This window comes from Sceloporus occidentalis, unplaced genomic scaffold, assembly GCF_023333645.1.
Source record: "Sceloporus occidentalis isolate IW3139 unplaced genomic scaffold, rSceOcc1.0.p SCAF_45, whole genome shotgun sequence".
Taxonomy (NCBI): domain Eukaryota; kingdom Metazoa; phylum Chordata; class Lepidosauria; order Squamata; family Phrynosomatidae; genus Sceloporus; species Sceloporus occidentalis.
Genome location: NW_028317025.1, coordinates 2679982 through 2752070, shown reverse-complemented (window position 1 = coordinate 2752070; position 72089 = coordinate 2679982). Strand labels below are relative to the sequence as shown.

General features: G+C 42.1%; 4 protein-coding genes across 4 annotated transcripts in view; 3 read left to right on the top strand and 1 right to left on the bottom strand.

Moving 5' to 3' along the window:
* LOC149289462 (serine/threonine-protein kinase stk11) overlaps positions 1-10576 on the top strand; it is an 18202-nt gene extending 7626 nt beyond the window's left edge. Inside the window, exons 3-9 of the mRNA XM_089490631.1 lie at positions 2178-2267; positions 3045-3177; positions 3257-3393; positions 3533-3660; positions 5711-5768; positions 9217-9404; positions 10395-10576. Of these exons, the coding sequence (XP_089346757.1) occupies positions 2178-2267; positions 3045-3177; positions 3257-3393; positions 3533-3660; positions 5711-5768; positions 9217-9404; positions 10395-10576 (916 nt within the window). The remainder of the gene's footprint in view (positions 1-2177; positions 2268-3044; positions 3178-3256; positions 3394-3532; positions 3661-5710; positions 5769-9216; positions 9405-10394) is intronic.
* A 3359-nt stretch (positions 10577-13935) lies between these two features.
* LOC149289461 (voltage-dependent calcium channel beta subunit-associated regulatory protein-like) lies at positions 13936-21626 on the bottom strand. The gene is made up of 10 exons (XM_089490529.1): positions 21524-21626; positions 19923-20028; positions 18789-18846; positions 17761-17903; positions 17577-17638; positions 17335-17497; positions 16844-17039; positions 16199-16391; positions 15158-15320; positions 13936-15016 (listed from the first exon to the last, which is right to left on the bottom strand). Exons 1-10 carry the CDS (start codon positions 21624-21626, stop codon positions 13936-13938), a joined length of 2268 nt encoding a protein of 755 aa, XP_089346655.1.
* A 2732-nt stretch (positions 21627-24358) lies between these two features.
* Positions 24359-28633, top strand: LOC149289460 (ATP synthase F(1) complex subunit delta, mitochondrial-like). The gene is made up of 4 exons (XM_089490528.1): positions 24359-24481; positions 25502-25655; positions 28210-28298; positions 28511-28633. The coding sequence occupies exons 1-4, from the start codon at positions 24359-24361 to the stop codon at positions 28631-28633; spliced, it is 489 nt and encodes a 162-aa protein (XP_089346654.1).
* Positions 28634-38177: 9544 nt separating this feature from the next.
* LOC149289459 (midnolin-like) lies at positions 38178-44846 on the top strand. Its single transcript, XM_089490632.1, has 7 exons — positions 38178-38377; positions 39364-39451; positions 39559-39621; positions 41022-41369; positions 41516-41645; positions 42926-43189; positions 44581-44846. The coding sequence occupies exons 1-7, from the start codon at positions 38178-38180 to the stop codon at positions 44844-44846; spliced, it is 1359 nt and encodes a 452-aa protein (XP_089346758.1).
* Positions 44847-72089: the final 27243 nt, after the last annotated feature.

Below are 72089 nucleotides of genomic sequence, written 5' to 3'. Positions count from 1 at the left end.
GAGAATGAATTGAGCATGTAAAAATGCCTGGGCTCGAGAGCTTCCGGAAATATATTACATCCCTCATTTTTAGAGTTTTCTTTAAAATAAAATACACTGCTCAAAATAATAAAGGGAACACTAAGATTACACATCCTATATCTGAATGAATGAACTAATCGTATGACATACTGATGTCTTTACATAGTTGAATGTGCTGACAACAAAATCACACAAAAATTCTCAATGGAAATCAAATTTATCAACCCATGGAGGTCTGGATATGGAGTCACACTCAAAATCAAAATGGAAAACCACACTACAGGCTGATCCAACTTTGATGTAATGTCCTTAAAACAAGTCACAATGAGGCTCACTAGTGTGTGTGGCCTCCACGTGCCCGTATGACCTCCCTACAACGCTTGGGCATGCTCCTGATGAGGTTGCGGATGGTCTCCTGAGGGATGTCCTCCCAGACCTGGACTAAAGCATCCGCCATCTCCTGGACAGTCTGTGGTGCAACGTGGCCTTGGTGGATGGAGCGAAACATGATGTCCCAGATGTGCTCAATCGGATTCAGGTCTGGTGAACGGGAGGGCCAGTCCATAGCATCAATGCCTTCCTCTTGCAGGAACTGCAGACACACTCCAGCCACATGAGGTCTAGCATTGTCTTGCATTAGGAGGAACCCAGGGCCAACCGCACCAGCATATGATCTCACAAGGGGTCTGAGGATCTTATCTCGGTACCTAATGGCAGTCAGGCTATCTCTGGCAAGCACATGGAGGGCTGTGCGGCCCCCCAAAGAAATGCCACACCATTACTGACCCACCGCCAAACCGGTCATGCTGGAGGATGTTGCAGGCAGCAGAACGTTCTCCACGGCGTCTCCAGACTCTGTCATGTCTGTCACCTGCTCTGTGTGAACCTGCTTTCATCTGTGAAGAGCACAGGGCGCCAGTGGCGAATATGCCAATCCCGGTGTTCTCTGGCAAATGCCAAACGTCCTGCACGGTGTTGGGCTGTAAGCACAACACCCACCTGTGGACGTCGGGCCCTCATACCACCCTCATGGAGCCTGTTTCTGACCGTTTGAGTGGACACATGCACATTTGTGGCCTGCTGGAGGTCATTTTGCAGGGCTCTGGCAGTGCTCCTCATTGCACAAAGGCAGAGGTAGGAGTCCTGCTCCTGGGTTGTTGCCCTCCTACGGCCTCCTCCACGTCTCCTGATGTACTGGCCTGTCTCCTGGTAGCGACACCCTCTGGACACTACGCTGGCAGACACAGCAAACCTTCTTGCCACAGCTTGCATTGATGTGCCATCCTGGACGAGCTGCACTACCTGAGCCACTTGTGTGGGTTGTAGACTCCGTCTCATGCTACCACTAGAGTGAAAGCACCGCCAGCATTCAAAAGTGACCAAAACATCAGCCAGGAAGCATAGAAACTGAGAAGTGGTCTGTGGTCACCACCTGCAGAACCACTCCTTTATTGGGGGTGACTTGCTAATTGCCTATAATTTCCACCTGTTGTCTGTTCCATTTGCACAACAGCATGTAAAATTGATTGTCCATCAGTGTTGCTTCCTGAGTGCACAGTGTGATTTCACTGACTTCGAGTTACATTGTGTTGTTTAAGTGTTCCCTTAATTATTGTTGCTATATTATTTAATACCAGGCCTGGTACTCTATCAATGGTTTCACTAGCTCTATCATGAACGGTTTTCACTGCCAGCAACTTGGAATGGATTTGTTTTGCCCGTCTGCATATAGAAGCAGCTGATATAGCCTGCAGCTGATACAGAAACCACTTTCATGCCTTCCCACCCCTTGAGCAGTGGTTGATGATAGGAACAGGAGATGTATACAACATGTGTCTAAGCCCCCCCCCCATCTTTGCAAAGTAAGTGTGTTCTGGTATCATGGAGTGAGATTAACAGATTCATGTGTAGAAGTGGTTATTATGTCTACATGTTTTATTTCTGCTGCCAGTATGTCCATACAAGGGCAGATTTTCTCACATTCTTCTCAGAACCTTGCGGCGGCTACAGCCATATTGCATACCTTTTTGTCATTGTATGTGTGTATATTTATATGTATACGTATTTTAATCTGTGCGTATTGTTACTTGGGGTACTTAAAGATGTTAACAATTTTGCTATAAACAAATGCCTATGTTCCTTGACCACAGTTGTACGTATATGGTTATGGAGTATTGTGTGTGTGGGATGCAGGAGATGTTAGACAGTGTGCAAGAAAAACGATTCCCTATTTTTCAGGCCCATGGGTAAGTATTGCTTTTGTCTACCCATCGCTCATTTCTTTTGGGCTTTAAACTATTTCAGTATTTCTATTTTACTTTTACTACTTTTCTTTATCTGTCTATTGCACCCTTCATGTAATCTTGTACACTATTAACTTCAACGCTCTTTTTTCTTTTATGTGCATATGCTGCTTTTTTGTAAAGCTGTCCCCAAACATAATGTTCAATCTGATTTATTTTTTTTTTTCTTCTTCCAAATGAGATGCAAAATACTTATTTTGTCTTCATACTGTTAGTTTGACCATAGCTTGCCACCTCTCTATCACCCTTCTATGACTCTTCTGATACACCACTAGACCTGTGACATTTCAATGTGCAGGGAACATATCTGCCAAAAATATACGCGTAGGCAGGGTTTCACTGTGGTTAGCATTTTAACATATAAGAACTAGAGTGCTTATGTGACAACTCAACCGACCAACCCTCACTTATTCATGAAGGCTACATAAGCTGCTGTACACTGTTTGTAAATAGTCATGTTTGATCTGTATTGTTTCCTAGTATCTTGGTAACTTCTTACATAGCATTAGACTCTAAATGTTCATGTGTTATTGAAGTTACTCCTTGTTTCTTTGTGCTGTTTCATTCTCCATTTTTCTTCTTTACTTGTGATCCTTCTTAATTTTTCTTTCCTGTGCTCACTTGTTCATACCTTCCTCTGCTCACTCGTTCACACCTTCCTCTTCTAACGTTTGTGCTTCCCCTGTTTCTTGCTGCTGTATATTTCTTCTTTCTCTGCAGTTACTTTTGCCAACTTGTTGATGGTTTGGAGTATCTTCACAGTCAGGGCATTGTCCACAAAGACATCAAACCTGGGAACTTGCTGCTCACAACTGATGGGACGCTTAAAATCTCAGATCTAGGAGTGGCGGAGGTAGGTGGTGAGGGATCAGGTGGTCGCTCCAGAGGAATGCCGCCTTGGCAGTTTGGGGTCACCTCCTTTCTCTCCACAGGCCTTACACCCATTTGCTGAGGGTGACACATGCAGAACGAGCCAGGGGTCCCCAGCTTTCCAGCCTCCCGAGATTGCTAATGGCCTGGACACCTTCTCAGGGTTTAAAGTGGACATCTGGTCAGCAGGTGTTACCTTGTGAGTGTACCTTTTAGTCCTGTTACGTTTCACACAAAGGGTTCTTGTCACATGTGCATGGTTCAACCTTTTCTGAATGAGTTGCTTATTGTAATGCCAAGAAGATGTTTATGGACTTCACAACTGTCTCCTTCTATAGGTATAATATCACCACTGGTTTGTACCCTTTTGAGGGGGACAATATATACAAACTATTTGAGAACATTGGTAAAGGCGATTACACAATACCAGATGATTGTGGGCCTCTCCTTTCTGATCTCCTAAAAGGTAAGGACAAAGGCTGGGTTATGGATCATGGTTTCAGGGTTTGGTAGATTATAAAAAGAATTGTTACGTTATCTATATAGTGCCAGTATATTCCATAGCGCTATTTCAATAGGAGACAATGAAAATGTTTAACAATGATGTTAAGCTTGAGGATATATGAAACTGACAATAACTTTAGCAGATGTTTAGTGTACTAAAGAAGAAGACACTGCTCTTGCATGCTTGCAGTCTATTGTGATAAGAGGAAATACCAGAAAATGTTCAGTTATAATGAACTCAAGCAAATATAACTTTAGGATGGTGTATACTAGCAGGGTGCGCAGAAGAAGTATGGTAGCAAGGGTTCTACAGGGTGAAAGTGGAACAATAGAGAGGCAGTTATAAGCATTTGGGGATGGGAACAGAGTTAATGGGTACTTTGCAATGCGTTACAGCACAACCACAGGAAGAAGTAACAATTAGGCGTGATATGTGGGCTAGCGGATGTGAAAGAATAGCTGGATGGTGTAATTTAGAACATGTGTGAAGCCATTGAATTTCACAGTGGTTTAATATGGATTTGAGTGCCACACAACCTTCTTTGAAAACTGCTATGTTTGGTAAGTGGGGTTTAACTTCCCACCCCTTTGATGCAGTACCACTATTGTACAGTGTGTGGTGCTGCTTCATCACTCCATCTCATACCTGAGTGTTTAATATGTGCCCCAGAAACCCTCCCTTTTTGGCCTGCCCAGAAGCATCTCTGACGTTTTCCCATTCATAGAGGTCTCTGCTTCATTCAGTGGTGCAGAGCTGTGCGTATGTGCGGGGGTGTTGGGGATGATGTGAAGGGAGAGCAGTGGAAAGAAGTGGGTGGGTGCTCGAAGATGAGGGGTTGCATAGAAAAAAACATTAACCTCGTCCTAGACAGCTTACGATTTCCTCAGCCATGTTCTATATTGTGTTTGATGGACTGTGATACAGAAAACTAGTGTTTAGGTGTATTTCAGTGTATAATATACTTAAAATATATTATTCTCTGCTGCTTTGATGATTTGATTTATAATTTGCCCTGCAAAGTATGCTTTGATAAAACAACAAGGCGCAATGCGTGCCCCTCCTCTCAGCCGCCAACATACACTATGCTTCTGCAGAGATCTGCAGTCATTCTGGTCTGTGATTTAACCCATTACTTGCAAAACACATCCTTTGTCTACTGGTTTTAATACCTTATACGTTATGTTATGTTACATACTTTATTTGTGTTAATATCTTAACGCAACTGAAGGATGCTGTATTAAACTTTGAATTTTTAGAAGTTAATATTTCACAATATCATGTAAAGGATCAACCAGTAGTCCTTTCTCCTGCATAATCTGAAGTCAAACCAGTAAGATTGCGTCGAAGAACTTTAACATTGTGTTATTCAGTGGTTAGCCTATGTCAGAGAGTGACATATTCACCTCTTCTGCAGACTCCTAGGTTACCATAAACAGATTTTAGCATAGCCACTAGACGGCGGTGGCTTAAACCCCAACCTATTTAACGTCATTGATTGGCAACCCATTCAGAGCTCTGCTGATGCATGGAAACTCTTACTGGAGTAAATATGAATTCACAAAAAAATAAACTTCTTCAAGCCAACTATTTCTAAATAATTTCTCAATTGCATAGTTCTGTGTGGTATCTTATTGGACTACTTCTGATCATTTACCCCTCTTTGAAAAGAACGGTCATGTCAAAATATCTATATTTCTTTATGAAATGAAAATTGACTTTCTCTCAGCCTCCCTGTGTGCTGCATTGTGTTTCCAAGAGATATCTTTGATGCTCTTGGTACCCCAATCTGTGGGAAGCTGTATGGCTGAGTGCATGAATGTGTGCTTCCAGAGGCTGCTATGTGGCAATTCTAGTTGAGATTCTGGTCTCTTTGCACCATATAAAATAAGGTTTCAAAAAGCAGTATAACATTTCTCTCCACAATCTAGAAAAGTTATTTTCCCAGTTGTACCATGTGATAGCCATCTGTTACTAGATTAAATCCTATTTCAACTTCCTTCCTGTTCCTTAGGGATGTTGGAATACGACCCAAACAAGAGGTTCTCGATACAACAGATCCGTCGGCATAAGTAAGTTTAGTTTTCTCTGTATTACTTTCATTCACTTGCTGCCTTTCGTGATGTCATACACCCCTTTCATTTGTCATGCGGTACTTTGTGATGTTTCTTTGTTTTCTTCTGGGTTTAGTTTTATCCCAAGTTGTTTTGTTTTTTTTTGTTTTTTTTTAACACTTTAGTGTCCTTTTTTTCCTTTATTTACTTCCCTGTGCCAAATGTTGCCATAATCTTCCATCTTCTATCTTAACACCCCATTTCGCATCCTGCCTTCTCCCCACCATTGAATGTTCCCTTTCCCACATCTCACACACATGTCCTCTTATCTCCCTTTCCTTTATCTCTTGTGGCTTTTCTTCTGTCCTTGCTTTACTCTTTGGAACTGTAGCCAAAATGTGTGTACATGTCCTCAGAATAGCTCAGAATGATTGACAGGAGTAGGGCCTGGGCTGTAATTTCTCTCTTTTCTCCTTTTCCTTACTGCTTACAAGCATGAAGGCCTGTGTTTTTTTTTGTTTTTTTTGTTTGGGGTGGGGGTTTTTCCTGTACAGAGTAAAAGGACCTGTGCTTGGTTTTGATGGAGAAAGTCTGTCCACCATCACACACTCTGCTTTTTGTCTTGGCTTCTGTTTCTGTGTAATTACATCTGGGATTTGTAATTGGATTATTGTAGCTAGTCAAACCACCTCATTTTGGTTGTAACATGTTGTTACATTCTACTGTTGTAACATCAAGGTTAAGATAGTTTGTGACACCTCTATATACATTGTCCTGTCTCCTTTGCTTCTTGGACTTCCTTTCTCTTCTCACATATAGACCAATATTTTGTCCATATTACAAGCATCCGCCAAATATATGGTAAGCAATGCTGGGCATCATATTAAAAAACAAAAAGCATTTATTGTGGTGTATAATAATCTTTTTAAGTAATACAAGCGTAAGCTTTGGATAAGAGTAGTTTTCATATCTCCCTCGTGTCCTTTCCCTATTCCCTGACCTGGTAATGCATCCTATTATTCACCGTCTAACCCTTTATTTTTGTGTGTGTGTGTGTGTGTGAGACACATTACCTCATTTGCTTACTTTAGTTCTCCATGTCTTGTTTTCTCAGCAGTCTGCATTTGTATCAGATCCTCTTGTTTACCTGACGGTGCTGGTGTTTACTTTGCACCCCCTCACCCCCCAAAAAAGACTAACCTATTCCCTCTTTCTAATCCTTTCTCACCCATTTTTCTATCCCTCCCGATCTCTCTCCTACGCTTCCTCACTATACCACACACCCCCACCGTGGCGGGATGGTTATAAGGGGCTGTGTGACTCATCCGTTGTACGTGAAGTGATGTGCATAGTAACTGCGCACGCAGGCCTCCTTCCCAGTCGTCATAGCAACTGGGTCACCTCTCTGTATGTAGTGTTTTCCATCAGAAAAAAAATGGGGGGGGGGGGGTGTTTTAACAGGAAAGAAAAAAAAAATGTGAGCTCTAAGGAACAGCGCTGCCAGCATAGCATTTCCTATTTGTGTCACCATATGATCCCCTATTTTATAAAACTACCTAAAAGACTGGCACATTCTGATTAAATAGCAGGATGTGGGGAAGCTAGGATGCATTTGTGTTTTTGTTTTTTTGTTATTTATATAATCCCACACAAGCAATATAATACTTGTGTAGAACAATCAATACTGTGGTAGCTCTGTAAGTGCACTGGGATCTATACAAACTGCAGACAGAGTAAAAAATAGACCAGGCTCTTGATACAGATGACTTATTGGAAAGGCTTGATGAGGCTATGAGCATACTGCCCATCCCACGTCTACAGTGTTAGGTAACATATTTTCACGATATTCAAGTGTAACAATATTTGTAAATTAACTGCCTATAGATTGACACCTATTTATCCAAGCCTTGTTCTGTTCAACACATAAGCTATGTGGCTCACTTAAGAAAGGAAACAGACACGGAGTGTCAGGAGAGTCACTAAGGGCAGGAAGGAATAATAATCTGCTATGGCACAGGATTTTTTAATATTACAAAATGAGATCTATGATGTGGTGTTTTGCGTGTAGTTTTATTACAATGAATGTCTGTGCTGAGCCAGACCACAACCAGAACATATCGACTTCCTTCCCTAAGCAGAAGCCCCAGATAACTACTTGTTTGGACTGTTTAAAGGGACACTCCAGTCATCATATGTCTGTTTTACAGGGTGGTCATGTTGAAGATGGATGGGGGCCTCTCTACAGGATCTCCCACGCATGTTGATGCTATATAAAACCCAATAACAATATTGCTCAGCTCCTACCTTTATTCCATCTATGAGATGCGCGTGACATACCTACCACCAGTCAGTTCCAGCACTTGGCGAACAATGCGGTGAGGGGTTCATTCAGACCCCTGTACTCTGATTTCAATAGGAACACTTTCCTGCCGCTGACTGGCTGTTTCAAGCAGCCAGTCAATGGCAACAGTCATTTCACCATGCAGGAGAAGGGCAGCTGCAGCTTCTACCTCCATGAAATATGCATTCCTAAGAAAAGGAAAAATGATAAAGTACTCAGAGTATTTTAATATGCATTCTTCTTTAGTAGGGCTGTCCGGTACAGTAAACTGCCTCTTTAAGAGCAATTATGAAGCAAAGTACTAACTGTGCTATATTGGAAACATCATTCCATTGGTTGCTATGGCAAGTGCTTCGCATTCAGAACTTAAATGTTAATGTGGTTCATTGTCACACTCTGATCAGGATATTTCCTTCCCCACTCCACCAAAAATATCCCCCCACCCCCATAAAAAAAACCTTGAGTCTGATGTTAATAAGTTTTCGTAGTGAATAAGTTTTCGTAGTTGTCTTCCACCAGTCCTTAACAGACAAACCTGTGTATAATAATAAGGGATCTAGTGATTTCTTATTAAGTAAGCCAACTACATACAATTTCTCCATGTGACTGATCACATTTCCCCCCCCCCCCCAAGCTTTTTATCTGGACTTGGTATCTCTGGATGGGCAGGGGAGTGATTGCCGGGGTAATGTTCACCCTTGGATCCCTTGTTCTCTCTAACTGGCTTGGGTGAAGAAAGGGTTTGTCGTTTTACCTGTCCTGACTCCACTGTCTGATTTCAGTTCTTATGAAGGAACACAGGCTGACTGCAATGGATGGCAGGTGCTTTAGCCAATTATCCATGAGTGGGAAAAATACAGTTACAGTATCCAAGATTTAAAACCTGTGTGACAAATGCCATGTTATGTCCCTCTTTCTTGTAGACCTGACATACTGAAGTAATAAAACCTTTAAAGGCTGCTGAGAGTATTAAAAAGCATAATATATGTTATATCCAATCACTTGGTCAAGATTTGACACTGTATAGTTAGGTACATGTAAACTGCAATTTTTAAAAAAGCTCTGCGATTGCAGAGAGTTATTCTGAGAAATACAAACTCTGTCCTCATTCTACTCAACTTCCAGCTGGTTCCGAAAGAAGCACCCCAAAATGGACCCTATGGTACCCATCCCCCCTAGCCCAGAAACCAAGGACCATTGGAGAAGTCTGACGGTTGTGCCTTATCTTGAAGATCTGCACGGGTACAGTGAGGATGAGGATCTTTGTGACTTGGAGGATGAAATCATTTACACACAGGACTTCACAGTACCAGGTAAAACGTGAAATAGTTTTGTTTTAAGGGCAAGTACGGGAAACATGGTTTTACGCTTAAAGAATGAGGCAGCATATCCAATTAACAAAAGAGGCAGTCAGGATCAATAGCCACAAGGAGAGCCTCTGAAGAACATACTTGCAGCATGGGAGAGAGAGGTCTGTAACAAAGTGCAGTTCCGTTGACAAGGCAGGTGGGGCAAGAGGGACCTCTGGTCATTTATTTATTTATTTATTTTTCTTCTCTTTCTTTAGTTGATTGCTATTTGTTATTAAATTTACTGCTGCTAATATAATCCATTTTTTTTTGCTGTGGGCCACCAGGCCTTCCCTAATACAGAAGCGGATGAAGGGAAACCGAGATAATCGTAATAGTGAGTGGAGTGATCAGGGTGCAGAGGCAGAAGTAGTCTGTTTCCACAGTCAATAGAACATGTCTGCAGTGTCAGAAAAGTGAGGCACATGTACAATTGCATGTAGGGAAGGGTATGGGTAGATGCCTACAGAGGTATAAAGTTCAATATTGGCCAACAGAAGTGAGCCCTCAAGACTCAAAATTATGGTGACTTGGCAGAGGTTATATGAGCATCCTGGCCAGCCCAATTTGGCTTTAAGGACTGGATATGGTGTTGGGTGGGCGGCAGGACTCTGATACTGGACAACATTTGATGGATCTCCATGGCTCATTGATTCATGATAGTGAGGGATCTGATGGGTAATGATCTTTCCTGACTTAGACGATACAACTCAAACTGAATATTGACACCTGGTCTTCAGTTAATAAAATGTAGAGCCTACTCCCATCCATCAAAAGAATATATAAAAATCAACCTACATGTCGCGCTATACATTTTATTCATGCATAAATGCAGGAGCATTCTGTATGAATGTGACTTCATAAACCTGTGACCACGGAAACACTCTGAAATGAAATAGGTGTTTTGTCCTTACTTGTCTACCCTAACCTTGATCTTTGTCCCTCGCGAATCAGGACAGGTGCCTGAGGAAGATTTGTTTGCACAGACACAGAGCAGCGTACCCTCCAAGCAACTGTGTATGAATGGCACAGAAAACCAACTCAAGGTTGAGAGGAGGGTCAGTTCTGCATCACAGCGCAAGGCCAGCACATCGGGCATTAAAGTGCGCAAACTATCAGCCTGCAAACAACAATGACCAGGAGGACCACTTTGCAAGGTAATGGTGACTCAGCTTGAGAATATATTCATCCTTGGGTTTAAGGGGAGGGTCTGAAACTAAAGTGTACACATACTTATGTGTTTTGACGTGACTATAACTTAAATAAAATGAAACCACCCAGTGACCAGAAGAGTTTGTTACACTTTTCTCTTGCCAGGTAACTTGCCAACAGCGTAAATGAGCTGCAAACATGAACCCAGCCATTATGTGTAGACCGCATTAAAACCATGTGAATATACGCTCTCAACACCTCTACCCGTGCTTGTAGTTTCTTATGTCAGAAACATAATTGCCTCCACGCCACCAACTAAATCCTAAAAGAATCATGGTTCAGTGAAGCAAAATATTTAGGCAAGACTGCCCTTTTGGATTATGTGAATGAGATAATTCCATACTTTATGACAAAATGATTTCTTCGAATAGTTATTAGGTGTTAAGAAACTGAGGCTCTGCTTATTTCTCTAGGAGTTTTATGGGTTATTGTCTTCTTCCCTTTTGTGAACAGTGAATGTTCTTGAAGGGGTGGTTTTGTCCACAAGAATAGAGAGGGTGATTAAGTGATCAATTCCTTCCCTTAGTTTGCCATTCTTATTTATTATTATTATTAATATTATTATTTTTTTTATCTCATTTTTATTTAAAGGGACACACTAGCCATCATGCACTTTAATGCATATAAGTGAGTGGTCACTTTAATCAATTTTCCCCTTCACAAATCCATGGAGGGAATGCAGAAGCTTGTTTGCCTGAACACATCTCGATTAAATGCAGCACTGGTTGGTGCGAGAGTTCTGGAGGGGTCCAAGTCATTGAAACATTTTACCACCACAGGGTGACTAGGACATAAAATTGTCCTTTTAATATTCTAATACCAGCACTGAAATGGTTACATATGTATTTAATATTAAAAGCAGTGTTTCTACCGTTCTTTATAAAAGTATGGGGGAGGGTCTAATTGTGCTCCCCTGCACTGAGGCAGTGTGTAGGCGGCAGTAGGATGGAGAGACAGCAGAGATAATAAAGTCTGAATAAGAGGTGTCCTCATTCACATCCTACAGAGAATGAGTCATAGCCAGTACCAATAACAGCACGTCTTCTCTGAAGCTGATTCCCTCCAGCTCTTAACTCCCGTGCTCTTAATATCTATCGCCCTTGATCACTTTTCTTTCTATAACCGCTCTTCCGTACACTGTTTCTGTATGTACTCATTTCTGTGTCCTTGCATTTTGTAGCTTTTCGCATTTACCTCTTGTAATTTTTTTGGGAAATTAAAAGTTAGAGATCTCTATAGATCTTAACTTCATGTTTGCACTTGAATGATTATTCCACCTTATTTCCCTGATATTGTTTATTTAGGGAGATCAAAGCCTTCACAGTCAGTGTTAGTACCACCCTGCTTTTTTGTTGAAATGTGACCTCCCCATGTTACTTTTATGTCCTTCCACAAGTTTCATACTTTTTATGTCCACACACGTTCCTCATGAACCTCTTCTTGTTCACTCCATTTCCTCGCATCACCACCCATCACTCCTGCCCTTGAATGCAGCTCAACCAGGTTTTCCAAAATATTGCATTTTCTTGTAATTTTGCAGTTTGTCCTAAAGAAATAAATTCAAATTTTCTGACATTGAGTTTTCTTTAGTCTGTTCTCCAAGGTCATTTAGTAGGGACTTATACACCAGATTTCATATGTTTTTTTGTTCACATAATTTTTTTAAATGAACTCATCAGTGTACCTGGTTACTCTGAGGAGGACTAGCAAAGGGAGTATCAAAACGGCGTCTTAAAGATCTTGCTATTGTAACTTCATAAACTCCAGGTACATGCCTGATAAAGTTTCTTGTGTCTTGGTCTGCATAAAGGTGGCCTTAAATCAATGCACATTCCCTGCCTAATATGATTTCTAGCAGCAGATGTATATCCCATATGTGCCCATTTTCAACTCTTTCTACTCTTCGTTTTAGTGCACATCTCCTGAAGACTCGAGCCCCTCTCAATACAAAAAAAGCTATTCCGTTCCTCAAAAGAAACATCCAGAATGCTGCAGCAGATGTATCTGCCCATTCATGCTGCTCCTTCAACCCTGCCTCATCATGATCCTCACACACGTCTCTGGACCTCTAGGACATGCTCGGTGTCCAGCATCTGCTGCACTTTATGACTTGAACTTGTCCCCTGCCCCACCTTGTTCATCTGGCTGTATACCACATGTATTAAACATAGAAGAGGTGGGGGTCCTGCCAGAAGCCCTACCCGATCCCTTGGTCACACTGAAATGCAGCTGGGGACTACTGGACTTCTCCCACCAAACCCACGTCTTGCTTGTGTGTTTGGGGGTAAAGGAGCCATGTGTTCACTATCACAGGTTTTTGTTTTCTTTTTCCTTAGTGATTAAATGTTTATTTGGTTTCCACTAGTCTCTGATTACTTAATGTAGAATTAAAAGCCATATGGGATAAACATAGAACTTTTGGTACGTAGTGGGATAATATACTAGTGTAAACATTTCATAAGTAGGCAAAGTTAAAGAGTGAGCTGGTTATAGGTTGGCTAAAAATTGTGCTAGGGTCTCATGGTAGGTTCTTGACAGGGTGTATGTTTATAATTTTTTTAGTGTGCCATTTCCTTTCTTTTCTCACACACACACACACACACACACACACACTACCAATTACAATACGCTTTCTCATTTTAATAAGTAGAAGATACACGGTAGTGGTAGGGAGAATGTAATTGAGGACCTCTTGAACTCCACCATGTGCTACTGTGAGATTACAGGGGGAAGAACCACTCCACTTCCCAATAACAAAAATTGCTTAAAAAAATAAATACATTCCACCCACCTCCATGGTGCAAGACATTTAAGCCCTAAAACCTCCCTTCGGCCACCCTCCAATTAATCCCACCCTCTTGTGCCATCCAGTTCACTCAGTTGGATAGGGAGAGCCGGATGTGTAGCAACCACATTGAGAACTAAGGGGGTCCACACATTGCCCCTTTTGCTGTGTCCCTGAGGGCAGTGCTTATAATCCGGCATTCAGGAAGAAGACGTCATATTGCTTGGAAGATAAAAGTACAGCTTTCAGTGAATGTGATTAATGCAGCGTTGATCTCCATGCTTTTTATGGAAGTGATGTGTATATGTGTTGCATGTATTTACAGTCATGCTTTGGGTCCATATGGCACAATGTGTAGTGATGTGTTCAATGGGGCCTTCAGACATGTTTCATTTGGCACTGTGCTATCTAGTAATAGTAATCTACATACCCAGTCGGTCACTGAAACTATGCGCATTATGCCCCACATCCCAGGATGTGAGGCTAGTAGGAGTTCACCTAAACCGGACTATGATCTGGAGATATATGTGCCACGATGCACAGTCTCTCAGGGCTGCGTGCCAACCTCTGCACACTAGGGTAGAGACGCTCTTCCAGTCCTGCACCAATCTTGTCAAGCAACTCTGTGGTCTGGGGCCCATAGCCATAATCTTGCTCATTGCCATGTGAGGCATGTCGGGATTCATCAGGGGCAGGGATGTGTTCTGAGGGCTCTTCCTCTATAGACTGAATTTTGTCTTCTGGGGTGAGAGAGGAGGGGCTTTGTGGGCACCCATCGGCCCCTTCCTCATCAGTAGAACTTGCAATTCTTGGCAAAGTGCTGTGGTACCGTGTGTCGGGTAGGTAGCTTGTGCTATCTCCTCTTCGTAGAGGAGGAGCACGATGTCTGTCAAGTGCTGGGGGGAAACGAACGCCTGGGTCACTGTACTGCTTTGTCCTCTGCCATTGCTTCCGCAAGTGAGCACGGGACCGATGTTTTATACGCAATGGAGAGTCATCGTATTGGGGATCGTGTCGTAAAAACTCATTAAATAATGCATCTGTTTTCTCATCAATGCTGTAATCCCTACGTGAGATGGCCTCTCTAGGAGTCAGTGTCTGGGTGTGGTGAGGGAACCAGGAATCCTCTTCTCCCCCTGAAGCACCCTGGTCATACAGATGCCCCTCCATGCTTTCAAACACTGTTCCTTTACGCCCAGCATGAGTAAAAAACAGTCGCTTCTCCGAGGCGGTCTTATGTCTGTGACTACATGATTCTTCAGGGGGGCGACAGGGAGCTTCAATAGAGGCATAGCCACTATCCATCTGTAGAAGCTTGCGGGGTCCTGTCTCAGACTCTGTACCTCGAACAGGCTTACCATCTGGCAGGTCTTGGGATGGAAGGCTAGGGAGACCGCTCAAAGAGCTCACACTGTCTGCATCACTGCGCACAGAATCACGGTCATTGTTGCTGCTACTTTGGTCGGAAGCACAGAGCTCAAGTGAAGCACGCAGGCTCCATATGTCACATTGGGGAAGAAGCCGAGACTGCTCTGTGGCCCCTATGTCTGACAGAGACCCATTCTCCCCGTGATCTAACCTGCAAACCACAAAACAATCATAATCAGAAGACCTGAAAGAAAGGTTGGATGTGTGCCCTGCTCAAGGATAAATGTGTGTTTTTGATAATACAGGGGAAATGTTTTAGTTTTTTTGTGTGGAAAGGGTACTAGAAGAATACCTGCCGAGAGAGTGGTGGGGTGTCCCATGATGTGAAGTAAGGGGTCCTTGGTTGGAAGGGAAAGCGATATCTTGTGTGTGGGCTATATAGTGTATGATGTCATCACGTTCCGCACTTTCACTTGCTGCCCTCTGTCGCTGGAACTGGTGACGCTTTGGTGACCCTTTGAAAGAGATTAAGAATGTTAGCTTGCAGCTTAGCGAGGTATGGAGTGTAACAGTCAAAACAAATAAAAAGTGGCCTCAAATGAGCTTAGTCAAAAGTATGCCCATCATGGAACAATTATATCTTTTCAATTATAATTTGTTTCCCCCCAGCGCATCTGAGGTTTCTCCTCAGACATAATGGAGGCTCCCTTCCAATGGTAACTCATGGAGGCTCTCTTCCAATGGTAACTCAATCTAAGAGCTAACAATGTCTGTCTTAGATTACAGCCATATGTTAAAGGGACACCCTAGCCATCGTAGTCAACTCATGTAGTTTCCCCCTTGCAAATGCATGGGGGTATTCTGCAGAGCCAACAAAAGACATCTTCTGACAGGTGATATACTTACCATCAGTCAGCTTCAGTTGTGTTTTGCCAAGTGTTGCAGTGTTATAATGAGACCCCTGTGTATGTGTGTTAAGAGCGCCTATTGATTTCAAAAGGAGTACTTTCCTGCTACTGACTGACAGCTTCAAGCAGTACTTACAAAGGACTCTAGTATGCGTTCTTTGTTTAAAGGGCTGCTTGGAACACTGGGGTGTCCATTTCTATAGATGCCCAAGCTACCACATACCCTTTAATGTAGCTATGCAGCTATCACCTCAGTTTGATGATAAAAAAATCTGTACACAATAGTCGGTAAATCCTTCCAGCTGCAGCTCTTGTAATTATGTAGCTCCCAACACAGGTACAAGTGTTTACACAAAGCTATAGGAACCAGGCATGCTACAGGAATTCATTTTGGTGGAACTCCTCAGTTGTATAAGCTGTGCCCTCATTTTTGCCTCTAAAGTTGCCTTGTATAATTATGCATCTATGTTCCTCTTTCCTCTCACCTCTTGTATCTAGGCTGCTTGCTCTTTGCATGCTTCCCAGTTTCCATTTCTTGATTTTGAGGTAAGGACTGGCTGCTTCCAAGCTTGCATGTCGTCGTAGACGATTAAAAAATTGAAACACTGCACCATGGCTTCTGGTGGGCCCAGTATCTGAGCCACCATCGCCCTGGGGAGTGTGACTACTGCTGTCAAACTAGGGGAGAAAATAGAAGATGTAAAAAGACACACTCCTCACAAATCCTCACATGCCATCCTTCCCATATTTTTCACACACATCCTTCTCACTTTTGTATATCTCCTACTCACCCTTGCACTAGCAGGACTCTGCCTGGGAGTGGGAGGGCTGAAGCTAGTATCTGTCACAGAATTGTACGCATCACCAGGAAGAGCAGAACTCAAACTGAGAGACAGGTGAGTGAGTGGAACTGGAGAACTGTGAGGTGGCTGTACAGAAGAAGTATATAATCAGGAACTTGAGTAGGAAGAGGACTGGGTTGTCTATTACAATGCAAAAATGGTCATTTGTATAAAGAAAGGCTCCACGGGTTGTGGCACCTCTCATACAGAAGCAGGTGGTGTTTTGGTGACCCAGGTATTTGGTCCTAAAGAATAATATTTCTAGCTTCCAGTGGTCAACACGCATACCTTATATATGGAGATGTTGGACTTGTTGGGGGAGATGGGCTGTGTCTCTGATGCTCCCCCGCTGCTGCTGCTATCTCCTCCTTCACTCTCATGTATGGTTAAAATGCGTAAAGCAGTAGGAGGCATAGAAGGTAGAGGTGTGAGTGTCAATCGTGCATTCTTAAGGTAGTGAAAGTCTCCCTCGGTCAAGGTGTACCTGGGGGAAAAGTGGGACATATTAATATGACACCTGTTCTGCAAATTATTCTCACATTCTCTGACTTACTCAAAACATTATGTATTTTCAAAATATTCTCTAGTTTATTCTCTGCATCTGCCTCTTTTTTCTTCTCCTGACATCCCCTTCTATTTAATGCTTGTGTTGTGTCTCTTATCCCTTCATACAATTGTTTCTTGTTTTAATTGATTGTGTCTGTGCTTTACTTCATTACATAAACAGCATATTCTATTAACTCATGACACCATTAGCATGTGCTTCATTTGTCCCTTACCTCCTTCCCCTATCCCTTTCTTTTTTTTCGTGTACACAGAGGGCTCCCTCATTGAATGAGACTCTTCGACCACTGGATGCTGTGCACAAAAATCTCTCTGATTCCACATCTCGCAGACCTGAGGCTGACAGGGACTCTGCATCCTCAACACGGATAGTTATTTCTGTGTGTCAAAAGCCAAGAGTCAGCAAACTGAACTGGAAGACAAAAGGCACTGACCAACACTTAGAAATCTGTCTTACCATGGGTGGGTTGAGAATCATCCACATATGAGGTGTTTGTTTTCTCTGCATCATCACTGGGTCTACAGAAAAGACAAAACATAGTGAGCAACACAGATAACAACACTCTCTAACACTGCATAACAAGTTCAACAACCATGATCCATGTACTCAACCAAAAAAAAAAAATTCCGACAATTTTTACCTGGAAAGTCTGAGGCGGGTGTCACAACAGCGTCTGCACAGGATCAGAACCCCGGTGAGGAGAAGAAGTGTCCCCCCAATGAATACTGAGAGCAAAACCAGAAGTAACACGTACCCATCCTGAGTGGGTGAGCTAGGGGCAACCTGTAGAAATACAAGGAGAACATTATAAGTCATGGCTACATGCCAAAACATTTCTCCTGTGTTTGCAGTCTCGCATTTTTTGCTCTCAAGTCACCTTTGGTGGCTTGGTTATCCATTAATTTATCATCCTAAACTTGGGAGCTTCCATGCTTCCGATCAATAGTAAACAATATATTTTATTTCTAACTATTCCAACCACCAAGTTTCATTTACAAACAGAGAGAAGCATTTGTATTTTGCATTACTATGCCCATGGTGGATTGTTTTTTAATAATTTGATAGAACAGATTTTGTATGTTTTGCAATGGGCATGATCCACAACCTCAACTCAAGATCTTCAGCTTATAGTCCATGGTAGGACAAGAAAAAGTAATTACCAAGCATTACAGCACTTCAAAACGTATATATTTTGCAGACATCTATTTTAAATGTGACATTTCTGTAACATATTATTTATGATAACATTTACACATTTTCTACATAACATGGAACTCGTATTTCTACAACACTTATTTCTAGGTGATATTCATAAGTAAGATTAGCAACTAATCAAGAAGGTGAAAAACTCAGCTCTATATTGGAAAGTATAGTGTATAATACAAAGTATGGTTCAGGGCAAGTGAATTAAATTTTTTTAGAATTTTAGGTATGGTTTGCACACAATGCAGTAATACCCGAGTACCAGGAGTGTGCTTCCTAAATACTACCTTTGGCTAAAGATCATTGAATGGAGCCTTTTACATGCATTGTTTGTGTATACTTCACCTTTCTGCTCAGAATTATTGACCTACACCAGGGTCTTATGGGCATCCAATAGACTGACATGTTTGGCCTTCCTTAGTCATTGGTAAAAAGATAATATTTTTTTTAGACAGTGGTCGTTACCGTGGAAGTGTCAGTTATATTCTCCCATGCAGGTGACTCATAGCTCATGATCTGACACCTGCAAAGGAAGATTGAGAAAACAGTGAGACTTGAATTAAATTATGGGCAGCGAGCAGGGGAAGAACATCAGTAGGTAGAGAGTAATGGCTGAAATGGTTGAGGGGCCAAGAGATACCAAGCATTTGTATGATGAGATTAAGAAACAAGAAGATGGGAGATCCATATTCCAAAGTGGACAATGGCAATTCCACTACTATTCACACATATACATCTCTAATACTGAATTTCAAAAATATAGACAGCACGTTTGTAATCTTATCCCTAGAAGCAAGTATATAATATGTATGTCTCTAAATAGACTTTGGTAGAACTTTGCTGTAAATGAAGGTTAACAACTAGAAACCAACAACTTTTACATACAGATATTCCATATCAACCAATCATGCAAATATTCAGCTAAATAACATTTTATGAATTTGAATAGCAAAGCCTCAATGCCAGCTAAATCACATCTAGCTAATGGCTAAATAATATTCCTCTGATGCCAACGTAATGAGAAACATATATAGTGGACGGGCAGTAGTCATTAACCACCCAGACAGTATCCTCAGCATTTCTCTGTACATTCCCCGGCTGGTGATCTGCACACAGACAAGGCAATTATTTTCCTAGTCCTGTCTAAAGTACTGACCCAGTCGGACTCATTAAGACTGAATCGAAAAAAATTTCAGCATGGATTTCAGGCAGTGTGTATAGCATCAGCCAAACCTAGATATTACATGGGCACGTCTTGGGTATGATGCCACAGACGAGGCTAGGGTATGGGCATCCCTCTCATTATGACAGACGGGCAGCGCCCAGAAAATACCTGGGTATAAAGATGCCTACATAATGGTGATCTCATATGCAATTAATGCACAAACAAAAGTAAAATACTCAGGCATTAGTCCAATAACATCAAACAGCCCAGTATAATAATAATAATAATAACTCCTCAAGCAATGCCCATAAGATACCTGGGTAGCAGTCCCCATAACAACCAAGCGGTGCCCAGCTGTAACGTTACGCTTCTTCTCATGCCCCCCCCCCCATCCTCCACCAGCGGCGGCACGGTGCCCGGTGCCCGGTTCTTACCTCCGGGTCCAGCTCCGAGCTGCAGCTCCGTCACCGGCCTCAGGATTTATGAATGAAGCCCGGAGAGTTATCCCCGCCCACCCCCGGGACCACGTGACTCGACAGGCTGCAGACGGGAGAAGAGAGAAGGATGCTCAGTGTATCTTGAGAGCGAGGAAGAGGTGGGCATGATTAAATCAAAGGGGTCCAACACCGGTAATTATTCATAAACTGACACAGATAAGGCACATAGAATGATATTTCTAAGATGGGGAACTCTCTGGCCTACTATACATGTACACACAGGAATTACCCATATGATTCATTGGAAGCATATATTTATCTTACAGTAATGTGCATTATTATGTGCAATATAAATAATACTAATAACGTGAAGTGGAGTATTAACACACATAATAGGTGCTCTGTAAGGAAGCAGTGAGTAATGGGGTGCAGTATTGGCAGAGGGGACAGTAAGTGAGTCATTATAGCTCTGTGTAGTTATTTATAGGCTGTGGCAAATGGGGAGAGGAGGAAGGCAAGGAGAATGACAAGTGGGAGCAAAAATATTGAGAACTAGTAGCAGAAGGGGAAGGATTAAAGGAAAATGAGAGCTAAGGAATGAAGAAAGATTATATTGAAAATCAGAGCAATGTCTGGCACCTACAGTGACATAATAAGTGAGAGAGAGATATAACATGCAGTGATATATAATACCATGCAATAATATACCATAACACAGGGCTGAAATTACTCAGCCTAGTGTAATAACACACAGGGCCGTGGAATAAAAGTCAGAAAATACTTCAATGGTTAGCAAATGTATAAACTGGTAATTGTAGCACAATATCGTGCTGTGATAATAATAATGGAGGTGGGGAGCCATCAAGTGTAAAGTGATAGCATGCAGAGACTACTTGCATATACTGACAAGAAGGAATGGCTGACCTTGGTGTGTGCAGAACCACACTGGGGTAACTGGGATAGTTCCACATAAACACTTCCTCAACATTTTCAGTGACCAAAGAGCACGCACATCATCCTGACACTGATAAGGCATTTTGTGTTTCGCCACTCAAAATGGGGCCGTAAATCAGCTTGTTCTTGTTCTAAAAGAATTATAAAACAATAAAAGAAGTATAGAAAAGTTAATCAATGCAAATGAAAAGTCCTGCCTAACCATATTGTCTTTTCACTCACTTATGAGAATGCACCGTAGTTGTCAAAGTACAATTTTTTTCTTCTAAGGACTCCTTATAGTTCTTTGTTTTAATACATTAGTTGGTCATCTGCTGGCTACTGACCAGTTCTCTCCATTAGAACAACATTTTAAAAGTTGTGAGCAAAGAAACACTTTTGTAGGTGACCTGCACTGCAACTTACCTGATAGACTGAACTCATAGCAACTCTTGGAAGCAGGGAAAAGCTCAGCGAATTACTTTTACTGAGCTTTTGGCCAGTGGAGGGATCTCCCCATGTGGCTGGGGGGTGTCAAGTAAAGCCAAGAGCCCCGCAAGCCAGAGCCGGACTGGCAATGATGAGGTCCGCAGACACTTGGACGTCAGCGGTTGTATGGCCAACCGCTACTTTTTTCTGCTTATGCAGCATGCCGCCGGTCATACCTGGCTGCTGGCTGCACACTCCAGTGGCCAGCGAGTGTGTGGCGCTGTTGGCCAGAAGCCAACCAGGCATTTGCCTTGTGTGCCAGATGACCAGCCCAAACATTCACCCGCATACCTATATCAGGTTACCTTGTGTTGCGTCCGTTATCAGCTCTGCTTACATGCAGTGCACGGTGACCAGCTACGCCCCTACTCTTGGCACTAACATGTTGAGAAAGTTTAGTGTTAAACTATAAGTTCCAGAAGATGACTGTTTTCAAGCAATACATATGTGAATTTTTAACATGCATGAGGCTCTTAGAAGCCCCTTAACGCTTCTTGGTGCACATGTAGGATATCTGAAGCTGGCTCTGCTACTAATATTTTTTAAATCAATTATTACTAATATTGTTTTATATAGCGCTATCATATTCTGCAACACCGTACAGGCATACAGTGCTGGGAAAAAGTATTTGCCCCCTTCTTGATTTCTTCTGTTTTTTGCATATTTGTCACACTTAAATGTTTGAGATCATCAAAATAATTTCAAGCTCTTCACTACCGGGTTTTTTTGGTACCTGAAATATCGGAGCAACTTTGCCATTTTTGCCATATGTTAGTTCAGCCATTATTACCCGTTCCTGTGAATAGTGTTCCCATTTTAACTATATATTGTTTCACTGAGCTTTCTGTTGACGCCATACTTATGTGATTAGTAAAAACTAGAGAAAAGCTGAAACAGACATGGTAGAAAATGCTCTCTAAGTGTAATAATTCAGGTGTCCTGATTTTGGAAATACCTCAGTTATATGGAATTTCCATACTATGCCAGCAGTTACCCGGAGACTTCCCTCTTGGGAAGCGGCCAGGAATGGTGTCAGCAGGCGGTCCTGTGACGTCAATGGGAGGTCCTGCTGATGTCAGTGGGCGGTCCCACTGACGTTAATGGGAGTTCCCGCTGACATCGGGGGCATTCCCGCTGATGACAGCGGGAAACACCCCCATTTAAAGGAAAAATGGGCGGGGATAGGGGCGTGTCCCTTGACCTGGAGGATTAGGGTCTTGACCTGGAGAATCTCCAGGTCAAACCCGGGGAGTTCCCAGGTATGGTTATAGGGCACATAAGGTGTACATTACAGTTTCAAAACTGCCTTTTTATGTTTGCTATGCTGGTATTGCAACTCTAATTGTGAACAAAGAAACCAAAAAATATCTATAAAAGTATATATTTCTGTAAAGCAGACAACCAAGAGTATCTCACCAGTAGTATTTAGATATTTGTCATGCAGCCATTTGGCCACCAATCTTTGGCAAAGTCAGCCATAGCAATAATTTCCTGTGCTTTTTTCACCAACACTTCTGTTTTGCTGTGGATTTGTGGCCCAGGTTATACGTTACGGCAGAGTATCTCCGGATTCAGCCATTTGGCCACCAATTACTTCCAAAGGCAGAAATAGTAATACATTCCTGTGCCTTTTTCAGGATTTTTTGCACACGTTATGTGTTATGGCAGAGAAATTTAGCCAGCTGTATCCAGCTGCATCTCTCTTATTTTTATATGTTTTTTGGGGTTTTTTATAACTTACTGGGCAAAAACATATTGATATAATTTGTGCCAATTCAAAATACCCCCATTCTCCCATTGTGGTTCACTCTAACTGAACATAAATGAAGACAAAAATCTACTTTGGTGTGATAAGTCATGAAGCATTCATCGATGCGCAGTGGAGTCCTTCATAATACCTTTCAACAGACTCTGCATCTTTTTCTTTTTTGGAGCCTTTCGTTTGGCACCAGCTGGGGGGGATTGTGCAATGAAAATGCCTGTCAGTAAGACGCAGGACATTTTCATCTTCCACATTTGGAGTGGTATCCTCTAAATTTTTTACTTGGAACACCACTCCAAGAAAGTGTAGGTCTCTCAAGTCCCACATTTCTTGTACAGCACTTACGTATTAAACAAGGCAACCTGCATAGTTGCCAATAACCCTGAATTTTCCAAGACAGTCCCTGTTTTTTTGGGTCCTGTCTCTTCAAATTCGGGTATGTTCGAGGAGAAAAATACATTGCACTGTGCACAGGGAGCGCTGCATTTAAACTGTATATGTCTGAGATATACACAGCCTAAACGCAGATATTGCCTCAACATCTGACACTGTCAGAGAGGCTTCGTCAGAGACATCTGACACTGCCAGAATATCATACCCTCTTTCTGCACTGTAGAAGTGTTCCAAAACCCTCTACACTATCCCAGTTCCCTTTAACATGCTAATGTGGAGACCAATTCTGGCACAGCTGGTCAATGGGGCCAAAATGGGTATTATGAGCTGTGACCTGTCACCTGTCACTGCTTATTGTTTTAGTACTTAGCAAGCAGAAGTCATCAGTTGTAGTTCAAAGAATATGGAAAATCAAGGCTTCTGCATCCCACCACAATGAGCCATTCCTGTGCATTTTTAGGATTAGAGCTCCCTCTGCTGGCCATGCCAACCTATGGCACTTGCAGAAAGACACGGAATTACAGCCAGTTCAATAACAATGCACATTATTCGTTTTGTTTGGCTAATAAATTCGTCATTGCTGTACGCATGACTCGTCTACAAAAAATATACACTACATGTTTCTTTTGCTAAGGGCCTCTGTAAAAAAACAACAAAAAGCATAAAAAAACCCAACATAAAACTGCCATGTCACTTTAACCACTTTTACGCGCCGCCTGTCGGAATATGTAGTTTTCCGTTGCTGTGGGCGGGGTATTGTGCTTGTGGCGCACTACATGTCCCATGATTCCCTGTGACCGGGCCCAGGCTTGTATCCGGTGTCCTTGCGTTCGGTCATACACTACCCGGCTTCACCATGTTCTCCTCCCGTGCTTTTCTCCTTCTTCGCCGGGCTGCATTGGGCCAAATCCGGACATACGCAGAGGCTGCGCCCTCAGGGGCCCCGGGAATGAGCTTCACCTTCGCCTCCCCGACTCAGGTCTCGCTATTAATGTTTAATGTCTGATTTGTACCTGTCATGTGGGGGTGTAACGTACATACATTGACATACGTGTGTGAGGCCGTAAGTACTCGTGCATATACCTTTATATAACACACACACACACACACACACACACACACACACACACAATCGGTTCACGTTAAAGCCTGCAATATATCTTAACATGGCACGTGTGGAGCTCTGGGAAAACTTAATCTATAATACTGTCTGGGTTTGACAGAAGTAGAGATGAGGGCAGAGCTGTCTCTTATGATGGCAATTACTATGTTTCTAAAATTATTATAATTCTGATCTTATGCGAGATTGTTAATGTTCCCATTGTACAGCACTGTGGAATATGATGGTGCTATATAAAACAATAAAAGATAATTTTGAGCACCACAAATGCTGTCAGTGCTCTGTTAACTATCCCGGAGAGAACTGTTAATGGGATCACATAAGTTAGAGTGCCCTAAGTCACCTTCTGTGCTATGACATTGAGGTGCCTTTCTGTCGTGTCTTGGTGACCCTTATAATCTGCTTCTATTCATTGTTCTGGAATACTTTTTAATTTTTCTATTAAAACTACAATTTTTGTGTCATATGTTTCTCATTGAAAACCCTTGAGTTGCTGTCCATTCATTTGCGCGGTATCATCCTCTCTTTATGTGTGTACCTATGCAAGGAAACCCAGAGAATGTGTACTGTTGGTACTCGCCAGATGTTTAGAAACTCTGCTGTATGGTATTCAAGTGTTCAGCTCATTCCAGATGCTCTACTCTTTATTAGATTGGGTATAATTCCTTGGTTGCCCTTTAAAAATGTATAGTGATATAAGGGCATAGACATGAAGTGACTAGTCCATGTTGGATTTGCGATGTCTTGTTTGGGTCAAGGAAACTTGAGTCTGCGGCCCTGAGTGCATAATGGTAGTTCAGCAAGGGGTGTCTTTGTATGTTATTTACACTCCATGCAAGTTTGAAGTGGTTTTTTAAACTGGTCTCTCTATTTCTGCAGGTCTTTTATAATGGTGCAAATGTGAAGCAGGTTGATGTCCCAACTTTGACAGGAGTTTTTGGAATCCTCCCAGCCCATGTTCCCACATTACAGGTGCTTAGGTCAGGCCTGGTCACAGTGTTCAGTGAGGATGGAACTCCCAACAAGTTCATTGGTGGGTATATTGACATTGTGCTCCTTTCCTATATAGGTACATTAGTCCATACTTCTTTCCTAAAACCCCTGGTACCTCCATTGCATTATGCCCTGTACTGGAGTCTACTCATCCCTTCTCTTAAAGGGGCCATATTGTGGGCATGTTTTATTATCCTGCCAGTTTTCACACTTCAAATTGTCATATTTTTTTCCATCAGTATGAAAATGTATGAAATTTGGCAGATGTATTCTTTACAAATTGTTGATGTTTGATCCATTGCCTTTGATCCATGCTAGATGTTACTGTAACTATTTTGTGGATACTGTAAGGTATCCTGTAAAAAGTAGGGCTGCAACAACTAATCTATAAAATCGATTATAAGCTCTGAAAAATACCCCTCTCTTTATAATCCGACCTCAAATAGAGGTTGGATAATAACACTAAGATCCAGATCCCCCTCAGCGCTGCAGGGGACCCGGATCCTTCTCTCTGACAGCCGGTGGGGGGGTCTCTGTACCATGCGCACACACAACCACCACTACTGTCCTCCACTTCTGCCGGGGCTTCTGTGATGGAGCACCAGTTTGACGTGACCTTCCTGTGCTCCACATAGAAGCCCCGGCGGAGGTATCGGCCAGCACGGCGGAGGTGGGCTGCGCGCATTGCGCAACGTTCGACGGCTGCCAGAGAGGAGGATCCGCCGCAGCTCTGCAGGGGACCCGGATCATTCTCTCTGGTAGGCGTCGGTGCGAGGTACCAGTTGATTAATAGGTCAAGATGGATAACTACTCCCCAGAGTTATGTGACAGCCTGGACTCCTCTAACTCTGTTATATCAAACGTCACTTTAAGAGAGTCTTGAAAACATATCATTCCAGACAAACAAATCCATTACTTAATGTAGCCTGATTGTATCCTTATATATGAATGTTTATTCATATATAGTGTGAAATAAGAATAACATTTCAGTTAATATTTGTTGCAAAGGTGTAGGACTTGTGTTTGGGGGAATTAAAAAAAATAAATACATCTAATTGCTTACAAGTTTTTTGTCACAAATCAAGAAGAGTTGCATTTGTTCTATGTTAGATTACCACTGTTGTAAATAGAGCTAATAACTGACAGCACAAAAGTAACCTGCAATTTTATTAATATTTTCTTTGTCTACTAGGCCTGTACAGTAAAACTTATTGTCGGTCCTACAGTGTGACTTTAAGGCCTTTACGCTGTTTATGCCCAGGCAAGCTGGAGTAAGGAGGAAAGAGGGGGCTTTTATGAATTCTCATTTTAACATTCTGTATATTATAATTTTTCATTTAACCCCTTAAGGACTGTATCTTTTTACCCCATTGAACCAGGTCTTTCTTCCACCTTTCTGAATGGATTTAAGGGAAGCAGTAGCAAGGGTCAAATTTATATTAACACATCTTCCTCCATGTGATAGACTTACCGCCAGTTAGCTCTAGCTCTGGCTTAGCGAATGCTATGTGCTAATGAGAACCCAGTTGGTAGACACTCCAACTTATTTCAATGGGGGAGCTTTCCTTCTATTAATTGGCAGCTTTTCAAGACATGGAAGCCTCCTGCAGATTTGAACCAGTTGCATCACACATGGCATTGTGTAAAGTACAGTCATGTAAATACTTATGCTATTAGTTGCATCAAACATCATTACCCAGGCCTAGTATTGTTACATGTACAGTGCATCTGACCCTTAGTGTCCTAAGTCTAGCTTGGAAGGGTGACATTGAACTAGATTTAGTGCACGTAAATGACACTGGGGGAAAAAGAGCACAACTTTATGTACGTTTTCCAGCTCTTCTGCTTCGATTAACGCAAACCTACTTGGCACACATTATTAGGCACCCTACTGACAATACAAATATGCCACGTTAAAAAAATTAAATAAAAAAAATGGTGGTAGTCTCCTCCTTTTAAATGATGCCCCCTCTATGAGCTATATGTGTGATTAACACCAAATATGTTATGATTTTTATTTTTTCATTGAAATAAGATATTACAAATAATTTTTCATCATGTTTAGCTGCTTAGTAAATGATGAGAATATGTATGTTTCTGATTTTGGAAATGGTTTGCTTAAAATTTAAATGTGCCTTAGCACTGAAAGCATTATGAACAGTAGCCACAGACGGCTTCTTCTTAACAGTCTAACCAACAATAATATGTTTACATGAGAGAATAGTGTCATACACTACACAGCTGTGTTGGTTTTATGTATATATATCAAATGTTTTGTATTTAGACCAAATATGGCAACATAACTTTACTTTCTGAAAATGTAACTGATGTCATCTGGTTGTTTGTATGGATCTTTTGCCAGTTGCCAAGGTGTCATCTATCATACATTTTGCCAGCAAATGAATAGGTGGCATTAATGTCTTCCTGTGGAACTACAGGTGTGCATGTCCCAGCAACACATATATTCAAGCTACAGTATGCCTTGCTCATGAACAAAACTGTTGCTTATTATCCTGTTAGTTCCTTGGGTGCTGTGGTGAGATAATTAGAATCACTTTTTTTCCTCTCTCGTCTCCCATTTTTTTTTTATTTAGTGAGCAGTGGTTCGGTAACAGTAAATGCAGACTCCTCTGTGCAGTTACTAGCTGAAGAAGCATTCCCGTTGGACATGTTGGACCTGAGTGTGAGTACCCAGCTGCATTTAGTTATGAATTGGGTGAGGGTGGCACTGATTAGGCATAAGAGTCATACGTTATCACGGCTCGTAAACTCAAGAAATAAGATTAGTGTGAAGAAAGTGTTGGATGATTATCTAGATGTGAGGATCTCTTCCTCTGTGTATGGTGAATATTTTAATGTTTCTCCTTTCCCACCGTGGGCCATTGTTCCTAACAGATTGCAAAGTCAAACCTGGAAAAGGCACAAGCAGAGCTCTTGAGCGCAAAGGATGAAGTGGCCAAGGTGGAGGCTCAAATCGCTGTGGAAGCTAGCGAAGCTATTGTCAAGGCTTTAGAATAAGAGCAGGTCTGTATGTGACATGGGTCAGCATTCATATTTCTACGTCTGGCTCTCTGGCAAGAAAGAGTATTAAGGGGTAACGTGGTTAAAAGCTGTTGATTAAGGGGGGTTCTGACTCTTCGTAGAGTCATGAAGGAATTGTCATGTGTTTAAGAGTTTTTTTTTTACCTTCATCTGCATCAATGCAATTATGGGTATTGAACTTCATGGGCTTTTCCTCCTCCAAACTTACAAACTAAGTCACTCAAAAATTATAATTGAATAATCGATTTTAGCCCTTGTTTAGACATTATGGTCATCCCATGTTGGTGAAATTGGAGTTGCTTTAGGGCTATGCTATTCATGTATTTTTATTCCAACTCCATGCGTTACAAAGCAGAATAACTGCAGTTAGTGGTTATGGCAAAATCCTCATTATTTGGCCTAAAAATTGGGTGCCCAAAACTGAAATATGCCTTAACACTTGTATGTATTTTTTTTTGACTGAAGGGACCATAATACGTAGGGTACTAAACAAAACCTTTGTACAGAAAGAGCTAATGTTACTATATATGTGACTCTGCATGACTTCCATTTGCTCTGTTCATACCTCAACTTCTAAATTTGTTCTGTGCACTTTATTTAGAAATACTTTCTCTTTTCTAGATCTCGTTTTACCAAATAGTCCCATTGTGTAGTGCAGTGGAATATGATGGAGCTATATAAAAAAATAACTTGCCACATTGTGCTTTCATCAAATCCTGAAGTCTTTGAGTTTGTAGTAGATGAAACATGTGTTATACTTCAATTGAGTCACATTTCTGACAAACAAAAATATATTCAAACTATGTCCTTTCTATTTTTTACCGTATCTAGTCAATACACAGATGTATCCACAAGGGGGCAGTAGAAATTGTTTCTTGAGATCATGCATTTTTACTACCCTGTCCAGTCTGTAGTTTGTGATTGCAAAATAATATGCTATACTTTTTAAGGATTGAATATCATTATTTTATCTAGCACCATCAGATTCCACAGAGCAGTACAAAGGGTATCATTCTTTATTGATTAAGCCCCAACGTGTTCTGCATCGCCATACAATGTAAAATTGGGATGGTTAACCCATACATAACTAATGTTCCCTCAAGATTGTAAGCTTGCAAGCAGGGCTCTCTCCACCTAATGTATCGGTTTGTCTTAGTCTGTCAATGCTCGTCTTGTCATACCCCTTGAATATGTTTTGTATTAAGCGCTGCGTAGATTGTTGGTGCTATATAAAAAGAACAACAACAATAATAATAATAATGTGATACACCATTGTAAAATAAAGGTTTCCTGTAAATAACCCTGAATGTATCTTAATACATTTTATCAAATTGCGGTTTTGCTGCTGTCTAAAGTATGGGTTTCCTTTTCTAAGCTATTTTCTTTTCTTTTGCAGGGTTCTGAACAAATCATACTCCACTGTACACTTACACAAACAATAAAAAAAAATAACACAAGATACTGATTGTTTTCTTTGATAATTGAGGGTGCACAAAATCATAGAAACCAGCTTGCCTGTTGTCCACAAAACTTGTCTGTGGAAGTCAAGATTGTATTACAAGATCATACATGGAAAACAGAAAAGAAGAGTTGTGAGCCTCTTACATTTACAGATGAGGAGGACGGCGACTAAAAGTTGTAATTAATGCGGCTAAATCTTGATGTCCTTAGATGCGGCTCGGTAGTGTGTTAAAGGGGAACTGCTTTTAGAATAAGTAAATTTGTTAAAGCACAAACTATAGGTACATTTTAATTAGGTTTGCTCACTTCTTAGAGCCCATGTGTGCTGGTTGTAGGGGTCATTATGTAAGCAGTGTAGCTTTGCAAAATATGCTGGCTCCACATTAATTGATTTCCTGTTCTGAATTTGACTTCCCTCTCGTCACCCACCCTTATAAAGGCTGAACCAATCAATGATGATTAGCAACCAGGATTGGCTATTTTCCGTGCAGGGAATGTGTTTGGCCTTGCATGTGATCCGAGCGCTGGCTTGGTAAATGCTACCGGCGGAGATCTTTTCAGACCCTTGGACCCACGTGGAGGAAGGACTTATATTGTTGTCGGACATCAGAGGATGAGAGCAGATCCTACCTTCTGAAACACAACTCTCCCTTTAGTGAATTAACTTCAAGGAGTTGTGTAGCATGTTCCTCTCGCCTGTATTGAGGTTTTTTTAACTCCATAGGTGGAAGCAACATTCCAGCATATGGATGTAGTCATCCTGGCATGCAGTACAGACTACTTTGTGTATATACTTTTAAATAATGCACTAAGCAAACTGCTTAACCCTTTAAGGACTATGCTGTTTTATTTTTGTACCCTTCTGGACTAAGCCTGTTAACATTTTTGCAGCTCGTTTAGCTGTAATTTTCTTCTCTCTTTTAGTGCACCCACACAAGTTAAATATTGGTGAAAATTAAAACAAAAAACAAATATATGCTAAACAGATTCAAATAGGGCAGTAAACACAAGTAGGGTTTTGCTATTTCAAAACCATTTTTTTTTTCTTTGAATCTTCTGTTCCTGTCCCCATGTCCCATTTGTGACACCATTGAAGCTGGTCAGCTTAATTTATCCCCCGTCAAACCATATATGTTAGTTATTTATTTTGTAATAGTATATGTTGGATGTTGATGACACAAGGCATTCAGCAACATCAACATTTACTACAGGGACACGAGGTCCCTGTAGTAAATGTTGATGTTGCTGAATGCCTTGACAAGGAAGCATTACAGCAACACCGTGTAAGCAAAGAAAGCAACTTCGGATCACTTTCCATGCTTATTTAATGCCATGACATGGCACATCATTGGTTGTTAAGGGTAATAACAAATCAAGGCCCTGTATAACAGGAATAATTTGGACTGGCCGGGGGGGGGCGGCGGCAATTCCCACATCATCTGCGGCATGAAGCAATGTTAAACTCATTGGTGCCATTGTATAAAGAGCAGTCTGGTGCAAAGTGGTAATCGGCAGGAACATTCTATTTGTCACTATGGGGGTTGGAGCATTATTGCTCGTTATACCAAATGCCTTTTGTGTTTTTTTTTTTTTGTCCTCAGCTTTAAAGGTTAGGCACCATCCCGGAACTCTCAGCTGGCCTTGTGCAAAACAAAAAATTATCCCAAATCGCTTGGGCGTTATGAAGGCTTATAGTATTTGTTATATTTTTCCTGTGACGGTGCTTTCTGTAATCACGTTTCCTAGAACAGGTTAAATGTATGTGTCATTTGCGTTTCCTGTCTCCGCAACCCTCCCTCTGCGAGCTGGGCGCAGGTATGGCTCACCCTCATATTGCCTTGTGTCACTCTTAGGTCATATCAGGTCCTGTCACCAGCCCTTTGAGCACTGTTATGTGTATGACTCAGCCTGGGCCATGGCCATGACAAACCCAAGGGAGTTTTAACCCTTTCCGTGTCTGACATTTACATAACTTGTCAGTGACACATTCCCATCGGTTAACTCTTTTATAGACGCAAAGCATTACTAAACTGTGACTCATCGCTCTTTCACTAACCCGCGGAAGCAGTTAACCCCTTTCTTGAACACAAATACACACCACTGATTTCCTTTGCTGAAAAAGTCAGCTCAACTGTAATTTGCTCCCATATGTATTTAGGTGGTAAGTTAATTACCTTGGTCGTACCCTGTGAGCGTAATATCTTTTGTACCATGTGCACACAATATATGGGTCTTGGCAGGCAGTGAAGATGTTAACACCCACTCTTATGCCCCCTCCTCTTTTGTCCTTTCACAGGCTGTTCTGCTTTTTCTTGGAAGACTGCTCCTCCCCCCTTCATTCTCCACCTAGCTTGCCATCATCCTCAATCACCACCTACTTTATGCACTCTCTCATTCTGATTTTTCGCCTTTCAGTTTAGCTCTCCCCAGCTTTTTTTCATCTACCTCCCTTAATCGCTTTCTTTTCTCAAGCAGCTCTCTTAAGTAGATTTGCAGCATAAAGGGAGTATTAACCATAACTGTTATCATTCATTTGGTTTTGTTTCAACAATTTTTGCGACACTTCTTACAGTACCTACATTCAAAGAGAATGGCAAAACTAGAATTATTAACCCCTTAATGACAAAGCCCGTACATGTACGGGCTCAAAATGCATTGTTTTCAATGGGTTTAGGGACTGCCCATTGTCCTTAAGGGGTTAACAGACTGAGAGACCCTTTGGATTGCAAGCTTGTGAGCAGGAAACATTTCCCTTAGAGGCTTTACCACTGCAAGAAAATGGAACCATGCTGGTTATACAGCGTAATAAAATCAAGGGGTCACAGTGCAACAATGTATTACCCCTCATACAGTTGAACCTACAAGCTGTGCTATAAAAAAATCCATGGTGATGTCAAGTAAGACAGCGATGGAAAAAGTGGGAGAGGAAATGCTTACAAGCCCGTTACACACAAAGGAATGTGATGTGTTGTGCTCACATGTACACGATTATCACGGAGTTCCATATTTTTGGAATACATTCTTGTCACGTGTGTCACTGGCATGTTCACATCCTGTGTGTCACCGCAACCTATCCCTTACACAGACATGCACCTGGACAGGTGACAGGAATCATACATGACTCATTCATGACAGCACCCATTTCGAACATGTTTAGATATTCCCATGTACAGAGGCACACGAATAACCACCCTGCAACGCTTTATTCACATATATATAAAGCACTATGTATCATAACAACAGGATACAGCAGTAATCTCCTTAAGAGTCATACTTTCAAGGATTAGTATTTCAAGATGTTTTTTTATCAGAATAGATGAAAATAAATGATTTTTGAAGAGGGCAGAATTGTGGTATAGCTTTTAAAACTCAGTTACGCTTAATTGTTGCATCTGTATAAGACCCCATACTTAATACAAGAATGCCAGACAAGGTTGATTATTCACATAGTGCTTTGTATAAAGAGTAGGGACGCTGTTGCCTGATTGAACAGAGATCTTTGCCACCAGTGGATATCAATAAGAGACAGGGACAGGTGCTGTTGAATTATTATTATTACTACTCTCATTCTCATTATTCTCCAGAGTTTACGGGTTCTGGTGAATGGTGATGGCAATTAAAAATCCATTGAGGGCTTCCCCAGTCCTAGGGACCTTCAAGAAACAATTCACTAAACCAACATTAGGCCCTTGGCTTGATTTGGCCCCAGTATTGCCTGGAAAAACCGTATTGATACCCTGATGAAACACAATGGAACTAACATATGACACCCCCATCTTAATAAATGGTACAACGTATTGTTATATTTCAAAACTGATGGGCCTGTGTATGACTGACAACGATGTAGTGATTTAGTGGATGTATTGCCATAGACCGTGTAAATGTCAGATCTCTTAGTACAGGATGTTAAAATTCCGACCTTCCTAAAAATATCCAGATACTGACGTTAGGAGAAAGCCCCTGACGACAGGAAAAGGTAGAGGGGAGGGTGCATATTTCGCAGTCAAGCTTTTGCCAGGAAAGAGAGGAGGAGAAGACGGAAAGCACATAAGAGGAATGAGGTGTTGACACATAGCAGGCATTTATATATGTATGTATATATGTATGTATATATGTATATATAACAAAACGAAGCAAGTAGGTAGTTTCAAAACTGTATAACTATAACTACTGTTTATCAAAAAAGACCATTTGTAACCGGTTCACGTATCAACCATCTTCAAAAAATAATAGTCAGTTGCCGCAACTGACTAGCCTATATTTTTTTTTATAGTTGCCACTTCTAGTATGCCTATCTCCATTTATAATCTTTACCCTTTTTGGTGTTTTTAACATATGATATTATCATATTCGCTTTTACACTGTCCCCTGACCTAGACCTTCATAATTCTAGCCTGAGATGTTTCCACATTTTTTTTAAATGCTTTGTACTCTCCGCTGGTCTCGAGGACTCATTTGTGCAAGTATTGTTTCCTATTTCAGCAACTGCAATTGTCTGTAAGAGGACTGCCCTTCCCCGAACATCCTCAAATTTTTTCTCATGAGCTGGCACTTCCTATTTCTTTTTACCTTTTTCATGCCATTTTTCCATACCAGTTCTTGCTCTAGTTGCCTGTCCTCCCCAAGATTGAATTCAAATTAGATTGCCCCCCATTAACACTCCTGCCTACTCTTCTCCCCAGAAACATCTCATTGATAATTATTACCACTGTAAAGTGTTGCAGAATATGATGGCGCTATATAAGACAATAAATAATATATATTAATATTAATTATAAATATATATATATTTTTAGTACTTCTAAAGGTATCCTCTCATTTCCTTTTACAAGCGCTCCCTTGTACCATCGGATATACATATGATCCATAACCACTTTAGGCATTTTTTTCTATTTAACTAAGCATTTTATTGATATTATATATAGTTAAGTTATAATTCCTTATGTTGAGCGTGTGCCCTCTAGGACTTTAATAGTCTTGCTGTATAATATAAACAGAAGTGGGTCTCTTTTCTGTTTACTTCCATAGTTTCACCACCGTGTAGTGGATTCTGTTGCATTCTACAAAGTAATTGTTTCCTAGTTACAGATGCAATAAACAAATAATACTGAGTAACCTGTCCTTTGATGCAGTGTACTGACCTGGCTAGGCTGTAGGTAATGGAGGCTACATTGCATAGAAGTAAATAGCGCTTGTCTGCTCTACCTTTAACCTCACAACATTGCATGAGCCCTGGCTAATTATTATGCAGACTTTCTGGTACCAAAAGGAGCCCACAGTGTTACCATGACATTTTATGTTACTATAAAACCTACTGATTTTTACATAGTCAAGAAACATATTTACTCAATTTTATTTGTAAACTTTTTCCCGCCGTTTTTATCACAGTTCTTTACGTTTTGGGACCGCAGAACGTCATAAACGTAAACCCAGCAAGTATCCATAGCTGAGAGAGAAAGAGGAACATCAGGGGAGGAAATAGGCACACGTGGATTCCTTAATGGTGACACATCTGGTGCAAAGCAATGAGGTCACCATGACAACCAGTAGGATGTTCCACTTTTTTTTTTTTTTTTTTTTTTTAAAGCACCAGTATTTTGTGCTGTACTCCTGAAAAATGACTGCCCTTCGCCTTCTTTACACATATGAATTGACCTTATCCGGGCACTCAGGCAGCAGATCACAGGTGCCACAGGCAGGTCTGCCAACATTGTTGGCGAGTGGAACTGCAACTACAAAATGTTTTATTCTTTTTTGTAAACATGTAGGTCCGATCATTTGATCATCGTGCAAATGGCTGTATGTGGGCTTATGTTCTATCTGAATATCTGCTTGTCTGTGAATTTGTTACTATTGGTTTATTGATTTCAGGATACGCCTGTCCTAACCATCCATTTATTGATCAAAACATTGTTTTCTGCCTATACCGAGACCAGAATCTCTGCTTTTTTTAATGGAAGTTACTGCCACATAATCACTCAGCTGTATAGCTCTGTGACCCTTTGTACCTTGTTAATGGTGTTTTGACAGAAATGTGTTTTGACAGAAATGTAAAGTGCACAATGTGCTGTGGATTGCAATTGGTACAGTGGGATTGCAGATGAGGCCTGAGCTTCACAGGATCTATGCTTCCATTTATCCCTGGCATTATCTTTCTTACTGAGTCTAATGAAGGGAACATCTGACTGTAGAACCCACAAGGTCAGAGCGACCTGCGGAAGGAAGAGCAGCTTCCGCCCTGCTGTACACTGAGTCCTTTGTCAGGACAGGATGTGTGTCTCACTCACAATAGCAACTCATGGACAGCGGGAATCCAGTGTACAGAGAGAGAGAGAGTGATGCTTATTAATGAAGCAGTTCATGTTAGAGAATACCCTGTGAAATAAAACGCGCTATTAGAGAAGCAGATCTTGATATAGACTACAGCTGGATTTCCTAACATACTGGGACATACTAAAATAGGGCTGAGTTTCTGTGTAATGTAGGGGATCTCCTGACTGTGGATTATCAGGACTGCCTTGGGAAGGGCTGGCTTTTTGTGTATTCTAGAGGATCTGGTTGCATATTATCAGGTCACTGACACACAAACAAGTCTATGTTAATATATATATATATATATATATATATATATATATATATATATAAAGCTCTATTATTAATAGATCAATGTTAATAAACTACACCACCAGGGATAGCAGAGTTAGGGAATGGTATGTGCAGGGGGTGTGTGGATTTCCATTAGCTCTATCAATTTTACTTTGCTAATTACTACAGTAAATCAGTTACCCAGTCTCTACTCCTCAAGGCACACAAATTAACAGGTTTGGTATACCTTGCGGTAATTAGAGAAGCACAATTAAGGGGGTTATGGGGCTAAAACACCAAGTTATAATCATCAATGCTGTCTGGCAAACATTTTAGCACAGACAATCATTGGGTACAGGACCCTTGCTCACAAGGTTATGTTTATGGGATAAGGAATGTCTGTGTATAAGATCCATTGTTGGCCTGGGGTGTGACAAAGGCGGCCTGAATGGCAATTTAAATCTGGATTCCTATATTTTTTATCTGGCTTTAACAAGCGAAGCCTGCTAATGGGTAAAATATATATACATAACCCCCAAAGTGTGATTGGCTATTGTAAGTAGTTATGAGTTAGGGTTGCCATATTGGCCATTTTTTCCAGGACACATCTAATTTTTTTAAAAAATATAAAGTTGTTCACCACCACCTATTATTGTATATATTGTATTATGAGGAGCTACCAGTTGAGCAATAGTTATTCACAAAACATTGCAAAGGACAGGGCCTAAGGGTTTTTCATGCAATATGGTCCAATCTGACACCTCATAATGCAGTCGATGGGCTGACTTTGGTTGTGTAAAAGATGCACCTGTGTTAATGACAACTGCTTGGTAATATTGATGATTTTAAAAGGAGAGTTGATGATCCTAGTCCAGGAATATCTATACCCTCCCTGGGGCATTGCTGGGTTGATAAGAGATTGGATCACTGTTATTGATCTGCATTTGCTTGCTGAGCAGCTATGAGTTTCCACTGCAAGATTCCTCACTGCTATTGAATGCAATTAATTTTGACTCATTGCTGAAAAGGCTGCTCCAGTCTTTAACATTAAATGAAATCCTTAAATTTGACCAGCAACCCTCTGTTCCAGCTGCTTGTTAAATATTTATATTGTAATCTAAGAACACACCCTCAGTTTACTAACTACCCCTCTCAGGAAAGCTGCCAGTTCTTCTCATACCCCTTATCTCTTTGTTTTGAGTTCAATTTATTATGAATGGCTGGCAGGGGCGTGTCCTCTCGAGAGCCAGGACGTGAATTTTACGTATTAGAAGCAAATTTTGTTAGGTGATTGGTTGGAGCGCACCAGGGAGGAGTTCTGTACTTGCCACGTGAGGTAGGTGCGAGCCTTATGTGATTGGCTGAGGGGCGTTGCCGGAGTACCGCTTCTGTGGAGTGTATTGCATTGCAACTTTGTAGGTTAGTTTCACGCCGGAGCTCGGAGCGAATACCGGGTCCTGAGCCGCACACCTGGATGGAGCAACAGTCCCAAAGTACCCGCGGCTGTATTAACGGAGCCCGAGGGTCCCCCATGAATCTAAATATTCAAAGCACGACAGGCACCCGGTATGAGTTGTCCGTGCCGCCGGAGGAGACGGTGGACGGTCTGAAAAGGCGAATCTCCCAGCGGCTTAAGGTGCCCAAGGAAAGACTGACTCTACTTCACCGGGAGACGTGAGTACCGGGGAGAAGCAAAGTCCCGGTGACTAAACTATGGTGATGAGGTTACGGTAGTCGGGGGGCAGGCGCCAGTTATTCGGTAACTGCCGTGGCTTCTAGGAATGCCCTGGAGTTGTGTGACTGGCGGACTGATGTATATGGTGGGTTTAATACCGGAACAACCGTGACACTGAGTTGCCCAGGCTTGGCATGAGGGGCGGCTGGGGGAGGTAGTAGGCGAGGGTCACGTTTGTGTTGACAGCTTCAGCCCCGGGGTGAATGGCTCCCCGGAGATCCAGTCCTTTGTTCTGCAGTCGGGGGGTGGTCTTTGTTTAACCAAACTTCAGCTGAAGCGCTTTGTGTGCCTTTTAACTCCCCGGTTTCCTGTATGAATAGTGTCTCCCTCCCCGTGGCACTGAAAGGGTTTGTCTCCGAATGGCGGTGACCCTACGGGATGTTATTTCAACCTAGGGGTATGGGGGGGGGGCACTGGCCTGGCCTGGCCTGGCACATCTTTGTGGGGGTCCACAAAATATCTAAAAGCCTTAAACAATGTCGGAACACGGCCATGGCCCCTCTGCACAAAGAGCACACCCTGAATGTAGTTGCGGGCTGTGTATCCTATTGTCTGTTGACCCCCAACGTCAGGGAGCTTTTAAGTGTGGCACCATAATGGTGTCATAGTATATACCTCCAGTGTCACGGAGTTGGTGGTGACTGTTGCTGTGACGGTTCCCCTGTTTGGCCCCATCTATCCCCTCTTCCAGTAAGTGCACTTACTTCAGGGAGGTTCTGACTGACGATGACATCACCACCACTCTTTCACCCTACGGTGTAGTCACACACCCAGAGCGGCCCGGAGTAACTCTTTGAATGCCAGTAAGAACACTCGCAGCTCATTAAGTACTGCAACGCGCAGTCGGTATGTTAGGTTGTTACTGGGGCTTTATTGCTCTTCTCCGAGTCGCGGTATCACAACTATCTTTCGTTACTTTCACCAGGCGTCTAAGTACCGGAAAACTCCAAGATTTTGGCGTTTGCGATGGGAGCAAACTAACCCTACTGCCCAGTGTGGAGGCAGGCCTCATGGTGAGTATGTCGGTTATTCAGTATGTGCAGAGGGTTGGGCTTTTTTTTTTTCCTTGTACCCAGTGCTGTGTAGTTATAACCCTTCTTCTCCCCCCTCCTTCCAACAGTCACAGATGTCCCGCCCGGAGCAGTCTGTGATGCAGGCTCTGGAGAGTCTGACGGAGACACAGGTGAGAGGTCAAGGGGCGGTTACTTTTCAGGGATGGATCACCATATTCTGTCAGGTGTCACTATGTATCCAGGCATCCTGTGAGGCAAGGAGCATCTCCTGTTCTGGCAAACAAACCAGTAGCTAATCCGGGGTGGGGGCGGGGTGTGTTTTTTGTTTTTTTTCTCCCCCTTCCCCATTCTTTGTTAATATTTTTTCTCTAAAAGGCATATATGCTACCCTAGGTTTCAGAATTTGTGTGTTATGTATATTTAGATTAATATACACACACACCATGTAATAGTCTCTCAGAGGCAGTGAAACATAGTATTACTGATCGTGTAACTTACTGCTGTGTTATTGTCTTGCTCTGAAAACCATTAAAGACGGTCCTTTCTACATACTCTTCACCTGTTTGTGACCTAACCTATTCGACCCTCTCCTTATTTACTTTCCTGGTTCATTAGTCCTGATTGTTTGTGTATATCTCATGACTTTACAGGGTATGCGCACATTGGCTGTAAGTAGCTGTGACTTTCTGCTAACACCCCTTCTCCAAGATTTCCTTTTCTGTGTGTGTGTGTGTGTACACATACATATGTACCTGTGAGGCCCCCTTCCCCCACCCGTGGCCTTCCTTTTCCAGGCTGCTGCGTGCTGGACTCTGCTATTTTTAGCTGTTCCTGCAGGCGTGGGCTGGAGGGGGGTGAGTCAGAGAGAGCAGCCTGATAAAGCTGGAGAGGAGCTGTGTACATGTAGACACACTGAGTGAGGGTACATACTGTACCTTACATATATACGCAGACTGTTTATTATCTCCAGCTTTAGGAGGGTTAATGTTCTGCTCTTTGTCCAGTGATGCGGGGGTGGTGATGGTGGTGGTTGGGGGGGGGGTTTAGTCGTGACGTGGGGGAGGGATCTGCATTCAAAGCACTGTGTGTGTGATTGAGTCGTGATGGTTTAATGCTCCCGGGCAGCTCTTGTCTCTGTTATGCAGCTTATTGAAGTTTCTATTCTAACGCAAAATTCAGCTTGCATTTCATGTTCTGAATTAAATGCGATCTCCATTTTCATTAATATTAATTGGTTATGTCAGCCATAGCTATTTGAGGTGGTCACTTTCACTTAAGAAAAAGGGGTGTTGTGACATAATTTCTTATTTCAGGATCACAATAGGTCGATTTTTAATGAAGTGTGGTAGACGCACATAACATATATATACATGTGTATATATATATAATGTATATATGTGTTGTTAAACCACCATTTGAAGGATGGAGAATATGTTCAGCAACAATGTGCTACTTTGTACTTAAAGGGACACTCCAGCTGTCATATGTATAGAATAGCTGCGTGTGACTGCATAGTTGCTCTCATGTACGTGACCACCCTTTCACCTCTTTTTGTATTTCTTTTCTTCAGGTGAATGACTTCCTGTCTGGCCGATCACCTCTTACGCTAGCTTTGCGTGTCGGTGATCACATGATGTTTGTGCAACTCCAGCTAGCAGCTCAACAGGCAGGAGGGTCCCATGTTCAGCACCGCCACCTCATCACAAGGGGAACTGAACCTAATGGAGCCCCCCACTACCGTACTGTACACACCAGTACAGCACCGACCCTCTCTCGTTTAGCAAGCTGCACACCAAGCTCTCCATCTACGTCAACGCAAGATTCTTCCGCACATCGCGATGCACCTCACACTGCCTCAGTTACCACCAGTGTCTTCCGTTCCCATGGAGAGGGTGTAGCAGTGTCATCGTGTGCAGAGGTAAGTATGTTGGAGGGGTTAGTTATTCTAACCATTCTAAAGTAGTTCTAAATCTAGAGTCACAAAAAAGTAATCTGGACTGTTGCAATTGGAAACTAACCTCTGCTTTTAGTCAGTACTGACAGTGTGTTTAATGTATTTTACAGCAGGTGCCATGTAGTAGCCGAAACAGTGAGGTTGCTGGTTCTCCTACATCAGCCAGACCTCGGAAGCCTGGAGCCATTATAGAGAGCTTTGTTAACCATGCCCCCGGTGTCTTCTCAGGGACCTTTTCTGGTAAGCTTCAAAAGTTCTTGTTTGAAATGATGGCATTGTACTCTATGAAAGATGACCTCTGTCTGTACTTGTGCTACCTAGCATTACAGATCATCAAAATCGCTGGTTCCACGCTGTGTTTGGATCCATGCAGAGACAGTCTTAATTTGTAATAGAGATCTTTATCTGTATTGTTTGATTACAAAACTTAACTACAGGAATATACTACAGCATTCACAACAGTGTATGTAATATTCCTTCCCACAACAGATGAGCCGTATACTGGGGAATGCATGGCCTTTTTCCCCTCCTTCTCTTCTCTTCCAGCTAATGGAGGACGTAATTTTCTTTTGCATTACTTGGTCCCTACCAAGAAATACAAAAGCTTTCTGTTCTGGAATCGGCAGAAAATTAAATGCTGGTGACTATTGTTTCACCAGCCTGGCTATATGTCAAGTATGTTGCATTCTAGGCAACTTGAAAATATTAGTTAGGCTACTGTATTATTATATAGAAGACACTGTTTTAGCTCATAGTTCGTACAGCTTGCCACTGTCTTTTAGCCATTGCTGCACACTACTAATTAATAAGGGTAAACAGCCCAAAAGCGTACATGTGACGTAAAAGAACAAATCATAAATGATGTATAAAAGGGATATGGCATTCCAAGCAAAGGGCAACAAAAATAAAAGCCTCGGTTTCAGGGCAGAGGAGAATGGTAGTGAAACGGTAACTTTCCCATTCCCTAATTAACCAGTAGCAGCATAGTGGATAATTATAGATGGCTCCCTGTCTGTTATGGGTTATGTTGGTTAATATCTGAAAAAAAGTGAAGTAAGTTTGTATGGCATGTATTCCATTTTTAAAATAAAATATCCTTCCCCACAAATTGTTTATGGGGGGGGGGGGTTGAATGGATTATGCTATTTAGGATTTAGAAGTTCAGAGGCAGACATAATACACTTCAACAACCAACTAGGGAGCTCCACTTCTAATGTACACCTGTCTGTGGCAGTGATTACCTCCAATTTTAAATAATACTGAGATGAAAATCTTGGAATGTAGAGTATGTCTTTCTCAAAGGTGTAGGGGGCATTTTATTGTGAACAGAACTTATAACTTTGAAAGCCACTACAATAGTCCTCAAGCAGCTTTAAAAAAAAATCCAGCACGGTTTAAAGTCAGACTGTGTAAAAACGTTGTTTATTTGTAATGGTGCACAGTGATATAGGGGGTATGTATTATGTCTTATTGTCTTCTCCTTTAACGTAACCTTTTCTCTTCCTCTGTCCATGCTACAGGCACTTTACACCCCCATTGCCAGGACAGTGCAGGACGTCCACGCAGGGATATTGGGACAATTTTACAAATACTTAATGACCTGCTAAGTGCCACCCGTCACTACCAGGGCATGCCACCATCGCTCACCACACTCCGTTGTCACACCCAGTGTGCCTCCCAGGTCAGGACAGTCAAGCCTACCTCACCCCAAAATATGGAACCCCAGCAAGTATCTCATCCAACAGGGAACTGCCAGGCCCAGAACCGCCTAAGCAAACCCACAGGTAAATATATGCCCATAGGTGTTCTTTTATAGCCAATGGTTGGGTGTGTAATTCCCTGTTCGGTACAGAATGTGTTAGTTAACATAATTCTGTGAGAGTAGGGTGGAGGCAACTAAAATATATTTGTTCAGTTGGCTGTAGATGGGTGGGGAGGTGAGGACCAAACAAAGGTTTTTCAGACCTCACAAAACCGCTTCTACACCCATCCTAGACTTACCATCTGAATATGTAGGTGTATTTAGTAAAAAATCAGAGCCAGTGCACATCCTCACCCCCTCCTCTAATGCCCACTCAACCATAGCTTGCAATATTTACTTAATCTGGTCAATGTAATGCACACATGCATGCAGCAGAACATCCTGCTCCACATACCCCTCTTTGTGCATTAAGCAGTTGTCTGTGAGTGTAGTGGTGAAGAGGAGAAGGCGTGTCTATGGAGATCTTGCCTCACAGACATACTGACCCCTGAAATCAGAGTATGTGGCAGTTTCTAGGGAGAGCTCCTGTCTTGAGGGGGACTAGGAGGTGTGTGTACATTCTCATACTTTGCCAGAGGCAATGTATTACTAGACAGACCATTAGAGGGGGCACCCTTCCCCCATCTCCCCTCTATTAGAGGGTGTGGGTGTGGGGAGGGGGAGGGTCTGCATGCATCTGGCCAGTTTCATTCTGTATGTTTTGTGTTACAAGAACAAAGAGCCACTGAGTGTGGGAGGGGTGAGCAGATCCCATTATGCAGCAGGAAACTGTGGGAGCTTCATGATAAAATATTCAATGCCCGTGTGCAGCTGATAATCCGCAGGCTCTTGTAACCATTTTGTTGGCAGTATAGCAATAGATTTAAAAACAGTGTGTGTGTGTGTGTATATATATATATATATATATATATATATATATATAATATTTGGTGAGCTCAAGATGTATGCTAGCTATAGTTCCCCTTGGAAACGTATCCTTTATTTTAAACGTTATATCATATATGTCTTGGACACGGCTTACTTTTTGTTGTACCTCTTGTATATCTGTATTTCATTTGCAAGTAAAGCATGGCATCAGTAGACTTTCAACAGGCAAGTCTGTGTAAACACCTTCTGCCGGTTGTAAAACACAGGAGCTTTGGATCTTGCAACCACACCCTGCCACTGTTGTCAAGTGTAGGCTTGTGTTTGGTTTTGGGGGAAGCAGGTGATGGATTTAAAGGATGCCTGCCCAGGTGTGGGGGGTGTAGGGGTTTTCCATAGTCTGTATTGGGGGGGGGGTGACTGCACCTCGTGTTTTCTGCATGTAACTTGGTGCATGCGGGCGTGTTCAGGTTGTTAAAAACATTGGGTGTAGATTCTGCAAAATTTACACAAAGAATAAAATCTGATTTCCACCAATTTTATCCTCAGGGGATCGGCTGCGTCAAACTGAGAACCGTGCAACACGCTGCAAAGTTGAACGTCTGCAGCTTCTCATGCATCAGAAGAGACTGCGTCGAAAGGCACGCAGGGACTCCAGGGCTCCCTATCACTGGTTGCCCACGCGCAAGTCGAGTCGGACCAGCAGTAACAGCAGTGCATCCAGTGCAGATGGTAGCCTGGAGATGGACTTTGAAGACTCTGTATGGAAACCTGATGTGAAGGCTGAACTGAATTCGGAGTTTGTGGTGGCATGAGGGGGTTGTGTGTGGCCACAGCATTCCTATTTTTATTTGTACTGTATAGGGAGGTGCTACCTACATTACATCATATGGACCAGAGGATGATGTAGACATTATTTCCATTTTTTTTATTTTTTTTGCCTGGGGTGATTGTGATTGAGAAAGATTAAAAAAAAATAAAAGCTAATAGAAAAACTCAGAAGTGGTGTGCGGGGATTTAGAACTTGAATTCCAATAACATTTTCTGCCTTAAATGCTGGGACCTGGAGCATTACAGGATAAAGCTGTGGAGTGTGAAGGCAATAAATCACACTCTTATTCCAGAAGACTGAGGGACCACACTCCTTGAGCTGATGTATTGTGTTACTGATACACAGTAGGGAACACTTAGAGCCTGGCCTGACGACGCAGAGTTTATTTGTCCCTGGCCGGAAACTCAGACATGCTGCTGTTCAGGAAATATCTGCCTTTATGGGACCTTGTGTTTGGAATTGCCAGAAGAAGGGGCACCAGGGACTTATATACCATACCCCTAAACCTCATCAATGTTAAATGTAGCATCATCCACTTATTATGGACCCCTTAATCCCTCATTTGACTTGTTCAGGAGTGACGTGCTTGCCGTCACTTCCCGTTGCCTTCCCCTTCTTAAAAGTAATGGAGAGACTGGGAGCAGGGCAATGCCTTTTTTTTTTTTTTTTTTTTTTTGCCGTGTCCAAGCTTTCTGCATTTTATCATATTTACCTCACGTGATTTTTGGACATTTTTTGTATTATCTTTTAATTCATTCCCCAAAACAGTTTAGGACATTTGTGTTTGTTTTTATTTTAATGAAACTGGTGTTATCTAATTTCTTTTTTTATTTTAAATATAATTTGAGATTTTTTTATTTTTTGGGGGAGGGGGGTTCTTTGTGCTGAGGAATGAACTGCAATATTTGGTACAGATGCAAATTCTCTCCTGTGTTTACACCCCTTCTTCCTCTTGGGTCTGTCTTCCCCTGTCCACCTCCTACTCCCTCTCTCTTTCTGTCATAGTCCCTGCCCCAGCTGTGACGTACACCCAGTTCTCTGCGTTTGCAAGACATATTTCCTGGCAGCCTATGCGTGAGAATTGTGGTTTATTTTACTGTCCCGGGGGTGATACAATTAGTAGGTACATCTCAAGGACTTAAGTGACATTGTAGAGGGTTATAACCTGACTTTACATCCCCTCTGCTTTGGACCATTTAATGTTAGTGATTCTGATACATGATTTTCGTAACGCTATGTTTTTAAAACAATAGTCTGCTATTCTCATTTGTAATGGCACTGGCCGTTTCTCATCAGCCATGCAAGGTCAGCCCCTTTTGTAACCTTAAGTTCATTCATTGTCTTGCAAACTGTGACTTACTTTTATTGTATCAGCCTCTGCTGACTATCCATGCAGGCTGTCGCATACTAGTTTTCTTTTAAGCATTATTTTATGTACCCTCTCTGTGCCTGACACCCTTTACCAAAAGACTGTGCTATACACTCCAGCATTTTTATTATATGATCTAAACAGATTCAGACCCTTTAGAAATAATAGCTGTATGTGCCATTTCACACACACTTTTTTTTTTTTTTTTTATTCTTTTTATAAACTATTGCATTCAAGTTTTTTTTTTTTTTTGTGTACCTCAGGATCCCTACATTTTCTGTGTTTGGGAGGTGGACACAATCCGTACCTTATGTAGCCAGAGTGAGGGGTGTTGCAACAACAACAAGATTACATCAAAATATTCCTCTAAATAAAGGATGTAGCAGGAACACTGGTGTGTTGTGTGTCTACTTTTGAGGGCATATGGCAGTATTTGATTTCTCAAAAACTGCTTAGACTAACATGCAAAATAAAACTTGGACCCTTAACCCCTCAGGTCTCTATGATAAATTTAGATAGCATAGTATAGTTCTTACAGGGCCTTTTACTCATGTGCCTTCATTGACATTTATGGTTTATAATGCAGGTTTTTTTTTTGTTTTTTTTACATGAGTACATTGGCATGCTACAATATGATCCTTTTGCAAGGCTCCTTTCACTGCCTGAGGGCCAGCAATGCAAGTATAGCAAATGTGGCTGTGTTGTGTTTCCTGTAAAAGCTTGCAGCTAAAACATTGATATGTGGACATCATGGTAGTAACGAGGTTAAAGAGATACAGGGTTAATTCCATGTATTCTGGGGGTAGGGGTCTATACCATAAAGGGAGAATTATGGTTTTAATAATGAAGGCCCAACCCTAGTGAGGTGTTGCAGGAAGGGCTTGAATGGACTCCTTCAATTATGCATTTTTACAAGCCCCCTTTTTTGCTTGCAAAACTTGCTGCTGTTTTCATAGTTGAAACCACAGCAAACTTTCTTGTCAAATGCTCCTCCACGCTCTAGTCCGCAAAACATACAAGTCCAATAGGCATATGGGCCTGTTGAAAGGACCTAAACATATAGTGCATTATATTTGGTTTTATGTCTTCGCAGAAAAACGTAGGGGGACTTTTTGTATGTTTATGTAAGGCCTCGTGGTACACATTAGAAGATCCCATTGCTGACTCTTAATCGGCCAGGGGGACACCAAGGTCCTTGAAAAGGGCCATTGGCTTAAGCAGAAACTCATTAACACTGTAATAAAGAATTCGCTCAATATGGTGTTTAAGTTTGGAATCAAAACAAAATATTAGTCTAAAATTGTACTGTCTGCATATCCTTCAATGCTACATAATTTTACTGTATACAAGACTTTTTCCCTTTAAGGGGGGTGCCCTTTGTCTGGAATATTTGTTGAAATAGTGCTGGTAGAGGTGTCTTACCAGCGATAAGCCTTTTCCCATTCTAGACATTGGTTCTCTCCTTTTCAATATGTTTGTGACTCCTTTCAGTTCCATTGCTCTCAGTCTCTTAAGGGGTGGTAAAAGTCATTTAACTACTCAATATTGCCTATGGCCAGAAATTTGACCATATAAACTTTGTCACATGAAAGATATAAAGACATGTGATTTTTTTTTTTGTTGGAAGCATGTTCCTGTTTATTTACTAAAGTAGGGGTTAGCAGGAGCATTGAGCTTACTATGGTAAGCTTCTGCAAGAAGGGCTGAGCTTGCACTGCATATTGTATAGTTAAATCAGTGATTTGGCTTGAAACTCTGTACAATCCATTATTGGGACTTAATTAAAACTGCAACCTAGTAGTGTTATTGTGGCTTTGTTATGTGCTTTAGATATTCTCACACCTCCGCCTGGCTAGTTAAAGGTTAAGCTGGAGCTGTGAGAGGGAGGTTTGGTGTTCTTGCTGCCGAGAAACAGCTGTGTATGTTCCTGGTACAGGACAGGAAAAGGCCGTGGGTAACCTGGGAGATGGGGGGAGGGGAGGATCTGAAAGATACCCATTACCGCTATCTCATTATACAGGACACACCTGTTTTATGTGGATGAAGTGGTGTGCTAGCTGCGTGGGTACCATAGACAGTTCTTGCCAGTCTCTTCAACAAAGGGCATTGCAATTATTTAAAGAAAAGGTGAATGAATGTTGTGCAGGGAGGGGGTTAAGGGAGGAGGAGCAAGAAACAGGTTGCTACAGCAACCAAGAGCTGCAATTCTGTGACGAAATGTGTGAACACATATTGAACTCACACGCACATTGTGTCCACACCTGTGCGTGCTACTGCCAAAACAGTAAATGCTGTACTTATTAACTCCAAGCTGCTGTGAATAACTGAGACACCATTTTGTGTGAAAATGTGGACAGTCCTCTCCATATTTGTGTCAATGATAATCCGAATGAATGCTTGTTACCTGTTGAGTAATTGGTTTTGTGCAAGTTTCAGACTGGTGATAAAAACATCTATTTTGCTATTGCTTCCACTGGGCCATTTATAAATGTCCATAAACCATTTTACCAACTTGGTTGTATATGTATACTATGTGCGCCTATTCATGAAGGGTCTGTAAGGTGGCAAGTGGGGGCTAGCCCATGCACAAATCATAAAATAGGCAAGTTTGTCCATGTACTGTACAGATGAGGCTACTACAGCATCAACTGTGATGATCAACGACGTTGGCATGGGCAATGCTTCGTATTATTCTTATGATGCCATGCTCCATTTGGAATGGGTGGGGTGTATTCCCACCCATGTTCCACCTTACCCTGCCTATGCCCCACCCCTTGGGCAGGCCTAGTATTTTGCCCCAACCCCTAAAAATTCTGTGGACACCCAAGTTGCTTGTTAAATTCAAGTCCACACATTTGTGTGATTACTCCTCCCACTCAATTATTGTACTCCTTGATGAACAGAGCTACCTAGTGGGTGAGCCAGTCAGTTGCACAGCATGAGCAGCCACACTTGGCTTGTCCAACTACTCACAAGCCAAGCTGGGCTCCCTGCAACATAAGAAGAGATATTTCCCCCAGCTCAACTTCACACTCCTTTCTTTACAAGTAGGACATTTGGCTTGAACCAGTGCAAGCTCACCTCATATTAGTTATGCATATTTTCCCACCATTGGCCACTGCAATTACAAACAAAAACACAGATGCTATTTGCAGTTTTGTTGTTAGGTTAAATATGCTATAAGAAGGCTATTTCACACTTTGGAAACATCAATAAGATAACATTTCATCAGTGAGACTCCCAGTTGTGTAGAATCGTGTTTACAGCGCATTGTGGCCAAATAACTACCTTGGCTTATGTCAGTTCAAACAAGTTATCTGGCTAAGCATGGAAGTGTCCCCAACACTACCACCTTTCTATGCATGTATTTATATACATGCGTTATAAGCCCTGTTAGTTCAGGTTTATTGTATCTGGTCATGTCAGTTCAGTCTTTATTACAGTTCCACATGTGCTAACTAAAGAGCAACCTCTTGGTCCTAATATTAGTATGTATTATCCACGTCAATCTATGCGCTGCTTGTAGAAGATGTTGACGGGAAGTGGTCCTTTATAATACATAGTGGTATCTGGTAGTTGGAACGTTCCGGCCGTTACCCAAGTTAGTAAATACGCCTAATTTTTTTTATACTGCCCAGTTTTAGGGACAGTACTAACATTAGCAGATTGAGTAGCTTTCTAAGAGCCCTATTGAACTACTTGAAGGGGAAGAACGTTGCAAGTATTTCATAGATTCACGTCACAACCGTCACATAATCACTGTATTTTGTAAATAATGACATTGCCAAATATATAGAGTTCTTTATCTTCCGTATATATAAATTCCTGATGGGAGATGAACCCGAAATTATATTTCCTAAAACCCCTTAACTCCCAACCCGCCTAAATTCGCTAATCAAAAGGGGTGTCCACATACTTTTGGCCATATAGTGTATATATCTTTTGCATCATAGTGATTACAGCAGGTTTTATATTTTACTCATGAATCCAGCTATGCTCCCTTTGCATATGCGAGGAACCAGGAAAACCCTTAAGAATGTATGTGGCAAGCAGTACTTTATGCTTGTGAGGCCTTCTACATACAACCATTTCCTGGTGTGTGGGTGACAATGACAAACCTGAGAAGACCCTCCCCCCCCCTTGTACGTAACACTGGCAGACTGATAAAGCTGTGTGAAGTCCTGTGTGTTGTGCGTGCGTTGTGCTACCGTGTCCCAGACAGTGCCCATCTCCAGCTATGAAGTTCGTCCTGTGTTAGTGTGGGGGTGGGGGACTGTACAAACACTCTGAGGACGACTTTTCGCTGTGTAAGTGTCCCTTCAATCCCTTCCCCCACCTTGACCTCTGCATAAGAACATTAAGTTATCCCCCAGGCTGTTCTGTGACCTCTCACCCCAGGAAACTGCTATTTAAAGCCACCCCCTGCCATCTCTTGCACAATGCGATCTTCATGCAAACAACCCCTTCCCTTTCCTAATCAGCTCCTGGATTTCACAGGCACCCCACACAACTGATTTATGTGATGCTTGCAACCAACTGGTTAATGTGCCCCAGCCTTCCCCACCACCTACATATCTTTCTCACCCCCTTATTCTCCCTGTCATTCTCCTTTCCTCCCCCTCCCTCCTCTTTCTCCTTCCGTTTACTCCTACTCCCCCCTCCTGTCTTCCTTCATTCCCCCCTCCCTATACATTCCTTTCAGAAGTCTCTCAACCATGGAGGTTTTACAGGCGACACCGGGGGGAAGGGGAGGGGTGACTCTGGAAGAGATCTGAGGGGTCTTTGGAGATGGAGACAGGGTTCTGGTGGAACTATGGCTGGTTAGATACAAAAATATTAAAGCAACCTGAGGGTGGCAGACAGTCATGTATATTTTCACGAGTTCTGGCAGGAGGAGGGGGCAGAGGCCCAATGTGAGAAGGGGGGAATGCTGTGTTTGTGTAAAGGGGCCCAGGAATGTATAATTCTGGCCAGACAATTGTGCATCTACATGCTCACTGCACAGATAACACAATACACACCTAAGTTTGTGTGCGGAGACGCTGTCCTTTGCATTGCTCTATGACTGTAAATGTCCTTTAATCCTTTGCAAAAACCACATAGCATTTCATCTCAAGGCCAGCGTTAGCGGTATATTATGCCAGTAGAGTGTTCGTGTGTGTGTGTGTGTGTCTGGTCAATGTATTAGAATGTGTGAGTATGTTGATATTCATACGGATCTACGCGTTTGCCAGTTTATTCACCCAGATATATAATCGTGGTCGTATTAATATATCGCATACAGGTTTGTGAGTGTCAGCTTTTTGGGGGGGAGGGGGCATCCTCCTGTGGATTTTGCACAAAGCGCCTGATAGCCTAAGGACAGCTCTAGTAAAACTATTATGTGAACACAACCCAAATGTCAATAGGATCTAGTACAGTTTATTAATATATACCAATAAGGACAACAGTATTATGGTATGAACGTGAACATAGAAGCAGAGATAGTTAATTTATACTGGATGGAAAATAAGAAAAGTGATGGAGGATCCAGAAAGAGGGATGCAGTAATGGATTACAAGGGGTTACTAAAGACATTGGCATATGGAAAGAAAGAGAGACTGTCAGAGACAGACAGATGTACAGAGAGACTGCCAGAGACAGGCAGATGGATAGATGTGGTGCCAGAGACAGACAGATGGACAAAGAGACTGCCAGAGTGAGGCAGATGGGCAGATAGAGAGAGAGGAGGCAGGATTAATGAATCAAAGCTTTCTTGAAGCAACACAAAAGAGCTTTTGTATTCATTTTCATCCGTGTATTACACTGTGTGGTGTCTGTGTGTGTCTTTGACTGGACAGGTTGTGTGACCCTATAGTGTTACTATGTATACTGGAGATATATCATTGATAAACAGATAGGTAGGTAGATATATCTGATTAAGGGTATGATCTGCCATCTATATTGCTTATTCTAGTTAATTTAAATGCCTATTGTGTATTAGCCTTACTATACACTCCCCTTTGTCTGGATATGCTATTTACCATATAACAATCTTCAGTAAATTCTATATTCTCTGTAATCCCTTCATGTCTGTTTAAATACGCTCCCTGCATGTTTATATAGCGTCTTCTTTATATGTGATACTGTGTATGCTCTGTGTATTTGTTTATATCGTGTCTTTATATGTGATACTATGTATGCTCTGTGTTATTGTTTATACACAGTGTCTTCTTTATATGTGATACTATGTATGCTCTGTGTTATTGTTTATACACAGTGTCCTCTTTATATGTGATACTATGTATGCTCTGTGTTATTGTTTATATACAGTGTCTTCTTTATATGTGATAATATGTATGCTCTGTGTATTTGTTTATATACCGTATCCATTTCTATATGTGTTACTACTTATGCTTTCTGTATGTTTGTATCCACTGTCTCCTCAATGTGTGTCTGAGTTAATATAGATATACTTAGTGTATATTTATATACAGTGTCCTCTGTACATGTGATACTATGCATGCTCATATCATTTGGATATATATAGAATTTCCCTCGCTATACATGTTACTATGTATGATCCATGTATTTGTTTATATAGAGCATTCCACTTTATATGTAACTATGTATGCCCTCTTGTGTATGTGTGTGTTTTAGCACCCTCTATGTATGTATTCACTGTGTATGTATTTGTTGCTATTTATTTCTTTTTTGTAGTCATGTTATGTTGCTAGGACGGGTGTGTCTTTTTGAATCCCCTAGAATGGATGTTTTACCGTGGCCATTGCTTATGGGTGTGCGTATGTCGCTCAAACTGGTAAAATGTTTGTTTAGGAAGTTGTGGTTTGGATTCTGTCCCAATGTGAGTGATAATGCAACCTCAGTGTGACCTCATGTATCACACTCAATCTGCCACCAGAATTAGACCTGTAAGATCTGAAGCATTTGATAAGCGTCATTTCACTAGTCAGCATGTTTCATTCCCTTGTATGCCTTGTCAATGATGTACAGGTTTTTTTTTGTTTCAGGCTTATCATATCTTCAAAGTTTCAGAAGAAAATGTGTATATTTGACAAACATTTATGTGTATTTTATCCTGAATTTTGTGTATGCTTCTGAATTGTATCATTCTTCACTAAGCCAGAGATACTGAATTAAATGTGCAAAATGTCAGCAGATATCTAGGTAGAGTAGACTCCGCATAAAACTAATTTTTGCACTTTGAGCTTTTGGATTTAGTGGGAACATTGATGGGATTAACCCCGAGAGGGTGATAGGGAAGTGGAACCACATCCCGGCAGAATTAGGAGAGGGGTAAGTATTGGCGCTATAGGTCAGTGGCACTCCAGGCATTTCCTTGGCCTACCAGATGGCCATTCATGACCTGAGTGAGGGAATTCAAACTTGCATGGTACAGGCATAAGGCTATACTGAATATAAGACAAGACCAAAGAACCATTGTGCAAACCTTATATTTGATATAAGCAATGTTTGCTTGTTTTCCTAAGGATGAAAATTAGTTAAAATGCATTTTAAGATCCACAAGAACTAAGTTTGTAGCTGCAGTCATGCCTCAGTCATTGCCTTTTAGTGATTATTTGCATTCTGTACTACATCTCCTGGTTTGACCTTTGACTTGTTTCTAGCCCTCTTCCTGTTTGGATTTTTTGGATTTCAAGTTCTGACCCAACAGCATGTTCTGTGACCAGTCTTTGGAGTCAAATGTACTTGTTGCAGCTTTGCCAGTATTGACCGCTGATGTTCTCACTGAATTGGCTTCTGGTTGTTACCGTATTTGCTCGATTATAAGACGACCCAGATTATAAGCCGACCCCCCAAAATCTGATTAATTTATGAAAAAAAGAAAAAGCCTGAATATAAGACGACCCTATAGGAAAAAAGTTTTACCAGTAAATGTTAGTTCATGTAAACAATGTCAACAATTGTTTGTTAATAAAAGCTATGATTGAGAAAAATATTTTGTTTTTATTTCCTTTTTTTTTTCAACCTGCCCCCCAGTTATGCACAGAAATGCCTTATACCCCATATATGCCACTGTGCCCCATGATATGCCTTTTAACCCTCTAAATGCCACTGTGCCCCATGATACGCCTTTTAACCCTCTATATGCCACTGTGCCCCATGATATGCCTTTTGACCCCCTATGTGCCACTCTGCCTCCAGAAATGCCTTATACCCCTATATGCCACTATATGGCATTTAGGGGGTTAAAAGGCATATTATGAGGCAGAGTGGCATATAGGGAGGTAAAAGGCATTTCTGGAGGCAGAGTGGCATTAAAGGGGTTAAAAGTCATTTCACAGAACACTCTGCCTCCAGAAATGCCTTACACCCCCCATTTAACACTCCCTCCCCCTCCCTCCTCCAAACTTACTGGTGCTTCTGAGTTGGGGGGGGGGCGCATAACACAGGAGGATCCAGGTCCCCTGCATCTGAGTCCACGGTGCTTAGTCTGGGCAGCATGTAGAGCTCCACACGAATCGCGTAGAGCTCTACACGCAGCCCGGACTAAGCACCGGGGACTCAGAAGCACCGGTAAATTGGGGGGCATAACACAGGAGGATCCAGGTCCCCTGCATCGCTGCGGCGGATCTGGATCTTAGTCTCATAATCAGACCTATTTGAGGTCTGATTATAATACGACCCTGATTATAAGAAGAGGGGTATTTTTCAGAGCATTTGCTCTGGAAAAAACCTTGTCTTATAATCGAGCAAATACGGTAATTTGGCAGTATGTTCCAGTTTCTCTGAACTTAAGATCCTTGTCTTATATTTTGTGTTTTGGCCCCTATCTTCTAGGTTCAATTCTTATAGCATCCCTTGGCATTGCCCTCTTTTGAGTATTCACCATACCTGCACTCTATTGTAAGTCATTATAATATGTTGGTCACCCAGCATATGTTTGGTGACCGGCAAACAACAATACTTAATATTTACGTGGACATGCTAATTTTTCTTCTACTCACACTCGTGTGATTAGTAAATGTACGTATTTACAGGATAATCTGAATGTATTAATTGGTCATTTTGCTTGTTACTCATAGTCCTATCCTTAGAAAATATGTTTGACAGGTTCATCTTGCTTTTTTAAATGGCACTCCTCTCTGTTGCTCATAAGCCAATCCTTAGTAAACATGAGTGGTTTAAGTGCAGTTGTTATTGGCACTTCCCATTACTATACTTCCATCTTTAGTACGTGTGTTTTATATTTAAGAAGAATTAAATATTAATGGATTTGGAAAAACTGATTACTTCTCAAGTTTCCTTCCTCAAGCTGTAACCAGTACCGTTTGTAACCCATAACCAATTACATTTGTATACTCCTCTAGTATATATCCATAGAACAATTCAAAATGGAAGAACCTGGTCTACTAGTAGAGTAGATCTATCTGGGATTGTTAAAGAAGGAAATTGTCGTTCCCAGTCCTTTTCTAGGCATTGAATAGTCTATTCTCCAAGACTGTTAGCCAAAGACCATGCTTTTATATTAGGAATAAAAGTCTTTGATGAGGCACCAGAGACACGAGAGTCAAAATGCTCAATGGAAGACCATCCCTGGTAAGTTGGTCCATGAAATGTGCTTTCCTTGCAGATAGACAAAGGCCACCCCCTCCTATTTCATTATGTAGAAAATAAACTCGTGCATACTAGTTTGTCCCTTGTAGCAAAATGCAACAACCTGTGTTTGTGTGTGTGTGGGGGGGGTTCTTCAAGCATAGAAGTAAAATGAAAAATAAACCTAAAATCATAAGCATCCAGAAAATATCCCATCACCACAGTAAACCATGTGCCATTTTGGTAGTCTTTAAAGGGACACTTCAGCGATTAAATGCACTGTAATCAATATGATATATGAGAAGTCCCTTTAAATTATGATTATGTCCTCCTTGCAATTTCATGAGGGGGGTTCTGCATAATGCTCCATTTGCGTTTGCCACTTTTCCCATGCCACAGCTATTTGCTGTACAGGAGATATGTTTTCCTGACACGTGTTATACTTACCACAAGTCAACTTCAGCTTTGGTTCGACAATTGTTTTACAGGGGTATCTAATAGGACCCATCCTGTGCATGTGCGGAAGGAGCTGCCAATTGGCTGTATCAAGCTCGGTAGCTGCAGCCTCTCCCTAAATGAATTGCTTTCATTGTATGCATTCTTCTTGGTGAGGCTGTCTGGACTTTCTCAGGGTTGAAGTATGAGTATAAAGCAGGAGGTGCTATCTCTTGCCAGATACCCCAATCTGGTAGTTTGCAGTAGGAGATACGCTGGACCCCCTAGATAGAGGAAGAAGCACATAGGTGCAAAAATAAGGGTTCAGCAATAGATGTAATCAGGAACAGTCTAAATGGTCAAGGCAGGCGATCAATGAAAGAAAAGAATATGAAGCAGGAGTTAAGGGCAACGACAAACAGCATCTGCTGGCTGGCTCCTCCAGTATAAATTGTCAGCCTGCTGGTATATACACTTCAGGCATGTTATCTTGTACCACTGGCCTGCTAACAAAGTTCCAAAGTCTTTCATAGTATGCAGTCTATACGTCAGTAAAAAAGAATGAGAAGCAGTGGTACTATCTAGAAATAGTTTCTTAAAGGTAAGAGACTGATGATCTGTGAGCTACCAGTCAAATAATACAGAAAAGTCCAAAACTACAGGTATTGAAACTGTAGATTATATTAGGCTGCTTAAGGCTTAAGTCTGAACTCAAATCAGGAAGGTCTGCAAAACATTCCAAATAGTCAAGGCAGGCAACGATCAAAGAAGAGAATACCAAGCAGCGGTCAAGGGCAAAGGAAAACAGGGAATTGCAAGAGGTCAAATACTGGAGTAATCCAAAGGAGACACTGTAGCACAGCAAGAAGAGTAGATCTGGAGACTAGAGTCCAATGACAATGGGAAAGAAGCCTGTGGGCATTTATAGCATTGCAGGTTTATACAGTTTGATTAAAACCTAGATTAAATGGCAGATGGGTGTGTTTGCCCCTCTTTGAATTCTATGGTTTTACAGGACATAATAACGATAATCTGTTCCTTAGCAGGTATAAACATTAGGTAAACGCAACCTCAGATGAAAAACAACAAATGACGTATTACACAATGTCATGGTTTATTCAACAAAAATAAAGCCAAAACGGATAAGCCACATGTGATAAACTAAATACACCCTTACTGATTATATAAGAATTAAGATGCTAAGTAGCAGACAGGTGCTGCTAATTAAATGCCCTTGATTATTGATCATAAGCGTGACCACCTTTATAAAAGTCAAAGTTTTAGGAATTTGCTGGTCTGGAGCATTTAGGTGTGCGATAACACAATGCCAAGGAGGAAAGACATAAACAATGATCTTAGAAAAGCAGTTGTTGCTGCCCATCAATCTGGTAAGGGTTATAATGCTATTTCCAAACAAATTAAAAGCCATCATTCTAGAGTGAGAAAAAATATTCAAAAGTGGAAAACATTCAAGACAGTTGCCAATCTTTCCAGTAGTGGACATCCCAGCAAATTCACCCCAAGGTTAGACCATAGAATGCTCAAAGAAATTGCACAAAATAACCCAAGAGTTCTATTTCAGACAGCATATCAGCACAAACACCTTGTACCAACTGTCAAGATGAAACCACAGGACCTTGGAACCTTGCAGTCATTGAGTCAATCATGAACTCCTCTGCATACCAAGCTAAAGCTTGTCCAAAATTAGGTCTTTCAACAGGACAATGATCCCAAGATGGTGGGCTCCCTCCAGGAGATGAAGCTACTTCTCTTTTAGCTCCCAGTCCACCATGGTGTAATTAACCTCTGCTGGAAGAGAAGAGAGATACATATGGACCTCAATGCAGTCTCGGGGGCCGTCAACCACCAAAATATGGTTTCATGGGGTTGAATCATGATATGAGTTGTAGTGAACCTGTTCTTAAGGTCATCAAAGGCACGCTGTGCATGAGGACTCCAGACAAAAGGTACATGTTTCTTGATTAACTGTGTGATGGGTGAAATAACTTTGGAGAACCCGTTGATACGTTTTCTAGAGAAATAAGCCCACAAATCTTTGTTCTGCTTTGACTGATGTGAGAATGGGCCATTCCAAGATGGCAGACATACGTTTTTTGGATGCATCTTCCAGGAGTAAACTCAAATCCAATGTGATGGTCTCAAATATACAATTCTCCAGTTTAGCAAACAACTCATGTTGTCAAAGTCGGGTGAGATTGTGTGTTCACGTTGCACTGTGAGGGAGGGTAAATAAACCAGTATATTGTCTAGATAAACAACAATAATATATCTGTGTACCCTGCAACACATAATTCAGGAAGTGCTGGAATGTGGCAGAAGCACTACAGAGCCCAAAAGGCATGATGTTGAACAGAATGCTGTCTTCTATCTGAGATAGAAGGCACCCCTATCTGGTGATCTGCAGTAGGCGATAAGCAGGACCCCTTAGATACAGGCAGAAGCACAAGGGTGCAAAACTTCGGGTTATGCAAAAGATGTAATCAGGAACAGTCCAAATGATCAAGGCAGATGGCTATTTGACACGCTACCGCCTTCCCCTCGAGAAACATTAGCCAAGACTAGATGCTTGAGGGTAAAATCATGAACTCATTTTAATGAGAAACACATTGGTATTTAAAACAGTACAAGGGGGTAATTTACAAAAAATAGTAAAAGCCAAACACAGACAGTTCTCCATCAGTCACTGCTGTAGTCTGTGGGGAAGATAGTAAACATGGGTGGTTCCCTGACTTCTAGCCGGAACCATCTGGATATCAGATCTTGGTGCAAATACTAGCCATAGAGGTCTCTGTCCTGTAAGTCCTGACCTGATGGAGACTAACGCACCACACATAAAACCTCCTCCCAAAATGCAGGGACCCCAAATCTGTGTCTGAGCTCCAAAGTCTTTAGAGCCTCTGGTAATTGGGGAAACGTGGCACTTACTGGGGGAAGAAGTAGTCCCTACGGACCCCTGTACGCATCTCCCCAAAAACATAACCACTTCCAAAGCCAGGGCCTATAGTCTGTAGGGAGGAGGCTGGCTGTCAGGCACCTCCAGGAGCCCAGGGCACTTGCTACTATGAGATCATGGTTGTGGCCTACTCCATGAACATGGAGATGTGCAGTAAGGAACACATGAAACAGACCATGACTATGTCAGGTAAGGACCAGTGGGGCCTGACAGAATTGTGTGTATGGATTTGTAAAAATTATAATTTTAAAGAAATTTGCCAATTTCATTAATTTGTACAAATGTACAAATTTTAATTCCGCAACAAGCTGAATCTGCAAAGAGAAAATAAAAGTTATCTAGCGGTAGGCTTGATCGACCTTAACGGCGGTTACTGGTGCAAGGGACTGCCTCACATTCGAGGCAGTCCTTTAGGAACCACCTTTAACATACTTGGGAACTCTCTGAGTTTGACCTGGAGATCTCCGGGGCAACTCCCGAATCCCCGCCCATTTCCCCTTTATATGGGGGTGTTTCCGGTTATGCCCACTGACATCAGCAGGATTGCTTACCGACGTCAGCGGGACTGCCCCTTGACATCAGTGCGCAGTCCTTGCCGTGTCCCGCAAAGGGAAGGCTTTGGGTAGCCGGAGCTAAGAAGTTCCCAGGTATGACCATTAATCCTCCCAGTACCAGAAGTCTCGCGCATAAGACTTCCTTTATGAATGGATACATCCCTTTCTCAGTGAACGAGATACTCCATTTATGTAAAGTGAGTACTCCTGATCAGCCTCAGAAATGTTAAAATAATAAATGTTAAAAAAGGTGGGCCAGTCTATCTATAATTAGATCGACAGATCTATATGACTGCAGTCAGGGCTGGTGCAAGGATTTTTGCCACCCTAGGCAAAACATAATTTTGCCGCCCCCTTGCTCCACCCCCACAAGCCCCCCCAACTGGCTGACTCGCTCCCACTCCTCCCCATAGTGACCACGAGCCGCGCTTCTAATGAATGACCGCGGCAGGCGCCTACTTTGCCTGTAGGTGGCGCCGGCCCTGACTGCAGTGGGTGATGGGAAAACTTTTGAAGAACATTTATCAACCACAATATTAAAGTCTACAGATTAGAATCAGAAGTATGTATTAGAAATCCAGCCAATCCTGACACAAACTATAGGTGGTTTGGATACCTACATTTAGGTTAAATCAGATTTTCTTTATTTTCAAATGTTTTTGACAGGGAAGGGTACAAAAAGGAAAAGTCAGGTAGGGGGAGTCATGAGAGCCACGCAAGGCGCCAATGAAGAGGTACCAGACATCAGCGTGGTAACAGAATGAAAAATATCACTACAGCGGTATAAATGGGCATGAGCAACCATGCACGAGCGTCGGAGCAGGACATGGCATAGTACACATCTCACATAAACATCAGTGTGGCAACATAATGAAAAACATCATGACAGTGGCATATATGAGCAAGAGTAGTCATGCGCGAGTTGCAGAGCGAGACATAGTATATCGCACGTCTTATGCAGACATCAGTGTGGTAACACAATGAAAAACAGTATAATAGCGATATAGATGGGTATGAGCAATAATATGCGAGCCACCTTGCGAGACAAGGCGTATCACCCTGCTGACTCCGAGAAGCATGCTGCAAGCCCAAATTGAGTGGAAAGGGAGGGTAAAGAATGGGAAAAAATAGATGGGGGGGGACACATAGGGTAGACAAGGGGGAGAAAGGAAAAAAAAAAGGGGGAGAGGATAGAAGAAGCAAGGCAGAGAACGAAATAGAGAATGGAAGAAAGGAGGGAGGCCCAGCGGCCCATCCGCTCTACTCAGGGGAAGCACGCCGAGTCAGCTAATCCAAGAGGGGACGGATAGCTGGCCCCGACACAAACTCCAACCAATGGAACCAAGTGGACCTGTACCGCTTGAGTGACTCATCAGTCAAGAGTTGCAATTCGTCAAAAACGCATATCTGCTCCACCCGGAGAACCCATTCCCTAATGGTGGGCGGTGCAGGGTCGCCCCAGTGTAGGGGAATTAGTGCCTTGGCTGCCGTGTTTCCGATGCAAAGACCGGAAGACGCTACACAGTTGCGCGTAACGGAAGGAATCCAAAAAAGGGGGGAGCGAGGGGACAGTACGTCCAAGGGCTTAAGGCCCGCAGAGGTCAGAAAGGAACCGATCCCCGGCCCCCCAGCAGCGGGGGAAGCCGGGAAGAGATCACAGCCCACTCCAGGACGAAAGTCTGGATTGTCCCTGACCGAGGTCAATGGGGAGGGGATAGAAGAAAGTTGTGTCTTCCTAAGTGGCCCGGATAAAGGGGTGGGGCAAAGTGATCACGCGAGCCGTCGGAGTCGACAACCAGGGTAAGACCCTCATAGGAAGATCCAGCAGGACTGCCTCGATGCCCACCCACTGCTTATGAATCGGACTATGTGCCCATTCCAAAACACGGAGCAGGTGACACGCTCTGTCTGTAGTAAGAGCGGGGGCAGGGCAAAGCGAGACCACCCTTAGGGAGTATCAACGTAGTGAAGCGGACTCTGGGAGTACGAATACTCCACACAAATCTCCGGAAAGTTGTCCAAAGCGTGTCGAAGAAGGAGGGGGGGGACGGAGATGGGGAGAGCCTGAAACATATATAGAATACAGGGCATGATATTCATTTTAATCGCATTGATGCAGCGAACCCAGGAGATCGCCAATTTCTTCCAGGATATCAGGTCGGCCTGGAGGGCAGCCAGCAGGGGCGTAAAATTATAATGGAAAAGTTGGGGGAAGTCAGGATCCCAAGGTACCGAATTTTGGGGCAACGCCAAGCAAAGGGAAAAGAGGCTTGTAGCGGAAGAGCAGCAGCTCAGGGCAAGTTCACGTTGAGGATCTCCGACTTAGATGAATTGATTTTGAAATTGGTAAGGGCACCGAATATGGAGAATTCCTTGAGAATATTAGGAAGGGAGAGCCCCGGGCGAGTGACAGCGAACAAGAGGTCGTCACCGTAACCCAGGATTTTATGGTGTGTGGATCCCACTCGGAGTCCACAAATGTCAGGGTTCATCCTGACCGCCTGGAGGAAAGGCTCTAGGGACAAAGAGAAGAGGGGATAGGGGGCAGCCCTGCCTAGTCCCATTCCTGATAGGGAAAGAGTCGGAAAAAGAGCCATTGACCCGGGCCATGGGCGTAGAGTATAGAGACCCAATCCAGGTGAGTAGGCCTGGGCCAAATCCCATGCGAGTCGGTGTAAAGCATAAAAGACCAGTCTACCCTGTCAAAAGCCTTTTCGGCGTCAGTAGAGAGAAGCATGGTTTGGACGGACGTGTGTCTTGCGAAGTGCATAAGAGAAAGAGCTCTAATAGTGCTGTCTCTAGCTTCACGACCCGGGACAAAGCCTGTCTGGTCAGGGTGTACTAAGAAGGGCAGGAAGGGTTTGATCCTATTAGCAAGTATCTTGGCGAACAACTTCAAGTCTGCGTTCAGCAGGGAGATGGGACGGTAGCTACAGCAGTGCTCGGGGTCCTTGCCCTCCTTGGGGATCAGGGTGATTGAGGCCGATAAAGTATGGGTATGGATACGTCCGCCCCCCAAGATAGAATTGAAGGCGTCTACAAAATGGGGAGCCAAGATGTCCCGGAACGCAGAATAATAACGCAGGGACAACCCATCGGGGCCAGGGCATTTTCCGGAAGGGGAGGACTTCAGGGCCAGTAAGAATTCCGGTAAAGTGATCCGGGAATCAAGGAGGGCAGCCTCGTCCGTCGTGAGCGTCCGACGGATCGTCTTAGCCAGATACGCCTGTACTTCGGTATCCTTACTAGGAGGGGAGGGGCCGTGCGGGCCTGGGTGGAGATTATATAGCGCTTCGTAATAGGGCTGGAAGCAGCGGGAGACATCAGGGGGGTAGGAATGAACCCCGCGGAGAGCCCTGGCCAAGTACTTGCCAGGCTTGTCACCGTGCTCATAAAACAGCACCTTTGTTTTAAAAAAAGAGCGTTGCATTTTGCTATTGAGAATGGAAGCCAATTCACCCCGGAGAGACAGGAGGAGCTGCAGGTCACCCCCCAATAAAAAAGCCTTATGCGCCTGTTCCGCCAGAGCAATCTGAGTGTATAGCCGGTCAACCTGCTCAGCCTCGAACCGTTTACGTTTAGAACAAATGCTGATATAGTGGCCCCGAATAACACATTTGTGAGCCTCCCAGACAGTTAACTCTGGAGTCTCCAGGCCGAGATTGTCGTCAAAATAACATTGGGGAACCCGAGTCGTCTCCGCACAGGACTGCTCGTCCGACAACATAGACTCGTTGAGGCGTCAGGATCCCCCCGAGGGGAGAGGCAAAGGGGAGGCCAGGGAGACGGAGACAGGAGCGTGGTCTGACCAGGTCGCCAACCCAATGGAAGAACCACGCAGGAGCGTGGCAAAGTGGCAGGGGAGAAAGAAATAATCTATGCGGGAATAGGAGCCATGCGCCGTGGAATAAAAAGTATAACCCCTACCAGTGGGGTGCAAAGCCCTCCAGCAATCAACCAACCGGTGCGATGCAAGAAGGGAGACGATTTTCCGCACACTACCAGCTGAAGTGTCGAGCTCAGGGTGCAGGGCCACATTAAAGTTGCCGCCCAAAACCAGCACACCTTCCTGGAAATCAGCAAGGTCGCGCAGAATTGCACGGAGGGCAATGTGTTGGCCCCGGTTAGGTAAGTAGACATTCGCGAACGTATACGCCTGCCCCAAGAGCTTCCCCTTAACCAGCAAAAACCTTCCCTCTGGGTCTATCCGCCTGTCCAGAACCTGGAGAGGCATCTTAGCGGAAAAAAGTATCGCCACCCCCTTAGTCTTAGCCAACGGGTTGTTACTAAAGAAACCAGTGGGGTATGAGCGACACGACAACCGAGGACACGTAACTCCCGGAAAAAGGGTGGAGCGTTTTTCTGTGGTGTTCAAGCCACGGGCATTGATAGAGAGCAAGTTCAGCCGAGACTGAGCAGGAGGAGGGGATACCTACATTTAATGTTGTTAAATATCAAGATGGCAAGTCCTTTCCAATAGATATGTGACCTTAACATTAAATTCATCATTATATTAAAGACTAAAAAATCCATAACTAAGCCAGACTGTAAGAATCTTTAGTAGCATCCCATAGACTAGATTTATTTGGCTTACTGCCCCCTTTTCAGAAAAAAAAAAATTACTCAGCACCCCCCCTGGAAATCTATCTGGATCGTTCCAGCTCCCACTCAGGCAGCAGTTTCGCCCACTTTGGGCTGCTCTGGGTTATAGTTATAACTTGAATTGTGTGTGTTTATTTGGAAAATAACCACTACAACTTTAACTCTGTTACACAACAGATGAAACACGTATGAACGTTTTTTACAATTTTTTTAATCTTTTTTTCTTCTCTCCTTTCTTTATGCCTCCACGGCCCCCTTATTTTTTTCATCGCCCCCCAATTGCACACTAGGCTACTTCCGCCCCCTAGATAGTTCCCAAACCCCACTTTGGGAAGCATTGCTATAAACAAAAGGCAAAAAAGACATCATATGTCCAATGTTGAAAAGTGTTTAGAAGAAGGCACACATGTTTTGTAAATGCTGTTAAGTTTCTTCACTATATAAGACTAATGTCACAAATTATTTAGTTACAAAGTTAATTCCAATACATATCCTAAAAGTGGTTATCTTTGCATCCTACACCAGTAAAAGCATGTAAGAAATCTTTTAATGAAAATGAAAATAAAGAATAGAAGAGAGGCCAGGTAATGTATTTTTTAGAAACTTGCAAATCTGCAAAATCATAATAAAAAAATTATAATTAAAAACACAGCATGTAGATATTATTTAAATCTTAATTTTAGTGGCCACTAAAAACTTAATATAGCAAGGGGTATGCATTACTCTTTAGAATAATTTGATTGCCACTGCATAAAATGTTTGTGATAGTATGTTATTTTTTTATTTATATTTATTTTTTATAAAGTGCCATCAACATTAAAGGGTTAATGTTTGAAAGACCCTTAGAGTCCCCTGGTTTATAAAATTCTCAGGTATTATCACACTTACCTACACAACAGCAATTAATAATCTCCACAGGCTCACCTTCTTTTCATTAAACATTTCTGTATGCTGTATGTGTAAACGTATAAGTAAACAGTAAACACTTTGTGTGACATTCTACATTACAGTACCTTGTCAGCAATTTTTCGCTTGGACACGTCTGTTTTTGGCAGTCCTGTGGCTGTTATGAAACTTTCTGCAATTCTGACTCCATAGAAGCCCACGCAAAAACATAACTACCAATTTTTTTATATAAATTACTCTACAATATACTTCTTTAGTTTTTACATCACACTGTATTTTATTCTTTGTTTCTGTATGGATCAAAATCTATATTGTACCTGTTGTTCTCAAAATTTGTTCCTCAGAACGTCCTGTGTTATGTGTGTGCATAATAGAAAGTTACAGAAGTATTTTCGTAAAGTAACAATATGTTGCCCAAAACACCCTCCCCACGCATTTTAATTTGTATGTTTAAATTAAAAATGAGTCTACAGTACAGTGTACAGCTTCCAGAAAACCAGCCAATTTATGCTGCTTGTCTCATCCAATCACCATTGATGAAATCTTTCTAATTTAATTAAATGAGAGCATCAAATGTACATCCACACAGTGGGCATCACATGAATACCCTTTAAGCCATTGAAATCTTTGGTCTTGAAGGCACTGTAAATCACTGAACATGTCATTGCGTGCGCCCACACATTTCCAAATGTTAGATGCTTACATGCAAACACGTCTCTTGTAAAGGACTCAAGATAGGGAGAGGAGATGCTTGATACATTTTAGAAAAGATTCTGAGGAATCCCTCTATACATTATTAATGCAAAGCTAAGTTCTGGTAATAATGAAATTGCATGTCCATTATGAACATATGAAACTCTAAGTAGAATTTTATGGATTGGCTGAAATTTGAGCAAATTGTGAGTCTCTTTGATTATAAGCTTCACTAATAATATGAGAACATATAACCTTGTGTACAGTTCTAATTTTCAGCTTGGTCCGAACTGGCTAAAGACCAGGTTCCCGCAGGAGTAACAGCTTAACTAGCTCTGTAGGAGGAATGTTGCAGGCAAACTGGGCATAGGAGACTATGTATCTTCTATGTAGACACACTCTGCAGTCTATACTAAGTGACTTTTAAAAACATTTTCCACAGTGTAATGGTGCCTGTTGGCTGACAAGCTCTGATCAATCAGCAGCTTCTCTATGAACAAAATTACAAAAAAGAGAGAGAGATAACTCCTATAGAGTGTGATCAGTACATGGAGTAGGCAGTCAATATGGGTATCTGTGACTATGGCAACCAATACTGTCATAAAAAATAAGCTAAACAATGCATTGTCCCGGAATTGATCTATACCTGCAAAGCTGTGTTTGTGTGTTATTCTGTAGATCCATATCTGATATGCTATGTTTCCATACATTATTTATGTGTACCTGCAAGTATAGGGTTTTTATTCCTATTTCAGTTGATCAATATCTGCAGTGCTGTTTCCATGTGTTTATACCCTCAGTGCTGAGTTTACATGTGATTTCCAGTTGATCTATACCTGCAATGCTGGGTTTGTGTGTCCTGCTGATCTATACCTGCAATGCTATGTTTCTATACATTATTATTGTATACCTGCGAATACAGGATTTGTTTGTCTTATTCTATGCCTTCAGTGCTGAGTTCACATGTGAATTTCAATTGATCTATACATGCAAAAATGGGTTTGTGTTAATGTGTTGATCTATCCCTGCTATGCTGTTTCCATACATTATTTATGTATGTAGTTATGTAGGTTTGCATGTCTTATTCAGTTGATCTATACATGCAAATGCTGTTTTGTGTTGTTTATTTGATCTATACATATTTTTTGGTGCTTAGAGCGGGTACCAAGGAAATGCTTGCATAGGGTCCAATTTTATCAATATTAAATGTATTGGCAGCAGGGTCTAATATTTATATATATTGACAGCAGGGGCTAATATATATATATATATATATATATATATATATATATATATATATATATATATGTAGCAGGGTCTAATCTTTATATACATATATCGGCAGCAGGGGCTAATATTAAAGAAACTGAGCAGTTCAGCTGTTATTTTAAAATCATATTTCAATCCCAGTCTTTAAAGACATATGTACAAATAGTGTAGTTAAAAATGCAAGTCTAATGCATATATATACCTGTGTGTGTGGTCATATGCATATAGAATGTGCCTGAATGGCAGAAATGTGGTCACCCTACCTTGAACTCATTGTTGTGTCCCTCAAACCATTCCCAAACCAGTTTTGCTTTGTGGCAGGGTGCATTATACTGTTAAAGAGGCTAATGCCATCAGGGAATACAGTGTCCATGAAAGGGTATACATGGTCTGCAACAATGTTAAGGTAGGGGGTACGTGTCATTATTGACACATTTGCACAGTAACACACATGAAATTGCAGAAACTTATGGGCAATATTTATTGATTATTTATCTATTTATTAGCACAGATCATTTGTACATATAAGAGGTATCATTTTGTGATGTTATATAACTGCACATTGCACTTTAAAACAGCGCAGGACCCCTCTCTTCTTTCAACTATTGTATACTTTTATGAGCTGGATGTTTGGTGCTGAGTGTCGGGATATGACATCATATTCCGGTGCTCATCATGAAGTGCTCATCGGCGCCCCTTTCTCTCCTCCTCTCCCTGCCGCCTGCCGCCTCAGCACGGCCCTGGCCTTGGTAATGGGACGGCTTCCATGGCGCCCTGTGCAGCCGCACAGCTCGCACGCCCCTAAGGCCGGCCCTGGGTACCCTAGATGTACACACCTAGCAAGGATGTATCACACCTGGGTACAGAATTGGGCAAATTACCCCCCTGTAGGGTACGGGGAACTCCTGGGTCAGATCGATATCCAAACATTTATTATATATAAAGTTAACAAAAATAACTTATATAGTAACATAAATCATGTACATTTCATTGAATTTGCCATTATAGCAGTATAGTACAGCATAGTATTAACCCTGCAAATAATAAGCCAGGTTAACAGTGTTTATTAGTCCTGTAGGGAGTCCCACCATGCTATAGGGTAGTTTAGCTAATCAGGCAAAAGTTATATGGGTCGAACCTATGTAGATCCATTTCTGGAGCATAAGCCCCCTTCCACATATCCCACAGGCGCAGAGACAAAGTTCCCGGGTGATAGGAATATATTTGTACCTGGGATGTTTGGGATCTGGGTTAATTCAGCATATACAATGTTTCTATGGAATCCTTCTATCTGGTTGCCACTATATGGATGTGAAGTGATGCACAGTTTGCCCTAGGTATCTAAACTATATGCACCTAGTATTGGGACACCTGACCATTATACCAACGGGAACTTTTATGACATTGCTTTCTAAACACATAGACATTAATATGTAGTTTGTCCCCTCTTTGCAGCTATAACAGCTTCCACTCTTCTGGAAAGGCTGTCCACAAGATATTGGAGTGTTTCTGCAGAAATGTTTGCCCAGTCATCCATTTGTGAGGTCAAGCACTGGTGTTGGACAAGAAGGCCTGGCTCGCAATCTCTGTTCCAGTTCACCCCAAAAGTGTTCAGTAGGGTTGAGGTCAGGGCTCTGTGCAAGCTAGTCAAGTTCTTCCACAACAAAGTCATCCAACCATGTCTTTATGCACCTTGGTTTGTGCACTAGGACACAGTTGGAACAGTTGGGCCTTCCCCAAACTGTTCCCACAAAGTTGGAAGCATGGCATTGTCCAAACTATCTTGGTATGCCGAACCATTGTGATTTTCCTTCACTGGAAGTAAGAAGCCTAGCCCACACCCTGAAAAACAGACCCATACCATAATCCCTCCTCCACCAAACTTTACAGTTGGCACAATGCAGTCAGGTAGGTAACGTGGGTTACCTGGATTCCACCAAACCCAGACTCACCCATTAGATTGCCAGAGAAGTGTGATTTGTCACTCCAAGAACACATTTCCACTGCACCAGAGTCCTGTGGCAGCATGCTTTACACCACTCGACCCAAACCCATTCCATGAAGCTCCAGCCGCACAGCTGTTGTTCTGATATCAATGCCAGTGGAAGTTTGGAACTCTTCAGCTATGGAGCAGCAGAGCGTTGCCGACTTTTTAGCACCACGTGGTCTTCTATTTTGTGGCTTAGTTTTGCTGTTCTTAAACACTTCCACTTTCCAATAATATTACTTACATTTGACTGAGAAATATCTAGCAGGGATGAAATATAATGAAAAGGCTTATTGCAAAGGTGGAGTCTTATCACAGTATAATGCTTGAATTCACTGAGATCTACAGAACAGCCCATTTTTTCACAAATGTTTGTAAATGCAGACTGCATAGATAGGAGCTTTATTTATAGGTGCTGTGCCAATAGGTCTTGTTGAAACACCTGAATTCAATAGTTAAGAGGTATGTCCCAATACATACACAGCCCCATATGCAACAAACTGCAATGCACTGTGTGTTCTGACACCTTTCTATCAGAACCAGCATTAAGTTTTTTTCAGCAATTTGAGCTACAGCAGTTGTCGTATTTGGCCACACGGGCCATCCTTTGCCGCATGTGCATCAAAGAGACTTGATGGATCAGAGCTGATTTGGAGGCAAAAGGGGGACCTGCACAATATTAGGCAGGTAGTCATAATGTTATGGTTAATCGGTGTATTTAGAATGCGATGTCATCAAAGTCCCCTGTTTGTGTAATGGTCAGGTGTCCTAATACTTTTGTCCATATATATATATACACACATACAATCCAATAATCGTGCTCAGACAGCAAAAGACCAGGGCACGCAGCAAGGTTTGTAAACGAAGAGAAGCTGAAGTCCTGAATATCAATCGGCACAAACACAAGACTATACTCTGGTACAGTATATTGCTACAACAGAGCAAAAAGGAAGGTTCATTTTATAGGAGCCATCCTAATTAAGAGGGTCATGTGATTATGCAGAGGCGTCCCCTTTATTAAGCATGCTTTGGAGGCGCCAATGGCGACGGTTTGAATGAGGAGGTGATGCAAACAATGCTTGCGCACTCTTGACAAAAAGGCTTCCCCTATATCAAACTATATGTCAAAAGTGAGGCATATACAAACATATTCACAAACCAAGTGTCATAACGGTAAAAAGCATACCGAGATTGTAACAAATGAAAACAGCAAATCGATCTAATAGACCAGCAAGACATAGTAGGTGTAAGAGAGGGAGGAGAGACGAAGAAAAGAAAGGAGAATATTGGCTAGGGGATAGATTAAGAGAAGAAAGGAGAAAATAAACCAGCCAGGAGTTATCCTAGGTGAAATGCTGGTCATTTTGAGCAGGGACATGAACAGTGCCAGGACTAGCAACTTTTTGTGAGGGACGTTTGGGGCATATGGGTGTAACTCAGCTGTAGCTTCATGCATGCTTGCTCACTTTTTTCAGCATTTCACCCTCCGCCATCCATGTTTGTATTTGTTCAGCCCATTTCCGCTATAGGCCTACCTTATTTTTTTTCATGTTTTAGAATGTTAGGGTATGATTTGTTTTATCCCTAGGCACAAATTAGATGTAAATATGTGATGTCTTGACTGTGTTATTACAGGTTAAATTACAAATCTAATTTAAAGCCCATTGATCATTAAAACAGCACAGTTTCTATGATTTGTACACCAGGTTAAGCAACACATGTTTTTACATACATGTGTCCATGTCTTTGCGTCCCCTGATAAAATTTGTATGTTCTAAATCTCTTTGTTGTATGGCACCTGCCTGCCACCTTCTGTGCCTAATGGGTACTGCATTCTTGAGGCCAGTACACAAAGTGATTTGGGATTAGAAGGATTTTTTGCTGTTGGGCTTACATTAAGTATTTAAAAGGATGAGAAGTATTGTGGTTAAACCATGCATTATGCAATCATGAGTGTCAGGGTCCATTAAGTGTAAACCAAACCTTCTCAATACCACACCAGTCCTGGGGTCTCAGAGTCAATGATAAAGTTCTTAGGCTCATAAACAGAAACAAATTGGGTTTGGGGACATTAGAAGAGGAAAGAGAGACAGGGATATAGATGCCAAAGATTAGCACTTGGGAGGTATGCTAGAGCAAGTGCTTTACGCAGCCCGAGCTACCACTAACCTTTCACCTTAATTTAAGCATGTTAGTAATCAGAATAATCTGTAAATTTGCTGACTTCGCCCATTTATATTCAAGAAGTATTCCACATCCTAGTAAGCGCATTTTCAAGGTTGTCCCTTAAGATTTCTAGCTATTTTAAATGCCTTGTGTTTCTGGTGCCTCACCCTGCATGCAGCTTGAAAGAACCTTGTACCTAAGTGCCCTAGGCCGTTGTATGTATGGCAGGACTGCCCCTGCATTAGCATTATTTGCAGTTCTTCCTTTATAATTCTGGGGCTGTTGAAAATGATGGATTAGAGCCCCTCATTCCTTGATTCTAGAAGCAGATTTACATACATCACAAATGTCCCAATACTGATTTTGGGTACTGCCACAGTTTTGTATAGATCAAATGCCTGGTTAAAGAGAATAGTAGATCTCCATTGATCCCCACTGAGCCACAAAATTTGGAGAAGCTGGACATGTCCTAACAATAACATTATTATGTAAAATGTAAGCTGTTTATATGGACCTGTCAAATGCTTATGGACTATCAAACTGGGGACCCAAAACTGTGATTCACATTGAACTGCTATCAGGTTCCTAGCTTATCATCATTATGTCATTTCCATAAACAGTTTACGTATTTGCATCAGAGATTAATTGCGAGGGCTAGCAAAAAGGGTGTGGGGCAATTGCTGTCTGGGCTGTTCATATTTTAAGCTGGTTTT

Coding starts and splice junctions, on each gene's coding strand:
- LOC149289461 (XM_089490529.1), bottom strand. CDS start 21,626: ATGTTTGGGCTGGTCATCTGGCACACAAGGCAAATGCCTGGTTGGCTT. Junction 17,040..17,334: donor GAAAGGGATAGGGGAAGGAG/GTAAGGGACAAA, acceptor CTTTTCCCCCAG/GTACACCTTGACCGAGGGAG. Junction 15,017..15,157: donor CCCCACCACTCTCTCGGCAG/GTATTCTTCTAG, acceptor TGTGGTTTGCAG/GTTAGATCACGGGGAGAATG.
- LOC149289460 (XM_089490528.1), top strand. CDS start 24,359: ATGTTCTCCTCCCGTGCTTTTCTCCTTCTTCGCCGGGCTGCATTGGGC. Junction 24,482..25,501: donor CCTTCGCCTCCCCGACTCAG/GTCTCGCTATTA, acceptor CTATTTCTGCAG/GTCTTTTATAATGGTGCAAA. Junction 25,656..28,209: donor AACTCCCAACAAGTTCATTG/GTGGGTATATTG, acceptor TTTTTTATTTAG/TGAGCAGTGGTTCGGTAACA.
- LOC149289459 (XM_089490632.1), top strand. CDS start 38,178: ATGGAGCAACAGTCCCAAAGTACCCGCGGCTGTATTAACGGAGCCCGA. Junction 39,622..41,021: donor AGAGTCTGACGGAGACACAG/GTGAGAGGTCAA, acceptor TCTTTTCTTCAG/GTGAATGACTTCCTGTCTGG. Junction 41,370..41,515: donor CAGTGTCATCGTGTGCAGAG/GTAAGTATGTTG, acceptor TGTATTTTACAG/CAGGTGCCATGTAGTAGCCG.